Here is a 72,089-nt window from a genome sequence, read left to right as displayed (position 1 = left end):
ACACAACTAACATTGAGCATCTACCTATGCTTGGCCTGCCCTATGTGCGCATGTAAACAGAGGGTTTAGCCTGTCCTTTCAAAGTCAGATAAAATTGGCTCTAGCCCCTATGCCATGCCTTGCCAGGGAGGCCCAGTGTCTTCCCCAAGATTTCTGAGAATTCTAAGGGAGCTCAGAATCCTATGACCAAATTTGGTTCTGAATTTGGGCTCCTAATGAACTTCTGATTCACATCCAGTTCATCTTCCATGGCCACTCCCTGCTTTCTATTTTTTGTCACACCAGATTGGGAATGCTGCTTTTCTTCCTGGATTTCTGTAAAAACCACTCACATAAAGGATTTGTGCAAGTAACAGAATTTAGCGATGTTTGGGTGGATGGAGGGGCATATGCTATAGCAACACAAACAATTAAAAATTGATGACTAGACATTCCTGTATTTAAAAGTCCTTGGCTACATTGCTACTTGGAATTTCTCTGCAAACTCCATCCTCCTGCCATGCATCCACTATTGCTCCTTTCTCCCTTCTCTCATTTCCTCTTTTTTCTTCTCTCCCACCCCAAGGTCATGTTTATTTCTTATGAAAAGCAATTTAGCTACATATGTGTTATCTTCCAGTCCTTTCCATCAGAGCACCTCCTTCCCTGAAACTGGCGTTATCTGAGTATTTTCCTTAAAAAGGACTGTACCCTTCTTAGGAGAAACCGTTATGTCAACTAATTTATCACCCTACCCCTCTTGCACAAACGTAATCCCTGTTAATCCCATAGCATACGAGGTAGGGTTGTTATACCCATTTTACACATGAGCAAACTGAGGCATCTGAAGCCCACAGCTGGCACTGGAAGAGCTAGGATTCAAAACGCAGTTCTTCTAAGTCCAAGTCTGGTGTTCTTCCCATTACCCAAGGGTGTTGCTAAATTGTGTACTACAGACAATTAGACAATATGTCAGGGATGGGGGTTGGAGAAATTACTCTCAGGTGGAGGGTTCTCTGACTGAGGGGAAATGCCCACTGCAGCCTATAAGCCTTTCCCTCAGACCAGCTCCAGAGTCAGCAAAGCAGCGCTCTCTGTCTACAGCAAAATCACAGGCACGCAGATTCACTAGGCCGCTGGATCCCTGAGTTGTTTAGCCTAGGAATCGCTTCAGACATGACCTAGCTATCACATCTTTGCGGGGTTTTTTTGTTTTGGTGGTTTTCTGGCTGCAGCCATGCGGCCTGCAGGACCCCAGCTCCCCAACCAGGGATCGAACCCCGGGCCCCAGCAGTGAAAGCGTGGAGTCCCAAACACTGGACGGTCAGGGAATTCCCCACATTTTTGTTTTTTTTCAAACAAATTTTAGTACCAGGTCTTGCAGCAGCCCAAAGAAGTGGATACTGTTACAATGTCCAATTTACAGACAAGCAAACTGAGTATCAGAGAACTCACATAACTTGCCCAAGGTCACACAGCTAGTAAATGGTGGAAGGCAAAGGTGGAGCCCTCTGGCTTCATGTGTTGTCAATGCCCTCCAGCAAAAGGCCACCAGGAATACACCTGGCTTTGTTCAAGTTGGGTTTATTGCCCGTTGCAGCAAAGGGAGACACGCCAACACCCCACTGTCCCCCAAAGTGTACGTTTTCCCTAGAGGCAAAGAGCAATAAGTCCAACTTGTTCAACCCCAGGTGTGCTCCTGGTGGTCTTTGGCTGGATGACATTGACAGAAGCAGGGGTTCACCAACACTCAGCTGCAGCCCTCACTGCCTTGGACCCAGATGTTCCACTTAGTAATAGTGCCCGCATCTGAGACTCCTTCTGTCTACCTGTTTGAGGTGCCAGCCTGCCCATATCTGGGAGATAAGTTCGTGCTGAATTGCAGTCTGATAGTTCATTGAAGTCCTTCAGCTTTGGGTTTATTTTGCTTTTCTAAGAATGAGATCCCTTGGGGTATTTTTGGTTATCTGTTCAGATTTGTATTGTTCCCTGGTAAAATTGTTTTCTAGCCTTCTAACACATGCTCCTATAGTCTCTCTGCTTGTCTAAGTGTCTTTAATGCTGTTTGTTTATAAAAGGAACAATCTATAAGGAGAGGACAGCATAGATTCAATAAATTTGTCCTTGAGCTGGCCCCAGGGACTGAGGAGTTCAGGTCTCCTCAGACCACTGTCCTTCTGACAAACTTTATCTCAGTTTATCATTTCAAAGCCTTATAGAGATTTCTCAGTCTTGTCTTTGTGTCCCTGAGACCTGCTTCCTTTAGTTTCATCTACCCAGAATCAGGGGCTTTCATCTGGCCCCTCATTGGTGGCTATTGGCCTTTGGCCAAATTCTGGACTCACAAAGTTCACCACCGCCATCTTTACAGATGGTTGAGTTCTCATGGGGTTTTCTCAGTCTAAAAATGCACCGCTTCCAGGCTAAACACCTCTTCCTTCATGTTTTCCCCCCATAATGCTAATTTGTGCACTTAGCCCCTAACTGGCCCAATTTCACCAGGGACGATTTAAAATTGCAGTGGTCCCTTTGGGGGAGCTTTGGACATAAACAGGAGAGGTACTTTAGAGCAAAAAGTAAAAGAAACCCTCTGGAGGAGATTGTCTTCTTTGTCTAAAAGAGAGGTCAGTTTGTTTAACGTAGGAAATATCACCTCCTTGGTTTCCATATTTGGAAGATTAAAAAGTGCTGGCTTTTTAATTATACAGCTCGATAAACTTATCAAGGGCCCACGTTGTGTCAAAACCAGCTATATGTACTCTCTTTTTTGTGTGTATACCTCAAAATCTGTATTTCTACGTGTGAACTTTCTTTCTTTTCCTTGCAGAGGAAACATAACTAGCCCTTTACAGTTGATAATTATACATTTGACTGCAGCTGACCCTCTCATATTTTTTCTGTTCCACTGTCTTTTTCCTGTCTTGTGAAACTTTAAATATTAATTTTATCACAAAACAATTTAGTTGTCTTGCATATACTCTAGGAATATTTAGTCCAAATAAACTCAAATTTGTCTAAAAGAAAATTTTAATTTATTAAACTGTCTTACTTTCTGTGTGCACTGAAAAGCATAATAGCCTTGCTGCTATAGCTATAAGAAAATAAGAAGAGGCTTTAGGGACTTCCCTCGTGGCACAGTGGTTAAGAATGTGCCTACCAATGCAGGGGGCACAGGTTCGATCCCTGATCCGGGAAGATCCCATATGCCACGGAGCAACTAAGCCCATGCACCACAACTACTGAGCCCATGCACCGCAACTACTGAAGCCTGGGCGCCTAAAGCCTGTGCTCCACAACAAGAGAAGCCACCAAAATTAGAAGCCCGCGCACTGCAACAAAGCCCCCGCTTGCTGCAACTAAAGCCCGCATGCAGCAATGAAGACCCAATGCAGCCAAAAAATAAATTAATTAATTAAAAAAAAGAAAAAAAATTTAATTGCTTTAAAAAAAGAAGAGGGTTTAAAGTGAGAGAGTGGCATGGACATATATACACTACCAAATGTAAAACTGATAGCTAGTGGGAAGCAGCTGCATAGCTCAGGGAGTTCAGCTCGGTGCTTTGTGACCACCTAGAGGGGTGGGATAGGGAGGGTGGGAGGGAGGGAGATGCAAGAGGGAAGAGATACGGGGACATGTGTATATGTATACCTGATTCACTTTGTTATAAAGCAGAAACTAACACACCACTGTGTGATAAGCAATTATACTCTAATAAAGATGTTTAAAAAAAAAGAAGAGGGTTTAGTTTCAAGATAAAAGAAGAATTTTGGTATGATTTGATATCTTTAGCACACTATCTTGGCTTATGCAAAACCAGGTTTAAATGTCTCATAATTCAAACTTCTTAAATTTTCTACATTGGTTTTATAAGTTAAACAAGTTAGTATTGTTTCCATAACTTGTTTAAATTAAAATTATATGTATAAAATTGTATTCAACTAAACAGAATGAAAAAAATCTTTTCAAAACTTTGTTTATGAAATTCTAAAAAATGCTGTATATTGAAAGAATTCAGTGTGTTAGCTAAGTTGTAATTTCCAGATACTTAGCTAATTTTAAAACCTTAGACCCAAGTTCATTGTAAATAATCTTTGGCTGTCTGGACAGTTCCAAAAAGAAAAAAAGAGATACAAATATAGCTATATTCTTATTTTTTAATGGCAATCAACTAACAAAATATACAAAAGTTTTGGATGATATTTTGTACATTTTTTTGCCTTCTAAAACTGTTAAAATATGAAATAATTGTTCATGGAGACAAACATAGCTAAACAACTTTTTATTTTCTGTCCTCTAGTTTTCTCTCACGTTTCAGGAAAGAAAAGTTCAGTACTTTGATTAAAGATAAGAAAATATAAATGGTTAGTTATACTTGGTACAGTAATTACAGAGAAATAGAAACGTATAAAAGATAATGGATATTATTTTCATTTTGCTTTTTAAAGAAGCAGTAATACATACAGATGGCCAACAAACACATGAAAAGATGCTCAACATCACTAATTATTAGAGAAATGCAAATCAAAGCTACAATGAGGTATCACCTCACACTGGTCAGAATGGCCATCATCAAAAAATCTACAAACAATAAATGCTGAAGAGGGTGTGGAGAAAAGGGAACCCTCATGCATTGTTGGTGGGAATGTAAATTGATACAGCCACTATGGAGAACAGTATGGAAATTCCTTTAAAAACTAAAAACAGAACTACCATATGACACAGTAATCTCACTACTGGGCATATACCCAGAGAAAACCATAATTCAAAAAGACACATAGGGCCTTCCCTGGTGGCGCGGTGGTTAAGAATCCACCTGCCAATGCAGGGGACACAGGTTCGAGCCCTGGTCCAGGAAGACCCTACATGCCGCAGAGCAACTAAGCCTGTGCACCATAACTACTGAGCTGCGCTCTACATCCCACATGCCACAACACGCCTACAGAGCTCGCGTGCTGCAGCTACTACCACACGCCTAGAGCCTGTGCTCTGCAACAAGAGAAGCCACAGCAATAAGAAGCCCGCGAAGCGCAACAAAGAGTAGCTCCCGCTCGCTGCAACTAGAGAAAGCCTGTGGGCAGCAGTGAAGAACCAACGCACCAAAAATTATTTAATTAATTAAAATTTTTAAAAAAGACACATGCACCCCAATGTTCATTGCAGCATTATTTACAATAGCCACGACATGGAAGCAACCTAAATGTCCACCAACAGAGGAATAGATAAAGAAGATGTGGTACATATATACAATGGAATATTACTCAGCCATAAAAAGGAACAAAATTGGGTCATTTGTAGAGATGTGGATGGACCTAGAGACTGTCATACAGAGTGAAGTAAGTCAGAAAGAGAAAAACAAATATCGTATATTAAAGCATACATGTGGAACCTGAAAAATTAGTATAGACCATCTTATTTACAAAGCAGAGATAGAGACAGAGACATAGAGAACAAACGTATGGATACCAAGGATGAAGGGGGTGGGGTGGGATGAATTAGGAGATTGGAATTGACATATATACACTATTGATACTATGTATAAAATAGATAACTAATGAGAACCTACTGTATAGCACAGGGAACTCTACTCAGTGCTCTGTGATCACCTAAATGAGAAGGAAATCCAAAATAGAGAGGATATATGTGCACATATGGCTGATTCACTTTGCTGTACAGTATAAACTAACACAGTATTGTAAAGCAACTATACTTCAATAAAAATTTAAAAAATAAAGAAGCATTCATAGTTATTTTAAATGATATGTTTTATTTAACATACTAAGTTAATTATATTTAAAGCAATAGTTAAAAGCTTGAGATTATTACATATTTTCATATTTATATATCTGTATATGCATAAGTGCAAATATATAAAGGTGTATTAATAAATCTTTATTACAAGTTGTTGCATGAATAATGTACCAAAGGAGTAAAATTAGAATTTGGGTCTTTTTTTTTGTAGAATGACTAAGTTTTTCTGTGCCCAAATTAGTAGAGGTTCCTTTTTGTCTCCAAATTATTGTTAATTCTCTGAGCTTTGTGACACAGTCTGAAATCATTTGTTAAAGATTCCTTATTTTTTTTTAAAAGTTAATTGTCTAATAGATGTTGTTGTTTATCACTGGGTAATTTTACCATACTAACTATAAATATTTTTGGCTTTAGATATTTATGACTTATACCTAGTCCCTTCTAACAACTATTCTTAATTTTGCCTTTCCCAAATGCAGAATGATAAAACTATTAAAATGTCTTTTACGTCTAAACAACCATTGGGTTTCCTAAAATGAGCATTAAGTAACAAAAAGATTTGCCCATTCATCCTATAAAAGAAAGGATAATAAGAATAATTAGGTTTGTCTAATTATCTCCAACTTTTGTCAAACTATTATGAGAACTTTGTCTCCCAAACTTAGTATTATAAATAACCTGAAAAATTAAAAATAGAGTTTATCTTCCAGATATGTAAAATATGCAAATGTAGGTATCTTTCCATGTTGAATAACTTTCAAGTTAAAATAAACATACTAATATTTAAGCACAAAGACTGATACGATACCTGTCTGTCAAAAGATTTTTCCGGGATTCTAGATTGACAAACGCTTTTTCCTTTTTTGTTCATAAAGTTTCTGGATAGGCACTAGGGGCCTGTAATAGCTTAATTCCACGGGAATGGTCAGAGGTATATTGCTTATTTTGGTCTTTCATTAGATCCAGTAGCTGAGGCATAGCACCTTGCCTAAGAGCTATAACAGCAATAGCAAAACATGTCAAAACTTCAATTAGCTTAGTGTTAGCTCTCCACTAAACTCAATGGTTCCCCATGCTGTGCAAACTCTCTCATTGAGAAAAAAGGCATAACCTCCTAGGAAATGCTGCTTTCCCTGTCACACTCTCTGTGGCTGTGACACTTGAAACCCAGTCAGCCTCCTGCATTTACTCGAAGAAGGAAAAACCTACAATTGCTTCCTTCTGTCAGGAAATTCTCTATATCCTATACACACCTTCAGAGACGCTTCAGCCTGCTTTGCAAGAACTGCTCAATCCGACTCAAAAAAAAAAAACTATATTAACTTAGAAGGATACAAAATGGGCTCACTGTTATTGTCACAAATGTCACTTTTGCTCCCAATACAGTCTGTGCCCCATTAGGGTACTACTTCATATGTGGACATCAGAAATCACACTAACTCATCTTGCATATTCAGGATAATTTTTAGAGATTTAAAATTACCACTCCTCCAGAGGATCGTGTTTATCTAGAAATAATTTTTAAATTACCCCCAGATTACCCAATCACCTCCAAAATGAGGCATATGCAAACTACTTTGGAGAACTCCCAGAAGGGATAACTGATTGCCTCTTCATGTATACTATTAGAGCTGTGATTCCCATATTAGAAATAATAGAACTGGCAAAGATGATCCAAAACTTGTCTCTGACCTTAGAAAAAATCTTAAATAATATAAGCTCGACTCTGAAAGCCCAACAACCTAGTCAAAATTCAGTAGCCAGGGCTGTTATAAACAATCACATTACCCTTGATTTTTCTCTTGACTAGTCAAGGGGAATTTTACAGTATAGCAAATACTTCTTGCTATGCCAATACACTACGAGATAAGTAAAACAGCTGGGAGAATAAAAGCCACTTGTTTCCTAGACTAATCATCACTGTGTTTCTGATAATTGTTAGTATTACAGTTGGCTGATATAGCCTGGATAGAGTTAGAAATGCTACTGTACAACCATTGTCACATTGGAGGACTCAACAACTCATCCTGAAGCAGAGTAGACTAACACTAGTCCTACTACAGACTACATTCTCCAGCCAACCTCCTGATCAGCAAAATCTTGGCAAAAGTGGAAACCTGGCTATCACTGATTAATGTTCAGCAACCCAACTTCATCTGCCCTTGGCTATAAGGGAGGCGCTAAGAAAAAAACAAACAGCCCCTCACAGCTAGGACCCAGCCTGGTACTATCAGCTGGGCCCTGCTGTTCTCCTGCTAAACAATCTCACAGAACATCAAAATCAGACAAGGCCACTCTGTGACCATGATGAATCAAAACCAAGAAAGACCACTGTGGGGGCCGAAATAGCTCAGCAGGAGAGCATGAGATTGAAAAGGCCACTGTGTAATCAGATCTGAACAGAGACAAAATATGAACATTATGTAAATCATAGCAATGACCAAACTCTACCCCCCCCCAATTCTGGCTAATACGAGTGACTGCTGCTTCTTTAATTACATCTTTATCTTTGCTTTAATCTTCCCTCTTTTTAGATAAGATTTATTGAGATATTCAATTATAGAATTACTCCTGATTCCTGACAGCATCCAATCCAGAGCACATCCCCACTTCTTTAAACCCCCTCCAAAATCACTGAAGTCCAAATCCTGAAGCACCCCATGATTCCTCATGGTGTGCATTCTCTTTTCACTGCAATAACACATACATTATCGCAATTTTATCCCACAGGAAGAAATTACTATCATCACCATTTGGCAGATAATGAAACTAAGACTCTGAGAATTTAAATAACTTTCCCAGGACTACCCAGCTAGTAAGCAGGGAAACCCACACAAGAACCCACAACTTGTTCTTTGCAGTATGTCATGCTGCTTTTAAAAGATATATGTGTATGTATAGCTGATTCACTTTGTTATAAAGCAGAAACTAATACACCATTGTAAAGCAATTATACTCCAATAAAGATGTTAAAAAAAATAAAAGATTGCTTGAACGGGGATTCTATTAGTTTCCTGGCAATTTCTCTAAAGAAAATTCCATTTTCCAACAGGCTACATCTTACTTTTAGTTGACATATTGGTATATCAACCCCTCCCTGGCTATTCTCAGCCACTTTGAATGCTCTCATTAACTTGCACACAGTAGTTGCTCACTAAATTGTGTGTGTGTGTGTGTGTGTTGTGTGTGTGTGTGTGTGTGTGTGTTGTGGTTGGATAGGCTGTGATGTATTTTAATGTATCCTGTGATTTGTCCTGGGGCCTGCACCTGGTTACTTGAATCACCCATCCATTTCTACACAGAAAAAAACCAAACAAACTTCTTTCTTTGGGTCCCTTCTAGGCTTGGGGGCTGAGGAGCTTGCAGGCTGACCCAGCCAGCCTGGTGAGGCTTCTAACTCAGCGCGGGGTTGTGAGGGCATGTGAAGGGAGGAGCCAGAGCTGCCACTGTGGAGCTTCTGACAATTTAGAGCTTACAGTGGCAATGGCAAGGGCATTAGTCTCCCAGCAGGGATGAAGTGAATTCTTCCTGCTTTCAGCCTCCTTCCCACCTCGTGTTGGGTGCAGGGAGTGGAAGAGAGGTTTCAGAAGGGATGTAAGATATGGCTTCTGCTCTGGGGAGCTTACCTTAGCCTCCCCCAGCAAGAATACCTCCTGCTTCCTCTTCTCCCCCTCCCATCCAGTGCCATGTGTTGAGATGCTAAAGGAAGCACTCTTGCAGGGAGCTGCAGATGCGCTGGCTGTTGTGGGCATGAGGCACAGCCTTGAGAACCCATAGATGGAGAAGCGTGCATGTTCATTGACCTAAGCATGTCTGCTTTCCGATAATTACCAGTCAAGAAAATCCCAAGGGATGGTGAGGAGGGAGGAGAAGAAGGAGGCAAGGAACAAAGTTCTAGCCAATTTTATGCATCAGGGGTTTAGGGACAGTGATCTGAAATGTGTATTACGGGAGCAGGGGAGTTTGCCTGGAGGCTGTATCTGCTTAAAGGTACTTTATTTGGATTATACTTTCATTGGGGGTGGCATGGTGAGCAGATGGCAGCTTACAGCAGCATCAGTAGAGCTGAAGCTGCTCCAAGTCATCCCTGCTTTCAGGTGTGATGAAAGGAGCTCCTTCCCTGGGCCAGCAGGCAAGGGAAGAAGCCAGAGAGATGGGATCAACGAGAAGGGTCTGGAGTCTTGAGAAAAGGTGAGCAGGAGGCAAAGTGTTTCAGAGGCAGTGGCTCCTTCCTGAGAATCAGGACAGTGGCTGTTTATGAACTGCCCAAGACCATTGTTCATGGTTGGTCTTTATTAGATAATCAGAGAATTTTTTCCCATATCCACTCACAGATTTAAGAGGGGAATAGAATCATTGGAGTGATCCATGGCATTCTTGAGATTGGATCCTCTGAACTTTGACCTGGAAGGTTAGAGTGGGGGGCTGACTTGGTCCATCTGGACATCCATCGGCTTGTTTATCCTACAGCCACCAGAGCCACCAGCCCAGTTTCTGCTCCTCCTCTTAGAAAGCCTCAGCTCCCACAAAAACACAATGGCTCTTTCCCAGTCCCCAGCAGCCCAGCTGACACAGGCTGGCATTTTAAAAAGAGAACCTCCCTTCACCCCTGCTCCAAATAGGAGATAATGAATAGGAAAGAAAGTATCAATAACACCAAATGGAAATATCCTCAAAGCACTGACACTGTTCATTGGAGTAGCTTACTGGAAGGAGAGTGGAGTTTCCCAAAGCACGTTTCAGAGAACGCCAGTTCCACTCAATGCTGAAGGGTGGCTCTGAGGAGGAATCTGCTTGTGAAAGGCTGGGTTACCCAAACTTAAAAATAAAAAATGTTTCTACTTAGAGACTTCTCAGAACCTCCAATATACTAATGTGCATTATGGCCTCTAAAAGATGGAGGGAATAGAGTTTGCCACTGGATGCCATTTATCAAATGCTTACTGTGTGCTAGGCTCTGAGCTAAGTGCTTCACATGTATTAATCCTCATGTAACCCTCATCACATAAGATAGATGCTACTGTTCTCATCATTCTAGAGGTAAAGTAACTGAGCCACACAGAGTTTAAGCAACTTCACCGAAGGTCACAAGCTATAATTAGCAGATTTGATACTTTGGGGAATTGCACTATAGCATATCAGATCTGTGTGGCAGAGACTGTACAGATGCTCGCCAAACCCATTTCCTCTTCTTAAGGGCCCACCACCAAATTACATCACCCAGGCTCCCTTGCAATGGGGTGGTCAGTACTTACCTTTGGAATGTGAGCAGAAATGATGTGTGTCCCCTCCAGGCTGAGACAGGTAAGAATGGGTGTGCCTCCTCCACCTTCTCGCTTTTCCCTCACCTCTCGGCAGAATGCAGAGGATCCAGTAAAGGACTCCAGGGACATAAAGGTGGCCAAGCCACACTACGAAATGAGCTTGGGTCGCTGGATGTCTGTGTAGATAAGAGCCTCCCAGCCCAGCCCACACCCACTCCTTCCAAGCAGCATTGAATGTGACATGGATAAAAAATAATTGTTGATTGCATTAAACCACTGAGATTTGGGGGTTGTTTGTTACAATATTTATCCTATCCTATCTGGACTAATACAATCAAGAAATTCTTTTTTCCTAGAGTGTTTCCTGGGACAAAGATTCTGAGGAGTTGACACTGAGGAGCATCTGTGTAGTATAATGAGCACCAGCTTCAAAGTCAGACAGAACTATATTCAAATCTCAGTTCTGTACAAGCTATGCCACTCTGGGCAAGTCACTTAACTCTTCTGAGCTTCTATTGCCTAATTTAAAAGTGGACATAATAATGCCAAACTGAAAGAGTCATTGTGCAGATTAAGTGAGATCATGAACAGAAAAGTGTCTGACACACAGTAGGTGCTTGTTAAAAGGTAGCTATTATCATTTCAGGAAAGCCCTGGCACTCTCTCTGGCACATAATAATAAGGACCTAAGAGGGAGAGGACTGGGGTTGGCTGCATGAACACAGCCTGAAGGGGGCTAGTGTGCCACAGCTAGCCGGTAAGGAGTCCGGGAAAAGGTCTGGAACTGCCTAAGAGGCAAGAGACCATTGTTTCAGGGTGTGCGAGGAGGGGGGATTCAGAGTACCACCTAAACAAGCTCCAGAGACGGGCATGAGCAGCGACTATCAGCACGGACACCAGAGACGGGCATGAGACGCTAAGGCTGCTGCTGCCGCCACCAAGAAGCCTGTGTGCAAGTACAGGTCACTCTTCACACCTCCCCTCCCGGGAGCCTGTGCAGCCCGCCACTGCCAGGGTCCCGTGATCCAGGGACAACTTCCCCGGGAGAACACATGTCGTGCCTCAGGCTGTTGCAACATCATGCCGGCCTCTGCCGCCGCAGGCTCGCCCCGCATCCGTACCCCTCCCTCCCCCCGGCCTGAGTGAGCCAGAGCCCCCGAATCAGCTGCTTCTTTAACCGCGCATCCTGTCTGGACAGGGAACAGACGCCCTCAGGCGACCTAATGCAGAGGCAGGGCCAACTCCAAAGCTGAACCCCGGGAGCTGTGCGAACAAAGAAGAGAAAGGGAAATCTCTCCATGCAGCCACAGAAGCAGCTGGCTAAATGTCCACAATCAAATTGATGTACCGTGCATCTGTGGAATACCTGGATAGACAACGAATCATCCCAAAACTGAGGTGGTGGACTTTGGGAGCAATTGTAGACATGGGGTTTGCTTTATCTAATTTGTTTCTGGTTTTATGTTTATCTTAGTTTAGTACTTAGAGTTTATTATCACTGGTAGATTTGTTTATTGATTTCATTGCTCTCTTCATATATATATATATATATATATATATATATATATATACATATATATATATACTTTTCCCTTTTCTCCTTTTGTGAGTGTGTATATGTATGATTCTTTGCCTGATTTTGTCTGTATACCTTTGTTTTTACCATTTGTCCTAGGGTTCTGTCTGTCCACTTATTTTTGTTTTTTTGTTTTTAGTATAGTTTTTAGTGCTTGTTATCATTGGTGGATTTATTTTTTGGTTTGGTTGCTCTCTTCTTTCCTTCTTTCTTTTTTTATTACTCTTTTATTTTTAATAATATTTGTTTTATTTTTTATTTTAATAACTATTTTTCTTTCTTTCTTTCTTACTTTTTCTCCCTTTTCTTCTTAGCTGCGTGGTTGACAGCATCTTGGTGCTCTGTCAGGGTGTCAGGCCTGAGCCTCTGATGTGCAAGAGCTGAGTTCAGGACACTGGTCCACCAGAGACCACCCAGCCCCACATAATATCAAACGGCAAAAGCTTTCTCAGAGATCTCCATCTCACTGCTAAGACCCAGCTCCACTCAACGAACAGCAAGCTACAGTGCTGGACAAACTATTCCAAACAACTAGCAAGACAGAAACATAATTCCACCCATTAGCAGAGAGGCTGCCTAAAATCATAATAAGTTCACAGACACCCCTACACACACCATCGGACACGGTCCTTCCCAGCAGAAAGACAAGGTACAGCTTCATCCACCAGAACACAGACACCAGTCCCCTCCACCAGGAAGCCTACAAAACCCACTGAATCAAACTTACCCACTGGGGGCAGACACCAAAAACAATGGGATCTACAATCCTGAAGGCTGCAAAAAGGAGACCCCAAACACAGTAACTTAAGCAAAATGAAAAGACAGAGAAATACACAGAAGATGAAGGAGCAAGGTAAAAACCCACCAAACCAAACAAATGAAGAGGAAATAGGCAGTCTACCTGAAAAAGAATTCAGAGTAATGATAGTAAATATGATCCAAAATCTTGGAAATAGAATGAAGAAAATGCAAGAAATGTTTCACAAGGACCTAGAAGAACTAAAGAGCAAACAAACAATGATGAAAAACACAATAAATGAAATTAAAAATTCTCTAGAAGGAATCAATAGCAGAATAACTGAGGCAGAAGAATGGATGTGACCTGGAAGATAAAATAGTGGAAATAACTACCACAGAATAGAATAAAGAAAAAAGAATGAAAACAATTGAGGACAGTCTCAGAGACCTCTCGGGCAATGTTAAACTCACCAACATTCAAATTATAGGGGTCCCAGAAGAAGAAGAGAAAAAAAAAAGGGACTGAGAAAATATTTGAAGAGTTAGAGTTGAAAACTTCCCTAATATGGGAAAGGAAATAGTCAATCAAGTCCAGGAAGCACAGAGAGTCCCATACAGGAAAAATCCAAGGAGAAACACGCCAACACACATAATAGTCAAACTATCAAAAATAAAATACAAAGAAAAAATATTAAAAAGCAGCAAGGGAAAAGCAACAAATAACATACAAGGGAATCCCCATAAGCTTAACAGCTGTCTTTCAGCAGAAACTCTGCAAACCAGAAGGGAGTGGCAAGACATATTTAAAGTGATGAAAGAGAAAAACCTACAACCAAGATTACTCCACACAGCAAGGATCTCATTCGGATTCAACCGAGAAATTAAAATCTTTACAGACAAGCAAAAGCTAAGAGAATTCACCACCACCGAACCAGCTTTACAACAAATCCTAAAGGAACTTCTCTAGGCAGGAAACACAAGAGAAGGAAAAGACCTACAATAACAAACCCCAAACAATTAAGAAAATGGTAATAGGAACACACATATCGATAACTACCTTAAATGTAAATGGATTAAATGTTCCAACCAAAAGACATAGACTGGATAAATGGATAAAAAAACAAGACCCGTATATATACTGTCTAGAAGAGACCCACTTCAGACCTAGGGACACATACAGACTGAAAGTGAGGGGATGGAAAAAGATATTCCATGCAAATGGAAATCAAAAGAAAGGTGGAGGAGGAATACTAATATCAGACAAAATAGACTTTAAAGCAAAGACTATTAGAAGAGACAAAGAAGGACACTACATAATGATCAAGGGATCAATCCAAGAAGAAGGTATAACAATTGTAAACATTTATGCACCCAAAATAGGAGTACCTCAATATATAAGGCAAATACTAACAGCCATAAAATGGGAAATTGATAGTAACACAGTCATAGTAGGGGACTTTAACACCCCACTTTCACCAATGGACAGATCATCCAAAATGAAAATAAAGAAAGAAACACATGCTTTAAATGACACATTAAACAAGATGGACTTAACTGATATTTATAGGACATTCCATCCAAAAAAACTGAATACACTTTCTGCTCAAGTGCTCATGGAACATTCTCCAAGATAGATTATATCTTGGGTCACAAATCAAGCCTTGGTAAATTTAAGAAAATTGAAATCATATCAAGTATCATTTCCGACCACAACGCTATAAGACTAGATATCAATTACAGGATAAAAACTGTACAAAATACAAACACATGGAGGCAAAACCGTACGCTACTAAATAACCAAAAGATCACTGAAGAAATCAAAGAGGAAATTTAAAAAATACCTAGAAACAAATGACAATGAAAACAAGACAACCCAAAACCTATGGGATGCAGTAAAAGCAGTTCTAAGAGGGAAGTTTATAGCAATACAATCAATCCTACATCAAGAAACAAAAACAATCTCAAATAAACAACTTAACCTTACACTTAAAGCAATGAGAGAAAGAAGAACAAAAAAAACCAAAGTTAGCAGAAGGAAAGAAATCATGAAGATCCAATCAGAAATAAATGAAAGAGAAATGAAGGAAACAATAGCAAAGATCAATAAAACGAGAAGCTGGTTCTCTGAGAAGATAAGAAAAAAACAATAAACCATTAGCTTGACTCGTCAAGAAAAAAAGGGAGAAGACTCAAATCAATACAATTAGAAATGAAAAAGGAGAAGTAACAACTGACACTGCAGAAATACAAAGAATCATGAGAGATTACTACAAGCAACTATATGCCAATAAAATGGACAACCTGGAAAAAATGGACAAATTCTTAGGAAAGCACAATCTTCCAAGACTGAACAAGGTAGAAATAGAAAATATAAACAGACCAAACATAGGCACTGAAATTGAAATTATGAGTAAAATTCTTCCAACAAACAAAAGCCCAGGACCAGATGGCTTCACAGGCGAATTCTATCAAACATTTAGGGAAGAGCTAACACCTATGCTTCTCAAAGTCTTCCAAAATATAGCAGAGGGAGGAACACTCCCAAACTCACTCTACGAGGCCACCATCACCCTGATACCAAAACCAGACAAAGATGTCACAAAAAAAGAAAACTACAGGCCAATATCACTGATGAACATACATGCAAAAATCCTCAACAAAATACTAACAAACCAAATCTAACAGCACATTAAAAGGATCATACACCATAATCAATTGGGGTTTATGCCAGGAATGCAAGGATTCTTCAATATACACAAATCAATCAATGTGATACACCATATTAATGAATCGAAGGAGAAAAACCATATGACCATCTCAATAGATTCAGAAAAACCTTTAGACAAAATTCAACACCCATTTATGATAAAAACCCTCCAGAAAGTAGGCATAGAGGGAACTTACCTCAAAATAATAAAGGCCATATATGACAAACCCACAGCCAACATCGTTCTCAATGGTGAAAAACTGAAACCATTTCCACCAAGATCAGGAATAAGACAAGGCTGTCCACTCTCACCACTATTATTCAACATAGATTTGGAAGTTATAGCCACAGCAATCAGAGAAGAAAAAGAAATAAATGGAATCCTAATCGGAAAAGAAGAAGTAAAGCTGTCACTGTTTACAGATGACATGATACTATACATAGAGAATCCTAAAGATGCTACCAGAAAACTACTAGAGCTAATCAATGAATTTGGTAAAGTAGCAGCATACAAAATTAATGCACAGAAATCTTTGGCATTCCTATACACTAATGATGAAAAATCTGAAAGAGAAATTAAGGAAACACTCCCATTTACCACTGCAACAAAAAGAATAAAATACCTAGGAACACTCCTACCAAAGGAGACAAAAGACCTGTATGCAGAAAACTATAAGAGACTGATGAAGGAAATTAAAGATGATACAAACAGATGGAGAGATATACCATGTTCTTGGATTGGAAGAATCAACTTTGTGAAAATGACTCTACTACCCAAAGCAATCTACAGATTCAATGCAATCCCTATCAAACTACCCATGGCATTTTTCACAGAACTAGAACAAATAATTTCACAATTTGTATGGAAACACCAATAAAACCCAAATAGCCAAAGCAATCTTGAGAACGAAAAACGGAGCTGGAGGAATCAAGCTCCCAGACTTCAGACTACACTACAAAGCTACAGTAATCACGACAGTATGGCACTGGCACAAAAACAGGAATATAGATCAATGGAACAGGATAGAAAGCCCAGAGGTAAACCCATGCACATATGGTCACCTTATTTTTGATAAAGGAGGCAAGAATATACATTGGAGAAAAGGCAGCTTCTTCAGTAAGTGGTGCTGGGAAAACTGGAGACCTACATGGAAAATTATGAAATTTGAACACTTCCTAACACCATACATAAAAATAAACTCAAAATGGATTAAAGACCTAAATGTAAGGCCAGACACTCTAAAACTCTTAGAGGAAAACATAGGCAGAATACTCTATGACATAAATCACAGCAAGATCCTTTTTGACCTACCTCCTAGAGAAATGGGAATAAAAACAAAAATAAACAAATGGGACCTAACGAAACTTAAAAGCTTTTGCACAGCAAATGAAAACATAAACAAGACGAAAAGACAACCCTCAGAATGGGAGAAAATATTTGCAAATGAAGCAACTGACAAAGGATTAATCTCCAAAATTTACAAGCAGCTCATGCAGCTCATTATCAAAAAAAAAACAACCCAATCCAAAAATGGGCAGAAGACCTAAATCGACATTTCTCCAAAGAAGATATAGATTGCCTACAAGCACAGGAAAGGATGCTCAACCTCACTAATCATTAGAGAAATGCAAATCAAAACTACAATGAGGTATCACCTCACACCGGTCAGCATGGCCATCATCAAAACATCTACAAACAGTAAACACTGGAGAGGGTGTGAAGAAAAGGGAACCCTCTTGCACTGTTGGTGAGAATGTAAATTGATACACCCACTATGGAGAACAGTATGGAGGTTCCTTAAGAAAGTAAAAATAGAAGTACCATATGACCCAGCATCCCACTACTGGGCATATACCCTGAGAAAACCATAATTCAAAAAGAGTCATGTACGACAATGTTCATTGCAGCTCTATTTACAATAGCCAGGACATGGAAGCAACCTAAGTGTCCATTGACAGATGAATGGATAAAGAAGATGTGGCACGTGTATACAGTGGGATATTACTTAGGCATGAAAAGAAACGAAATTGAGTTATTTGTAGTGAGGTGGATGGGCCTAGAGGGTGTCATACACAGTGAAGTAAGTCAAAAAGAGGAAGACAAATACCGTATGCTAGCACATATATATGGAATCCAAAAAAAAAAAAATAATGGTCCTGAAGAACCTAGGGGCAGCACAGGAATAAAGACGCAGACGTAGAGAATGGACTTGAGGACACGGGGAGGGGGAAGGGTAAGCTGGGATGAAGAGAGAGAGTAGCATTGACATATATACACTACCAAATGTAAAATAGATAGCTAGTGGGAAGCAGCCGCATAGCACAGGGAGATCAGCTTGGTGCTTTGTGTCCACCTAGAGGGGTGGGATAGAGAGGGAGGGAGACGCAAGAAGGAGGCAATATGGGGATATATGTATATGTATAGCTGATTCACTTTGTTATAAAGCAGAAACTAACACACCATTGTAAAGCAATTATACTCCAATAAGGATGTTAAAGAAAAAAAGAAATACTCTATAATAAATATTCAGTTACTAAGAGAAAAAAACTAATAATAAGGACCTAATAAAGAGTAGCTCCCTTCTCTTTAATTCCTTCCCACATCCCCATAGCCTAAGGGCTGGCTTGACTTGGCAAACACCTTGTTGGGATTTCTACCCTCCCAGTTCCCTCCTAACCCTTGTCTTCTTGGCAGCTCCTCCCTTTACCACACCTTCCGGAGCTGGTCCATGCCCCATTCTCATCCTATCCCGGACAACCCACCAAACGCCAAGCGAAATGACTCTCTACTGAAGACCTGCGTCTTTAAAAGGTTTTGTGGAGTGAATAGTGTCCCTCTTCCCAAATCAAGCCCTCAGCTCCAAGCTCCTCTGGCATCCTCTGAGCTGACTCTGATGGCTGGGATGTGCCAGGGCTATGCTGCCACCCTCCACTTCCAATGTCCAATCTAATGCTACCTTCAGTGTACTGGGACCAAACGTGAATTCTTCAAGTGTCAGCCAACGTGGTGCCACTTAATCCTGCAAATGGGCAAGCCCAGGGAAGACCTGAATTTGCAACAGCTGCAGAGAGAAGGCTAGGGGTGGTGAGGAGGGAGTGCCCACTTCACAGAGAATTCTCGCAGTGAGGGGATCCTTGACCCGTGGTGATATGCGACCACTCCAGGCAGTGATCCAGAAAATTGAATTCACATCTGCTCACCTCTTTCTGGAGCAGACAGAACAAATGGTTCTTGCTTCCTGTCCATATCCAGCACCCTCCTAATTCCCCCCAAAAAAGAGGAAAAAAATCCAGCTATTTTTAATTCTCTGCTTCTTCAAAGTTGGCCTAGATCTCTCAACTGTTTTTCCTCTTCCCTCTGTGCTGGCCTTTTCTTTGATTTGAGACTCTCTTATTCCGTCAGGCTGATCAACCTCCTGAGATTACCTCTTTGGAGGGTTGCGTTAGTGGGTGTCCGTGGGGACCGTGCTCTTGCTGGGGACATGGAGAGCCTTCCCTCAGTCCTTGCAAGCCATGACCTCCTCCTGGGCTCCCTCTAGTGTTTCCTGTTGTTCTTGACTACGAGCCTCACGGGCACCTATGCCTCCCCTCAATCTAGACCATCTGTCCTCTGTGTGAAGTAGACCAGTGGGCCTTAAGTCCGCAAAGAACGACAGTGTTGGAACTAACAAAGGCAGCACTTGCAGAAGTCTTCAAGGCTTCAAGCTGATTACACTGGGCTGAGGCTGAGCCAGGGATCCCTGGAGAGAAACCTTTAGAAGATTCCGTGGCACCTCATCAGGGGAGGCATCTAATAGGAATCCCTGACAGCTTGGGAGTTGGGACCAAATCCTCCTGCTCATTGCCTAGACTAAAACAACAACAATAGCAATTGGATGGGGGTGGGGGGAACAACACATTCCCAAAGGGCAGACATGCTCCAGCCTTAGGAGGGCACGGCTGGCCGAGGGATGGTCCGTGATTCACCTCATCCTGCCTTGACTGCAGGTGGAGAATAGGAAAGGGAAAATAATAATTACAACTAATAGAGTGAGTGAAGCCAGTTCTAAAACACCCCATTTGTATGATTCCATTTATATGATATGTCTAGAATAAGCAAATCTACAGAGACAAAATGTAGATTAGTGGATGCTGGGAGCTGGAGGGAAAGGAAATGGGGAGTTACTGCCAGTGGGTACAGGATTTCTTTTGGGGATGATGAAAATGTTCTGGAGTTAGTGGTGATGATTTCACAACTTGGTGAATATACTAAAAACCACTGAACTGTATATTTTAAAAGAGTAAATGTTATGATATGTGAATTATATCTCAATAAAACCGTTAAATTTTAAAAACTAATTACAGCTAATAGTTACTGAGTGCTTTAGTGTATATCCAGCCCTGTTCTAACCGCTTTATAGACAATAATGTGTTGAATCTGTAAAGAAAAAGACCCTATAAGGACGGTCTTATTATTGTCCTCATTTTAGGCGGAAGGCAACTGAGGCATAGAGAAGTTACACAGCTGGTAGGATAAGAACCGAGGTTTGAACCTAGACAATGTGCCTTCCAATCCCATGCTCCTAACCAGTATGCATACTGCCTGGCTAGTGTGCTGCTGTGTGGATGAGCTCTCTCCCCTGCCTTTAGCCTCCTAAGTTACTCCCTCTCCTCTCAGACCGATTGCCTATGCTTGGGGCTTCATCTACTTCAGAGAAAATCCTAATGATTTTCCCTAGTAAGGCCCTGGGCCAGTATGACCTTAGGGCACAGAGCAGGGAGCCCCTCGCAGTAATCTGAGAAGGGCCAGGAAAGGAAAGGGGAGAGAGTAGCTAAATTCCATGTCTGGAGAAGGAGGCAGCTAGCGAAGTAACTGGAAAGCTGGAGAGCCAGAGAGAATCCCCTCCCCTCCTCCTGTCCCCAAGCAATACAACTGCTCCCCCAGCCCCTCACACACACACACACACACACACACACACACACACACACACTCACATGCACAGACATCTGTGCTCAATTATTCCAGCAGAAGGGCAGAGCAGGGCTGCCAGAGAAGAGATTGCTTGTTAGTGAGGGAGCTTGGCAAACGTGCCCTCCAGCTTTGTTTTTGAAAGCAGCCTGAGTGTTGGGGGCTGGGTGACCTGCAGAACTCCTGAGGCTCAGAGAGCACCCCTAGTGAGGGCACATGCTGAGGAGACACTCAGCTGTTGTGCAGGATTGGTTTATTCAAGACTCTGTGGCTAGCCTCCTGGACTCCAAATCAAGTCCTAAGGCTCTATTCTGGAACCTTCCTAAGGCAGACTCAATAGGGTTATGCAGAGGAAGCCTCGTTCCCTGTTGACTCTGCTTATCCTGCAGGACCCCCTCCGTCTTCTCAACCAGTGGGCTAGCTGAGGACACGCTCAGGCCCCGTCAGCTCCCGAGACTTCGAGTCCTCCGTGTAAAAGTACAGTCCTGGCGCCTGGCCCTTCAGTTCCCTGACAATAAGCCTGAAGACATATAGCAAAGCTTCCCACGATGCTTCTCTCCCAACAGCAAACCACCCTGTGTCGTTAGAAGCCGTCCACTTCACATCATCACACATCTCTGGAGTTGCCACCTACTCTTCTTACTTTTCTACCTTCACAGGCACATGGTCTCACATGTACTTACACGACTCAGTTTACTCATCTGTTAAATGAAGGCGATACTGCCCAGCATCTCCTAGAAGTTTTGAGAATCTGATGAGATACAGTTCCAAATGATCTCGTAAAGTACACAAAAGGCTGCACGTGCTAGGAGACAACGTTCGTCTCACCCACCAGCCTGTGAGCGTCTCATCTACCTGATTGTTCCTTTCCTAGTGCCCAGCAGAGTATTCTGCACATAGTAAATTACCCAATAAAATGGTGCTTCACGAATTCAAGCTATGACTAGGAGCGTAGCATTTTAGGGCTGCAAATGACAAACCTCTGTTCCATGAGCTGTTTCCCAGACTAAGCCTGGGACCAAGACTTTCCCATATCCCCAACAGCAGCAATAGGTGACACCAAGTGAAGCCAATGTCACTCATTTTTCTTCAGAGGGGTCCAGTGGGAGTAGGGTTGTGCTGGGCTGTAAGGAGATTGGAGCAAGGCACAATCTTTCTGCCATTTCATGGCAAGGAGCAGGGGGAAGGCAATACCTGGGACCAGTGCTGTGGTGATAGACGGTGAAAAGGGGACAGCAGCAGACATGGAGACTGGACTCTGGCTCTGTGTTCGTTTCAAACCATTTCAGACCCAGTCAATGTGAGCACAGTGAAGGAAGAAGACTGCATGGGACCATTTCATGCTAGCAGCAGGCAGATGGCCTAAGACTTGAGAGAGTAGAAATAATCACAGACCCACAGACCTGGAGGGGTGGGACCTTTGAAGCCACCTCCTTCATTTTACACTTGAAGCCCAGAAACCTGAAGTCATTCATCCAAGGTCACAGAACCAGAGAAGTTCACAGCCATGACTGCAAACAGGCAGCTCGACTCACAGACCAGTGTTTGTTCTAATCCCCGTCTTCCTACAAAGGGGAATAGTTCTTTATTCTTTCATATCCCTCAACCCATTTGATCTTCATGGCAATCCCAGGAGTCAGGAAGGACAAGGGCTGTCATTCCCATTTGGTACCAGAGGAAACTGAGGCCCAGAGAGGTTTTTGCATTAATAGCCACAAATATTGGTGACACGGCCTAGTACTCCAGACAAAGGCAGCTGAGTGATTAAGGGCACTGCAGCTAGAGTCAGACAAACCTGGCTTTCAGTCTTAGCTCCACATATTACTGTCCCTGAAACTTTGGGGTAGTTATCTATTCTTTTGGGGCTTCAGTTTTCTCAACTATAAACTGGGGAATGTTAATAGTACTAACCTCAGAGGCACAGGTAATTAATACTCTATAACTCTTAATAATTCTTCTTTTCTCTCTGTGCCATGCCCCCAGCCTCAGTGCCTCTCTCTTCAGGAGGAGTCCAGTGGGAAGAAGAGGAGGGGCAGTTGATAACAAAAGCCGAGAAAGTGAGCTTTGGAACACATGACGACAGTGCTTCCCTAACACCTGGCCCCAGCCCCTCCTTCCTCCCTCCTCCCACCAAGGACGCTAGATAAAAGAATACTCTTTTATGAATGGATAAAGAAGATGTGGTACATATATAAAATGGAATATTACTCAGCCATGAAAAGAAACGAAATTGAGTTATTTGTAGTGAGGTGGATGGGCCTAGAGTCTGTCATACAGAGTGAAGTAAGTCAGAAAGAGAAAGACAAATACCGTATGCTAACACATATATATGGAATCTAAGAAAAAAAATGTCATGAAGAACCTAGGGGTAAGACGGGAATAAAGACACAGACTTACTAGAGAATGGACTTGAGGGTATGGGGAGGGGGAAGGGTGAGCTGTGACAAAGTGAGAGAGTGGCATGGACATATATACACTACCAGACGTAAAATAGATAGCTAGTGGGAAGCAGCCGCATAGCACATGGAGATCAGCTCGGTGCTTTGTGACCGCCTGGAGGGGTGGGATAGGGAGGGTGGGAGGGAGGGAGACGCAAGAGGGAAGAGATATGGAAACATATGTATATGTATAACTGATTCACTTTGTTATAAAGCAGAAACTAACACACCATTGTAAAGCAATTATACTCCAATAAAGATGTTAAAAAAAAAATACTCTGAGTGGACTGGCACTCCCCATGCCATTTGTGTTCCTGGGCAGGCAGCCTGCAAAATCTTTAAATGCAAATAAAAAAAATAAATCAGCAAATCCCAATTGCCTGACCTTGGAAGTAAAGAGACAGACAGGTAAACAACAGATGTAGAGGAATGAGCCAGGAGGACTGCGGGTCCCACAGCTTGGGGGTGGGGGAGGAGGTGAAGGTGAAGATAAAATGAAGGCAAGGAGATAAGTAGGCATAAATACAGATGCTCACCACATGTCTGAACCTCTTTTCTCCCAGACAGACAGCCAAGCAGCTTTGTGGCCTGGTAGGACCAGGCCTCCATCTCCCTTAGCACCACCAAAACCAAGGTCATTGCCAAGTTCTGACACTGGCTCAGTGAGAATCCCAGGAAGCAGGATCTTGGTTCAGAAGAGAAGAATGATAAACAATTGCTCTTTCCAGAAGCCCTTCCCCTTTATGCCCTCATGTATACTTGTGTGTTCCTTTCCCATCTATACCATTCGCCAGGTTCTTAGAACACTGGCCTGGTTCTGTCCTGGGCCCTCTACCAAGGAAAGTCATCCCTCAGCTACAAAATAGGTCAGAGCCAGACTGGAGACTTCAGGCTTTCCTGTCTGGTTGCTTCCACTGTCACGACTCGAGTCTCACAAGTTGCTCTTCCTAAACCATACCCTTGGGAACGAGGGTTTTCCCATTCCTTCTCTTACTTCTCTTCTTTGGCAGCAGGTCCCTGAAGGTTACTATAGTCAGAACTGGCCCTGTTCAGGCTGAGCCAGGCTGGGCTAAACTGATAGGCCTCCAGCAGAAATTTAGCCTGAGGCAAGTGAAAAGCAGGTTTTCCAAGTACCTCTCTGCTAGGGACCCTTCAGCTCAGCATGTGGGCTAAGTCTCTTCAACAGTATCACTGCCTTTGGTTTTGTTTCCTGTGTCCCTATACAGGGAATGCAGTATCCTCAAACCACCTGTCAGGTTGTCTCAGCCCTCAGGTTCCTGAGCTATGGAGCCCATTTCTCAGAGCAGCCAGGGGGTCTCTGGACAGGTGTAGTGTTGGATCAGTCAGGAGAAGAGCTAAAGCTTCTCCCCACCCTTGAGCAAACAGGGAGGCTAGTCTCAGTGGATCCAAGACTGCCAAGCTGGCAATGCAGTTGATTGGGCTCCTTGGGTCAAGTTCTCAATACAAAGATGGTGAGATTGTGGACATGAAGAGAAAAGGGAGCTCACATCCCAATGAATAACATTCAGGATGTGGAGGCCTCTTGCTGGTTTCTAACCACGTGTCCTCATTTCACTTTTGCTGTCCTCCAGCAGGGGCACCTCCTCCAGGTGGACCAACTGGCATCCATGGACAGATCCAAATGCCCGGGTGTTTGGCTTCTGGGTTCTTAGTATTCCCTACTCACAGCCACTTCTCTCTCAAAGAAGAAAAAAGAATCAGGAGAAAGGAAACTCCCATTTACTGAGCAAGTATTGGTTGCCAGACACTGTCTTGGGTACTTTCCTATACCTTCTCCAATTTCTTTCTTTCTATTTTCTATTTTTTCTTTGGTGGGGAGGGGGAGTTGTACGTCAAATGCAAAGAATGGCATTGCTTGGAATTTTGTTAGAGTCACACTATCAGTTCATGCATGGACCACTTTGTTTTATTTTATTTCTACTTTTTATTAATCTTACTTTTTATTGAAGTATAGTTGACTTACAATGTTGTGTTAGTTTCAGGTATACAGCAAAGTGATTCAGTATATACATATATACACACATATATATATCAGTATATATATATATATATATATATATATATATATACATATTCTTTTTCAGATTCTTTTCCATTATAGGTTATTACAAGATACTGAATATAGTTCCCTGTGCTACACAATATATTGGTCCTTGTTTATTTATTCATCTTACTTTATTTCTTTCCCTCTTTATCGTCTTTCCCAGTGCCATTTCTTTTCCTGATGGACACCCACTCTTTTTTTTCTTATGTGTTTGATTTACATAAGTAATATTATCTGTACATCTTTTTTCTGCTTCTTTATTTCACACAGTATCACAATTATAGAGAAATAATTATGTTGATATCTATGGATCTAGTGTGATCATTTTGATTACTGAATAGTATTACAAGATTTGCATATTTGTTCCCCTGTTGATGAACATTTAGGTTGTTTCTAATTCTGCAATATTGCAATGGACATTTTCATACAAGCCACTTTGTGTACCTGTGAGAGAAGTTCTTGTGGGATATACATCCAGAAGTAGAATTGCTCTGTCATAGGGTATGTACAAATTTTCTAAATATTTGCAAATTCCTCTACAAAATGGCTGTATCCATTTACATAATTCCCTGTTTCCCTACATTGTTATTAACACTTGTTATTAGCTTACTCTTTTTAAATGTTTTGCAGTCTGATGGATATAAAAGAATATCTTGTTGCTGTTTTAATTTGCCTTTTCCTAATGATAATGAGGTTGAACATTTCTTCAAATGATTATGATCCACTTATTGGAGCTTCCCCTTCTGTAAATTGCCTATTTGTACATTTGCTGTTTTCTCTATCAAATTTCCTATCTCTTTCTTGCCCTACATATTCTGGATATTAATCTGTTTTGCTCATATATATTACAAATATTTTCTCCAAATCTGTTACCTGTCTGTTCAATTTGCTCATTGTGTCCTCTGTAGAAAAGAAATCTTTATTCTTAATGGACTTTAATCAAATCCATCCACTTTTGCCTTTATGGTTTGTGCTCTCTACCCCTTAGGAAGACATTCCCACCCCCATGCTGCAAAGATATTCTACTACATTTTCTACCAAGAGTTGTATAGTTGCTTTTTATGTTTAAGTCTTCAATATCTTTAAGAGTTTATTTTGTATATGGCATGAGAAAAGCATTTAATCTTATTTTTCTTTATAATAAGCCAATTTTCCCACTATTGCTACAGTATGTCAGTTCTACATAGAATAGACCCTTCCTGTGGTCTTCAGTTTTGATCAGTAAGTCAAGATCCATTATCAAGCTCCTATTGTGTTCCAAAGCCCTGAAGAGGAAGTCTAGTGGAGCTTATGACACAGAACTTGCCTTTAGGAAACGTGCTATCTAGCTAGAAGAATAAAACATGGACACAGGGACCTGAGAATATGCACAAAGCAACACCTAGGTAAGGGTAAGTAAAGACCTTGGAAGCTGAGAATACAAGTTTAGAGGGTTAGAAAGGGAGCAGGTTCCCTATTCCCAGGCTAGGATGGATAAAAGTTTTGGACTAGTGGTACAGGGACAGCATTTGATGTCATCACTCTGAGATACTCATCCAATCAGGCTAGCTTTATGCAGCTGCCACAGGATGAAAGAGATAGGAACCACTAAGACTTCACCATTTGCCATGATCTGGACTTGCTGGTACACTCGGGGTTTCTTTCCCATGCCCTTTTCCCTTTGTATAGCTCCCAAGCCCCAGGGTACCAATTAAGAAGGAAGCAAAGTCATTTTTGACTAGAGTCCAAGCGCCCAGTCCACAAAATCCCCCTGAATCAGCTTTTCAGAGAAATGGACTGAATTGAAGGGAAACTATTTATAAAATAATAATAATAATAATACCCTCACAACCCTTCTGGAGCCCACATATTTTCCACAAATATGTTCTACCTTGGTCACCACTGGGAAAGGAGGCAGCTGACAGAGGGAGATTTTTGTGGACTGAATGCCTGGACTCTTGTCAAAGGACTTTGGGCTCAGGGAGACACCAGACAGGAGTTCCCAGACTGACAGGACTGAGCTGCCTCCATTTTTCCAGAGGCCTCCCTCTTTCCAGAGGCCTCCCTCCACCCAAACTCCTGGCATCTAAATAGTTTGTCTATGCGTTTCTTATTCTGTGGCCAGAAAACTATGGAGGCCTCAGAGAGAGTCAGCGAACCCTCCTCCCCCAGCAGTCCCCCTCTGCCTCAGGATGCCACATCATGCCACAAAGGTGTAACCTCTTGCCTTCCAAACGTGGCCCTCCCAGGAGTCTGCACTGCAAAGCACACGCCAATTATGCTCAGCAGGGCAGCCTGTATTTAGTGTAGCCCGCATCAGGAGCTGATTTTGCTTCTAGTAATCTCCTTCTGCTTTAGTGCTTTGAGACTTTGGTGGGGTGGGTGGGAGGGGAATGGAGGGAAAGAGGGGTAGGGGAAGAAAAGCCAACAGAACTCATCAAAAGCAACAAACAATAAAGTGCAAGCTCCTAACTCCTTAATCCCCTCAGGGACCAGTCCTCACCATAGCAACCAGTAAGTCTCCAGGCCTCCTCAGTCTCCAGTCCAGTTGTTAGTGAAGAGTGGAGGCTGGCTGCTTCGGCTGGGATGATTGCAATACTAGGCAAATTAAACTGGTCCTGAGGAGATGTGGAAGTTGAAGGAGGGGGCGGCGGCAGAGAGAGGAGAAGGAACACTGAGGTGAGGAATGGCAGGTTTCCATCAGGCAGCATCTCTCAGGAACTCTCTCGGGAAGGTGGAGAGGACCTCCAGTGCCAACTTGGATTAACCCTCAGAGGTCCTGGGTGAAGCCTGGCTCACTCCACTCTCTTCCCCCTTCCCCTCAGGCAAGTCTCTGCAATCTGAGGGATCCTTCAGGGTGGGTGGATACCAGTCAGCTCTTTGTAGCCCAAAGTGATACACTCCTTCTTTGGCCAAAAGCAGAAAGAGGAGCTAGGAAGTAAAAGTCGGCAGGGTTCCCACTTTTACCTCGCCCAGGAGGTAGCTGGTCATTTGTGAGAGTCTCTCTCCCGAGAGGAATAGGAGGCATACTCCTCAGGAAAGATTCCCGGCAATTCAGCTCCTCTGACCAATAACTCTGCCACCCCAGGCCTCCCAAAGGCACCATTGCTATAGCCTTCTTTTGGTTCACTCTGTCCACTAAAGGGCACTGACCCCCATGGATAGACAGCCATCTGCCAAGAAGGGAGTCTTCAAGTCTTATCAGAGTCTCTATACCTCCCGCTGGCAACTGCCTTGGCAACTACTTTCCTAAGAAACTGAGGCTGGAGCTGGGTATGGGGCTGGAATAGAGTCACTGACACACATAATGAGCTGGGCCTGGACTCGGAAATCAGACCCAAGGCTAATCCCCAGGCAGCTCACACTGGCCCTACCCCACAGCCATATGGATGAATTCTTAGTTCTTTTCCTAAATGCATGCTTTGACAAGGAAAGGGGAGGCAGTAAGTTGGGGAGGAAAGACTCAGGGAAGGCCCTTAGGTGTTTTGCTCATGTCCACAACTAGTGAAGGGTTGCTTCCTCAATTTGTTCCTAGTGGGTTTGATTTCCCCTATCGCAAATGGAACTGAATACTCTTTCCTCTTTAAAAACACTACCTTGGGGCTTCCCTGGTAGCACAGTGGTTAAGAATCCACCTGCCAGTGCAGGGGACATGGGTTCGAGCCCTGGTCCGGGAAGATCCCACATGCCGCGGAGCAACTAAGCCCGCGTGCCACAACTACTGAGCCTGCGTGCCACAACTACTGAAGTCCACCTGCCTAGAGCCTGTGCTCTGCAACAAGGAGCCACCGCAGTGAGAAGCCTGCACACCACAACGAAGAGTAGCCCCCACTCGCTGCAACTAGAGGAAAAAAAAAAGCCCTCGCACAGCAACGAAGACCCAACGCAGCCAAAAATTAATTAATTTTTTTTAAAAAAACCTTCCTTCCTCTCTATGTGCCCCTGTGCCTGATACCATCTGCACACTCTTTCCATTCCCTTAGTGAGGGGCAGAGTCCCAGAGTGTGAAAATATAATCATCTTCCCTTTAGCCTCAACCTCCAAGACCTTAACACCTTAGACTTACTAATTTCTGAGTCAGGATGGAGTCTTGATTCCACTCACACGCTCACTCACCATTTACTGAAAGTCACTAGACTAATGTCCATAAGGGCAGAGGTCATGTCTGATTTTGCTCATCAGTGTGTCTCCAGTGGCTGCTTGGCATGCAGTAGGTATTCACTGAAGATTTTTTTGAATGAAACCTACTATGTGTATAATCTCAGAGTCTCTTGATCACTTAAGACAACAGCAGCATCTAAAGCTTCCCTTTATTGAACAACTACTATGAGCCAGATCCTGTGTTAAGTACTTCAGATGCACACTCTAATTTAAACCTTGTGACAACACTGAGGGGTAGAAACTATTATTTAATTCCATTCCATATATGAGAATAATGAGGCTCAAGGACATTAATTAATTTTTTCCAACTCACATGGTTAGTAAGTGGCAGAGCCTGGTACCAAACCCAGGCCCCTTGGACTCCAAAGCCTGCCTCCCTATGCTGGGGTTAGGGAAGTGCCACTGAGATTAAAGTTACTATTTGGCTCCCCAAAATGCCAGTTAACTTTTCATAGAGATAGTTACTCGGCCACATACTTTATTCCCAACACTGGCAAATCAGTTTGTCTGAAGGGCCCCAGGTGAGACAGTGTGGGTTGCTAAGTGTGCCTTTCTACTTGTCAATACCCCTTACCCAAGTACAAAGTTTTATAGTTTACAAACTTATCCCTTTTATAGTCCTCACAGCAATCAGAAAAGTGAGTTCAGTTACTATTCTTCACTTTACAAATAAGGAACCTGAGGCTCAAAGGAGGTGATACAAATTGCCTAAGATCACAGAGCCAAGAAGTAGTCTAGCTGGGGCTAAAATCCACTGTTTTCTGACTCTAAAATCCCTGAGCATAAGCCACTGGGTCTCCTTGGCACGCAAAGCATTGGAAATCTTGCTTTCTGGCATGTGCCAATTCCCACTAAAAGACTGCTGCCTTCTCTTCAGACAAAGATGATCTAGGGCACCAGTGATGCGTCCCAAACTGCCAACTGGGAAGAAGCTTGGTATCTCTCACACACCTTCAGAAGTAGAAATGCATCACCTGGCAGGAAAACCTTTTGATGCCTTCTCCTCAAAGGTGCTGTCTAAGAATTAGCCTCCCCCCACCCCACTACCCCCCAAACTAGGCAGGGATATGTGCTCAGATGCAGTGCAAGCTGTCAAGGGCTTCTGCAAGGTTTGTTTGTTTTCCCCTGGCACCGAAATGAGGACGAGGAATGCATGTCACTTCTTCCCTCCATCAGTCCTCTTTCCCCTCTGAGAACTCTTAATCATTTCTAAAGTCCAATGAATAAAGAAAACAGGCCACCACCCCTATAGATTACAGCACTGCTCTCTGGAAGTAGGCATTGGTCATAAAGAGATCACTGCTGGATGGGGCAAAAGCCAACAGATTAGTGGGGATTTGCACCAGCCTAAGTAGGCTTAAATCCTAAGTGGCAAAGTGGCTTGGACAAGGATCCCTCAGAATTCAGTTAGTGACTTCTGTACAGCCTTCGTTCTCCTCCCCCTCCTCTCCCATACGGCTGTCACCCCTCCCCCATCCCTCCCAGAATAAGATGCAGTCCTTTTCTGTCTCTCCCACTGTCAGTGGACTGAAAGAATAACATTCCCTGAGCTCCCTTTGCTGAATTATTCATCTTTGCTGCCTGAGCATGACAAAACTTCTCATTAAAAGCCCTGAGTGGGGGTGACCCACCGGGCCCCAGGCCACACAGCTAGCCGGAGAGAAAGCCAAGGGGAGGAAGAGACGCAGTGGCCAGCATGGAAGGTTCCCCCAAAGGGCCTGTGAGACAGAGTCCTTGAGACCCGGGGACTCGGGAGGGTGATGGGGCACAGGCATGCTCTTCGCTGTAGGGTGACCAGCGTGGTGGTCTGGGGTGTCAGCCTTCTCAAAAGCTTTGCACAAACACAGAAGGCCTGACCCACCATGCTTCTCAGCCCTAGAACGTCCGAGTGCTGAGCAGTCAAAGAAATACTGTCACGGAATTGAAGAGAACTCGGTCTCTGCCGTTAGCACTCTGCTTGGCTGGGTAAAGTAGGACAAGTTGTCCATCCCTATTGTACCTAGAGGGACAGAGCCATGTGTGGTAGAGAGCCGGAGTGAGGAGAGGAGACCTAATTTCTGGTTCCAGCTCTGCCATTAACCAGCTGTGTGACCCTGGGCACACCGCTTGGCTTCTCTGTGCCTGAGTTTTCACTTGTACAAGGGAGGCAATACAGATGGTGTGGCGATTCAGGGCGTGGACTCTGGAACCAGGCTGCCCAGGTTCACATCTCAGCTCTGTCTCTTCCGAGGTACGTGACAGTAACAAACCTGCTTAGCCCGACAAAGCCTCAGTCTTCTCATCTGTAAAACAGGGACAATAGTGCCCGCCTCAAAAGATTGCTGCAAACTGTACAGGAGTCAGCACACAGCCTTGAGGGACACTCAGTAGACGGTAGCTATGTGCATCTCATCAGATCCTCGTTCTGCAGAGTTTGATCTGTTCAAGTCACTGGGACCTGGCTTTTCATTCCAGAAGGAGCACGACATTCTGGTGATGAGAACATGTGGTTTGCAAGTTGCCTGGGCCAGCCCTTCAGAATATGCAGAATATGTCCCTATGGGTGCACACCCCATGTGATGTCCTGCAAACGCTCGTGTGGGCCTCCTCATTTTCGAGGCATCCTGGGGAACACTGCCATGGAGACCAGTGCTCGTGGGCTTACAGGACATTTGCCCACAACTCTGAATAGGACAGAGCAAGGGCTGTGGGGGAGGAAACATAATTTCCCTCTATCCTTCTGGGTTCTTGGCTGAGACCACCCCCACCCTGTAATAAAAGACAGATTAACAGGAGAAAAATGGGCTGCTTCCCTTGGCCTCTTACCCCAGACCTGGCTGCCTTGGCTTCTGTTTGCTTTCCATTTGGGGAGTGACCGAGGATTCTGCCAAGAGCCAGGAACCTTCAGAGAAGGGCCCTGGGCCCTGTCACCTTCAAGCCCATTAATGGTGTTGTAGGCAACCTCGCCAACAGAGCAGCCAGGACTGACTCCGCAGAAGATTGCCACTCAGCACTGTCGTCCCAGCTGGGGCTGCCAGCAGTGCCTCCCCACCCACCCACCCACCCATCCATCCACTGATGCATGCATTCATCCCCAAATATTTACCTGCCACATATCCTGTGCCTGGCCCTGCACTAGGTGCTGTGGGAGCTCAGCAATGAGAACAACACAGGCCTGGACCTCAGGGAGCTTACAGTCTAGTTGTGGGGGGGGCTTACGAGGAGCCACACACATGGACGTGAGATTACAAATCATGAGAAACACAAAGAAATAAATAGAGAGGTGTTGTGAACACGTGTAAGATGGAGTAGGAAGCCAGGAAAGAAGTCCAAGGAGTTGATGCTTAGGCCTGACCCCGAGGGAGAGAAGGCACCAGCCAGGCAATGAGTGAGGGGAGAGGGTGCAGGAGGGCCGGGTGTGTCCCTGCCCCAGGTCAGGGTGTTTCCTCACATTCTGCCTTTGTGGGTCAGACTCTGGGGTCTGGATGCCTGCTGGCTTTCACTTGACAAACTGTGACTGCTGCCGCCGAGGCTTTTCAACACCTAGCCCTCAGACCGTGGGCATGAGAGTCTGAGAGACAACTTGATAACAGGTAGATCCCTGGGCTGCACAGCCCCCCAGAGACTTGGATTTAGCAGGTCAGGGTGGGCTCAAGAATTTGTATTTTTAACAAGGTCTCCAGCTGCTTCTAACACTGGAACTTGGAGAATCTCTTTACATACAATAGCATGGGGAAAATGGTTTGGTGGCAAAAACCGAGCAATTAGGTTGTCTATGTTTATGAGCCTGGGTTAAATAGTGACTTTCTCTCAAGAGCCTTCTGTGGTCCCTGCGTGTGATTGTTTAATGTCAGGCTCTGAAGAACGTGGGCTCCCTTCATCTTGGACTTCCTGAGTGGGCTTTTTCTTAGAGTTACCGCCTGTCCCGGTTTGTCTCTGACTCTCCTTGTTGTATAATTGAAAGTTCCATGTCTCAGGAAACCCCTCAGTGTTGGCAAACCAAGGCGATTGGTCACCTTATTTTCTTAGAGAAGAGCCCACCTAGATTTACCTTGGAAAGGAAGGAGTCACTAGGATAAGAGTTCCCTCCATATCTCTCTGACCAAAGTGCTCCCTAACGTGCTAAACTTGCCTTCTCATCTATCTGCAAAGAGCCACACAGAATGCTTCTCCCTCTATCCTCCAGCATACACCCTCTCTTCTTTTTCTTTCTGGACAAGTATCATTTCAAAAAGAAGCCATGACAACAAGCCAGTAGGTCCCACAGCTTATCCAGGGTGCTGGAGATGGAAACCAAAGATGCACTGAGGGCTAAGCCCTGTACTTAGAAACTAGAGCAGAAAGAAGCTATCAGCTGCGAGATTCACAGGGTAATAGAAAAAAAGACATATAGCATCACCATGGCAGCCAGCCTCCAAAGGCCCCCAGCACCTGCTCCTTTCTATACAAGATTTCCCCAAACAGGAATATTTCTTACTTCCTTGTTTTTCTTTTCAATAAAGATGTTAATTTTATTTCCCCTCATTTGTGCTTAATGTTCTAGTAAAAAGTTAGCTTCTCCTCGGCTCTCCAGCCCCTCCCTGTCTCTCCCAAACTTTTTCTTCCCCCATCTCCCCAGCCTCCCTTTCCCTTCTGTCTATCTTCTCTGGTTTATTCTGTCTGTACACACAGCTTCCTGTCCTCCCACCCCTCAAGGAATATTTCTAACCATCTCTTCTCCCAGAGCTAAGCCCTCATCCAGGATATTTTCCAGCTGCAATTCTAACTGGCCTAGCAAGCACTGGTCTTTGCTCTGGGTGAGGGATATATGGTACTCCCTCCAAAGCCCACATCCTCTGTTCTGGCACCCCTGGCTGAGGGGGCACAAGGCAGCAAGACCACTTCAGCCCACAGAGCAGATGAAGGGAAAGAACTACTCCAGGGCCGAGAAGAATAATAATAGCTTATCAAGTGCTGACTGTGTGCCTGGCCCTAGGCTAGGGCCCACAGGTCTAATTTATTATCTCATTTAGCAGATGCGGAAACAGAGGCTTAGACTGGTTAAGTCACTTGTAGAGGGTCACACAGCTAGCAAGTGACAGAGCAAGGATTTAAACCTAGGCAGTCTAACGCCAAAACCTGTCCCTTCCACGACGACCTTCGGAAGAGGTTTGGGGGAGGAAGATTCTGTCCTGACTCACTCAGTGGGAATGGTCCCAGGTATACCCTTTAATCAGCATTGTTTGGAGGGGTCTGGTCAATGGAAAAGTCCTGGATAACAAACATATGTCTTTCTGCTTAGATCCAAGGGACTAGTGTGGCAGAAAGGAAAGCAAGGGAGTTGAGGAGTCCTTTTTCCATTCATCCAACACACATTTAGCAAATATTTCCCGTGAGCCAGGCTCTATTCAGCCTATCCATATGCATCTGTGTTGTTGTGGAAAGACTGTTGGGTGTTAGGAGCTCTGTTTATGAGACCTGGCTCTCCACTTTTCATCTCTGAGCCTGTTTCTGGGAATAATGATACTTGTGAGTTAATGAAAATCATGGCTCTGGAGGTGCCTGACACGAGAGCGGTCAACTTTGTAGAGGCAGAACCACTTCTACATGGGAAAGTTCCACTGAAACAGAGGTGGGTGGTGCTGAATTCTCCCACAGACAGGATGGGTCTGGGGGCGCTGGGACCCTCACCAACTCTCTTAGGAATGAGCGCTCTCAAAGCAAGGGTACCCAAGGTTGCCCACGGCATCACGTGCTTGCCCCTTGGAGCACACAGCTTCCTCTTTCCAGATCATTTACTTCTTGTGGTCACAGAAGAGACCCAGGCCTCTGTGGAACACAGCATTTGGATCTGACACCAAACTTCTATGCTGATGAGGACTCTGGATAAAGACGCTGCTGAGCAACGTTATTTTTATCATTATCGTTATTAGAGTGGGACCTTGTGTGCCCAGGCTTGCAAGGGAATTTGGCCCTGCAGAATGAGGGTTAAAGAAATGCTTTAGGTAAGGGGGGGAGCGGGATGCCAAGAAATTCTAAGGAAATCCACTCATTTCATTTCTCTCTCTTGCACTCTTTCCTTCTCTCATTTCTCATCTCAGCTTTGTTTTTGTTTTGTTTTGTTTTGTTTTTTTGGAGGAGAATGAGTTACTGAGTAAACGGTGGAGGAAACAGCTTATGTGTGCATAATTTAGCGGACTTGTGGCTTAATTAAAAGGACTCCCTTGGCCCTGCTGCTGACCCTTTACAGCAAAGTAGCAACTCGGGAAGACATTTGCCTGGGCCTGTGCTCAGCCGGGAAGAGCTCACGGCTACCAGGTGCAGGGCAAAGTATAGGTGTGCACACGTGCGCCTTGTGGAGAGGGCCAGGGGAAATGTCACAGAGCACAAAGCAGAGGACTGGTTTTGGCTTCCAGTGGAAGGCAGGAATGTGATGGGGGGCAGGTTGTTCGGGAGCCAAAGTTTCTGAGAACTACTCCAAGCTCCACACCAAATAGCTGAATCACCTCCAGCCCGTCATTTCACCCTTTCAGTACTTTCTTGAGCCTTCAAAAAAGGAGATTGGATTTGATCTATAATATCCTATCCATTTCTAACATTCTACGACTTGGTGGTTTTGCATGAGATTTTGAGGGGAATTCTAGCGCTTCCTCATTTGCCCCATGCAAGACTCTGCTGTTGAATTTTAGTCTTTCCCCTCATTCCTCACAAAATAATATGTTTCAGGGGCCAAATGGAAGCCACCAGGCACTTTGAAACCACCTCTGAGGGCAAGTCAAGGCTGCCACCATCTCTGCTCATGACAGACTGAGCCAAGCTTCCGCACAAAGACATCAGAGGGAACCTGAGAGTCAACTGCACTTTCCTTCTTCTCAGCTCAAGTACAGAGAAGGGTTGAAGAGGATTGATGACAGGGGGCAGGAAGCGGCGGAGCAGAGCAGAGAAGAATCAAGCCCTTTAGGAAAAAAATATCTGCTGCGTTAATTTCTGCCATGATTCATCTGGTAGTTGAAAAGATCCCCTTACTAGGGTGGAGACAACTTCACCACTAACTACAGCAAAGTTTGATTTGGAAGGAAGTATTGATTATGGACTATCTACTGTCCCTTAATGTTCTAAGGATCTAGTTTGTTCTGACTTGACTAGAGCAGCCAGTTGGGGAATAAGCCTGCCTGGTTTTGACTCCTGGCTTCATGGCCAACTTTTTTGACCTCTGGGGGGAGAAAAAGCCTATTCCATGGCCAGGTTCTGTGGAATGTAGGCTGGAGAAAATGCAGTTTCTTCCTACAAAAACCTCTAGAGTGGCCTTTGATCCGTAGGAAAGCAGGATGCTGTCCTTTCTCCAATCTGCACTCACCTCCTGAGACCAGGGAGATCTGCATGGCAGAACCAAGACCCATGATGAATCAATCATTCTTTACTTCTTATTCTCCTTTTCTTCAAATGAAGAGGCCTACCCTGATCCTCACTGGGCATCGGTAGACTTCAGTTCATCTCTGAAAAATGACACTCTTAACTCACAGGTAAGTAGAGGTCTGAGTAGATGCAGAGCAGTGGAGAGGCCAGAGTCTGAATATAGAATTGGACATGAGACAGACATCTAAACATTTCCTGGACACTAACTGCAAAAAGAAGCCTAGTTTCATCTCTGCTTTAGTCTATCTTATTGGTTGGCTTGAGTTTCACCAACTTGTAAACATAATATCTTTATGCTTGGGAAATTGGAGGTTGAATGAGAGTAGAGGTACAGAGAGGACAGAGATGTGAGGCAGAGAAGACAGAAGTAAACTGTGTTGTGGGTTTCATTTTCCCATCTGTAACATGGATCTAGGAAGAACCAATCATAGCAGATCAGATTGAAACAAGGAGTTAAAATACAGTGAAATGTATCTTATAATAATTATAAATCCCACCAACTTGGAACAAAGAATCTTCTCTGCCTCTGACAAGTTGGAAGCGCTTGAATGCCAGAAATTCCTCTACCACAGTAACTAGAACTCCTTTCTAGTCTCCATGGAGATCAGAGAATCCTCTCAGAGTAAGGGGATGAGGCTGGCCCTTTGGTATCATTAGAGTCTATGGTGGACTCAGTTCTACCCCAGGATTCAATCAATGCAATTAACATGAGCTAAGACTCCCCAGGCACTGGCCTTCTTAGCACTGATTAACAGCTTCTCCAGGACTTGGTCTGTGGTATGAGGAGTATCTCTTTCGTTTCAGTTTGTGTTAATCTTCTGACTTTTGCTGGTGGCTGCTTGATCTGGAATGGAATCTGAGTCATCAAAAAAGAGCCACTTCAAATTCTCTCCCTCCAGTAGCTCAGGATGAGCTGAGCTCCTCTGCCCATGCTTCCAGTCTTCTCCTGGATGCTTCTCTGAAGAGTGAAAATATTCGTCCTTACTCAGTGAACCTTCTAAATGGTCCTCTTCTACTCCATTCTACCATTTCATAGACCCGGTTCTGTACATGGAAAATAAGTTAGTCTCCTAAGTGTTTTTGCTTAAGGTGATGCAACTGAGTAGACTTCCCTGGCTCCATGCCACTGCTTGCCTGAAAATGTCAAGACCTCAGCATCCTATTTGTCTATGCTGAAACTGCACCGTAATTGAGGCTGGTTGTACTGGGCTTGCAGTTGCGAAACAGCACCTGCCTTTGACTCAGCAGTGGGCACACTGCTGTGGAAAGTGAGGGGATTACAGAACACGTGGGATGTAATACACGGTAGAAAGGCAATGTGAAGGTTACAGAAAGAAACTGACAATGGGCAGGAAAGAGAAGTCAGAGTTCTCAAAGCAGCACTCTCTCGGTGTTGGACGATGATGTTGCTGACCGTGCAGGAGCGGGTGGCAGCAAAAGCTACTGTGTGTGACCTGCTGAGGTTTGTTGTCTGATTAGCAGCTCAGGAGTGCCTGTTATTGATTAGAATATGTCGCTTTGGGACATATGCCCCATAACTTTCACAAAATGTGTTAACCCACCCTATACACAGAGAAGTGGTTCAACTTGGCACCTTACCAAGGGATTCCAATTTTTCCCGTGTAAGTGACTGTGTCGAAAAGGGCTTCATTAGTGCAGTATATGTAGAAACCACAGCCACAAATCAAAGAACAAGATCCACCTGCACTCAGGAAGAAAAGGACTACTCATCACACCCCAACTTCATCACACCCCAAAGTCACACTCTGAGATGATAATTGCTAGTGGCAGGGGCATCATCTTCACACTATCAAGAGGTGCTCTGTGTGTGTGTCTGCATGCACACACATGTATATATTCAGATGATGAACACTACAGGAGTGCAAGATTAAACTATCACATCTTTTCTAATGTTAAATTCTAGTTCCTGCCATATAAAAATTGCTGATCTAACTATAACTATATAATTGGTATCATTAACGCAAATTCAGCTTTCTGCATATTCCTATGTATAGTCACCAACTAAATTCTTCCTTACTTCGGTGTCCAATATCCTATTGCAACAGACATTGAATTTATTCATGGGAAAAAAAAAAGACTTGAGGACAGACAGAAAGACAGACTGAAAGAAAGACAGAAAGGAAAAACAAAGACAAAAGAGAGAGAGGAAGAGAGGCAGAGAGAGAGAATGAATCCTAAATAATTGGAGACCACTTAGAGAAGCACCACAGCAAGAGTGCTAAGAGTGCCGTTAATCCCCCTAACTATCCTACAGAGGAAGGTGCTTATTATCAGTCACAGACAAACCTGTATGCACCACCAGAGATACTCAAGGGACTCGGACATGTATATTTGGTTTAGGGTTGGATTATTGGAGGATAAGCTTCTTGGGGTGGTGTCTAGCAGGTGATGACCTCTTGTGATGTGACTAGCAGACAGATTCTGGGATACATGGAAATGAAGTTCATTCCTGTCTGCTGAAAAGTTATCTCTCTTTTTTTTTTAATTGAAGTATAGCTGATTTACAATATCGTGCTAGTTTCAGGTATACAGTACAGTGATTCAGATATATGTATAGATATAGATAGATAGATAGATATTATTTTTCAGATTCTTTTCCCTTATAGGTTATTACAAAATATTGAGTATAGTTCCCTGTGCTATACAGTAGGTCTTTGTTGATTATCTATTTTATATATTGTAGTGTGTATATGTTAATTCCAACCTCCTAATTTATCTGTCCCCCAACCCCATTTCCCCTGCGGTAACCATAAATTTGTTTTCTATGTCTGTTTCTATTTTGTAAATAAGTTCATTTGTGTCTTTTTCATCTCTATTTTTTCTAGGCCATGTAATAAATGTCCAGATCAAATGCTTCAAGAGGTACTCAGGCCCTGGGGCACTGCTGATGACCCATGCAGAACCTTCTTTCGGAGGCAATTACATCATTACCCCACTAGAATGTAAGCTACATAAGGGCGTGGACTTCATCTGCTTTGTTCACTGTTGTATCTACAGCACCTAAAACATCTGGCCTATGATGTGCACTCAATAAATATTTGTTAAGTGCATGCATGAATCAGTGGGAACACAGTCCGTTCCACACAGTAAATAATTATTCATCTTTCCAAGTCCTATTACTTTTATGTTATGTAAGGACTTCACAGCTTACACATCATGGATGATCACAGTCCCCAAGTGAGCGAAATAAGATATTCATGAGCATGATCACCAGCAAAAACCAATTTACTTTTGAGGAGAAGCGTGACATGGTCCTATCATCCCCGAAAAAGAATGTTTCAGAGTTATGAGAGCCAAGAGACAAGGAAAGTCAGTGCAAACTCTGTGGAAACCTTAATGAAACTCTCCGGCATGCCTAGTGAATCACTCTCAAGTGGCTGGTGGGATGAGTAATGATGCTGAGGGTCCAGCAGGAGAGAAATGGTGCCTATCTGGGTGCTAGTCAATACACCATCCCTGCCTGGAGCCCCACTTCTCTGTTGACTCCTAGACACTGAACAGAGAGCCAGCAACAGAGGCAGGACCATTGTTCACTATGCTATCCTGGTGCTGATAACTGGTTCATATTTGAGGTCTGAGAGAAACTCAGTCAACCTCTCCACGGGCTCCCCCAAATTCAGATACCCAAGGCTTGGTCTGCAAAACCCATGCCGGAAATATTCCATAAAAGAAGGAAAGGTAATCTTGGAAACATGGGACTTAAATCAATTACTCTCCAAAAGTCTTAGGAGAGCACTGAACATATCTAACACATCTGCCATTTTGTTCTTTCTTCTTCCTTCCTCCAGCTGAATAGAGGACTGTGAAACTCCCACCACCACTATTACCTCACACACACTGTGCATATCTCCTTGAGTCTGTAGGGCATGAGGGCTTCCCGCCTCTGCCGGCAGCGCTCCGTCAGCACCAGAAGTTGAGCCCCTACTTTCAAGTAAACTGTCACATCCTTGGAGGTTGAAAATGACCCTGAAAAGAAAAACTCACACACAGCAACAAGATGCAGCCTTGCTCCTTGGAGATCCAACCGAAACGCCCCTGTCTTGTCAGCAGACGTCCTTTTTTTTTTTTTTTTTGCGGTACGTGGGCCTCACACTGTTGTGGCCTCTCCCGTTGCGGAGCACAGCTCCGGACGCGCAGGCTCAGCGGCCATGGCTCACAGGCCCAGCCGCTCCACGGCATGTGGGATCTTCCCAGACCGGGGCACGAACCCGTGTCCCCTGCATTGGCAGGTGGACTCTCAACCACTGCGCCACCAGGGGAGCCCCAAAAGACGTCTGTCTTTTATTTCACACATGCCCCCAACTTCTTACCCCAATGCTTCTGAAAAGTAGCTAATGCTTTGAGAGTTTCCTCAGCTTGGGAACACAGTCGACTTTTGAGGTACCCCCACAGACCACTTTATACTTAAATAAGTGGGATAAATAGTATGGGGGAGTTGGATCCAGGACGGGATGCCAAATGACTCTCCAACTCTGCCCCCAAAATTAAGCCCTAAAAGTCACTGAATTCACCAGATAATACCCGATCCCGCACAGACATGCTTCTGAGACTGAGGTTGCAGAAGCCTGCTTGTCAGGAGGGCACAATTGTAATTTTCCTTGTATTGGGCTGAAATGTGACAGACTCTTTCCTGGAATGAAACATTTATGAAAATGATGTGCTTAATCCATTTTTAGCAGCTCAGTAGTTTTTTCATGATGAAATCATCTTTCATCCAGTAAAACATTTTACTTATTGTAGCTTCTACGCAACCTCCTGCTGCAATCCAGCCACTTCTCGTGGCCAATGGGAAAACCAATTTCAAAAGAGGAAAAGGGTGCAATACATTTTGGAGCATGGAGATTCCCATACACCATAGTTTGATAATAAGAAGAGAAAAAATTTGTGGGGCGAGGCTGGACACAAACTTGTGCCCCTCCCACACCAGAAAATGCTGAGGTCATCTTCAGAAAGTGTGGCTTCCTATTAGTAGAGGGAACTCTTGAATGGTCATCTCCCCTGCTTCTTGTCACCTCCTAGGAGCAGCTTATCCAGTTCTTTGCCTCCCTGGCCTCCCTCCTTCTCCCAAAGCCTTTCAACACCCTTGGGAAGCCATATCCCTTCAACATACCAGCCAGACCCTTGGTCATGGCGGCAGCCTTTCATAAGAAGGGATCTTTCCTCCCAGGAAACTGATCCCGCTGTGTTCTCAGCACTCAGGGACCCCACGGGACACATCAGCGGAGGAGCAGAGTGACCAGGTCATGCAGCGCCTTGAACTTCAGCTTGAAAGCAATAGGGAAGAGTTGAGGAAGGGGAAGTGACAAAATCAAGCTTGTCAGAGGGAGTGAGTTAAATAGGACCAAGTGCTTCTGCTGCCCGCCCCCCTTAGTGCCCTAGCCTGCAGCTCTGCCCTGAGAGGTGCTGTAAGTCTTGGTTCCTGCCCACGGAGTGGGGATTGTGATGCTTACAGAAAACATGGAGGGAGGGTAAGCAGGTGAAAGAGCTGCTAAAGATATTTTCAGGAAAATTAGTACTTCGTATTTTGTACTTACTGGCCATATAAGCATGATATCAGGCTTGTAATGTTTCCAGTCCCAATTCCAAAAGCCCAGCTCCGCCATCAACATTTTAGTGTGTAATCTTTAAAATTATCTTCTTTCCCCTTCATTGGTGGTTTAAAAATTCCTCTTCTTTAATAATAACACAACCACAAGGGAGATGCAGCACAAGTTCTACCCTTCATTGCCTCTAAGTGGGTCCCTTTGAAGAGCTCGCAATCCCCCGCACACCCTTCTCTGGTGGGGCTGAGGGGCCGCAGTCAGCGCTGGAATTGACCCCTATAAAGTGACACCGACCCCTCCCCTGAGTACACACTCAAGAACTCAGATGAGCTGTTGTGAGAGTTTCCACTGCAGAATAAATGAAAACATTTTGCTTCTCACAGTCGTAATTTAAAAAGAGAGCATGAGAAAATGGAGATAACGGGAAGTTGAGAGAGAAAACGGGAATGGAGAGAAAGTGAGGGTGAAAGAAGAGGGGGAGACAGACCCCCACAGAAGGTGAGACCCAGAAAAGAAACAGGAAGGGAGATTAGAGATGGAGAGACTAAAGATGAAGGAAAGCTTCAGGGAGAGAGGGAGGAAGAAAGTAAGGAAAAAGAGGGAGGGAGGGAGGGTGGATGAGGCACTCGCGGAAGTCCCAGAGCGGTTCAGGTGGTGCTTGAGCAAGTTTGGGGAAGGGTCGTCAAGAAAAGAGCTGCTCAAGCACCTGGATGCTGTAAGAAAATGGGCAGAAGCAAGGGGATGGGGAGCGGCCCACACTCCCTGCCTCTCTACTCCATCCTGGGCTTCGGGGCTGCCGGGTCATTGCTCTTGACCCCCTTGACTTCTTTGAAGCTTGCAAAGCCTGCTGTGCGCCAGGCCTGCCCTGCCCCTGTCAGGGACACCTATTCCTCCTTACAGCCTCGCCAGGCTGGGGAAAGGGGGTTTCAGAGAGCTAAAGAGAGCCCCCCAAGCTCAGCAGAGATGAGCTAAGGGAGGTAAGCAGGCAGGAAAGAGGATGCACAACTACAAGGATGAAGATGGGTCATGCAGACAGACAGATGGACAGACTGATAGGCAGGCAGACATAGGAGAACTCCGAAGTTCCTCTGCCTTATACATCCCTTGTGTCTCCACCCAGAGGGTTGAGGAAAAGCCACCCCTGCCCTCGGCCTCCTCCTCACCTCCTCTCATCCCTGAAGCTGTCAGCTGGAGGAAACCCACTGGCCCCCCTAAACCCTCTCAGGTCTTTGTCCCCCTTACAAAAATCATTAAGCCTTTAGAGTTCGGCCACAGCTTGGCTCCAGGCTAAAAGGGGAACTGCTGGGGAGGTTGGGGAATCAGGGCAGCCTGCATGCACTCCTCCAGCTGGACAGTTAGAAGCTAGACAGAATACCTCCGGCCCTCTCCAGGCTGCAGCGGCAGCCCAAGCTCCTCCCCAGCACACAGCACACAGGCTCGCTCGGAACCCCACTCCAGCTGCTGGCGACTGTGCCTTTAAATTGCTGCTTTCAGAGGGTGCGTCTCAGGGGGAGGCGGGAGGGATGGAAACATCTTCCTACAGTCTCCCTCTTCCCTCCCCTCCAAGACTCTCCAGGGTTTAGAGAGTGATTGCTGCCCAAAAAGAATCTCCTTCAGCACCCCAGCAGGCAGGCTGAGGCCCTCCGGAGCCCCAGGCGAGCCAGAGCAGGAGCAGGTTATCTGTGTCAGAATCACTTCCAGGGGAATAGTTCTGGCCCCTGACTGGTAAGGACAGGGCAGAGAAGAGAGAAGAGGAGAGAGCGTGCAACTCCTAGCCCGGCCCTCCTTGGGTTCCATGCAAGTGGCCCAAGTAGGAAGAAGGCTCTGTACTTTCAGCGTTCCCGCCTGGATACTCCCTCTCACCTTGGCAGCCAGGCTGAGAAAGGACTCCAGGGTCCCCGCAGAATGACAACTCTTGTTCCAGCAACCCTCTCCTTCCTTCTCCTCTGGACCCTGCCGGGGCAGGTCCTCCTCAGGTGAGCTGAGTGGGGGTAAGAAGGAGATGCATGCAAATACTGGCCGGGGGTAGCAGGGCCTCTGGCACAGTTTCCTTGAAGTTTACAAAAAGCCCACAGTCTGGAAGGCTCCAGGGGAGGACACACCCTCCCCCAGTCAGATCCCAGGAGACTTTCATAAAGGATGTCAAAGCTCCAGAGCAGGTGGGAAGGCTTCTGCATGGGTGAGACTTTCCTGGGCCAAGGTAGGGGCTAGGGAGTGAGCCCCAGAACAGAAGCCATCTGTCCTGTCATGCAACCCTATCTCCCTACCAGCTTGGCCACACGTTCCTCAGATCCTTAAAAATGACACCAACATCTGCCAGCTGTTCACCCAAGAGACTTCAAGGAGTAAGGATTTTCCCAAAAACACATCACAATGATGTTGGCTGAACAAACCTTGGCCCTCTGCAGTCACCTTACCCTGCCCAGGGGGGAACCTGTCTGCTCGCTGTCCGTGGAGGGGCACTAAGTGGCCATCATTTCCTGGGTTTGGGGGCAAGACATGCTTTGGGCTCCTTGTAAATGGCCTTCTACCCATTCTCACTTTCTCATTAGACCAGGAGCCATTCTAGGTGGATAGGGTGAGCTGAGGAGGAAAGATGGCTGTGCCTTAGGCTGAACTGGTCAGAAGAATGCCTCCCAAGGTGGAGGCAGGTGAGTGCCACCGCAATATCGTCCTCCTCCTCTTCGTTCAAAGAGCACGCCAAGGTCTGCTTGCCTCTGAGGAGCCTCCTGCCTCACTGCTGGCAGACACATTAGGGGGCAATCAGGCAGGGATGCAGTGGGGGGGGGCAGTGATAAACTTCTTCAGAGTGAAAAGCAGCCCGAAATGCAATGGCAGCTCAGCTGGAGTTGATACGAGGATGCAGGCAGAAGGGGGCGCCCAGCTGACGCTTGCTGGCCCTGCTGGAGGGGAAGTCGCCTCAAGGCCCAAACTTTGGTGGTAGCATTCCCACTTGAGTGATTGGAGCAAGGCAGGCCCTTAGGAAATCTTGAGACCAAATCCTTCATTGTATTTATGGAAACTGAGGCCTAGAGAGGGCAAGTGACCTGGCCAAGGTCACTTAAGTACCCAGCAGCAGAATCAGCGTTCTCCCCTTACCCCATCCCAAGGCCTTCCATGAGAAAGATTTTCAGCTCTGGAACCTCCCTAGTCCTGCCAGTGTTTGGAACTTTCCAGGAATGAAAGGGAGCAAGGAGAGGCCGCATACGATGACTCTGCTTTCAGGTCTGCAGACAAGGTAACCCTGGAAAAGCGGGGCTGCCACGGCGGTTGGGGCCCAAGACAGCTGAGCCCACAGCCAGTCCCAGGGTCCTGGGGCTGGAGCTAGCGGGAGAGGTGACATGAGAGTGAGGTTGAGGACAGTGGCAAGGGTCTGGCTGCTCCACCTGCAGGGCCACGTGGCCTCCCGGCAGGCAGGTGACAAGCAGCCAGCAGCAGCACCTGGCCAGTGTGGACGCCCCATGGTGAAGCCACGCACTTCTGCTTGCACCAGCACCACCACCCGCCTCCTTGGGTTTTCAGAGCCTGCTTAGGCCACCTGCTCTGGCCGCCCCCACTCAGGACCAAGGTGGCCTCTGGGTTTCTGTACTTCTCATTTTGCAAGTGGGCACCTAGAAACCCATCTCCTAATCCTCCTGCCTGATGGAGAGATCAGCCAAAGTGGGGAGGGAACGAGGAAGGAGAGGGTCTGTGATAAAGGCAGAATACAACAGATCTCAGTTATTAATTCTTTCTCTCTCCTGTCCAGGGTGGCCTTGGCAAAAGAAGAAGTCAAATCTGGGACCAAGGTGTCCCAGCCCATGTCCCCCTCTGATTTCCTGGACAAGCTTATGGGGCGAACATCTGGATATGATGCCAGGATTAGGCCCAATTTTAAAGGTAAGAATCATTCATCCTACAGAATACCCTTCCCTCCCCACTTCTTTTGGGGACATACTGCCGAGCTAGCCTCCATTGCCTACCTCAGGGCCAGGAGGCTGGAGGTACAGGGCTGGCTCTCACAGCTCAGAAGGAGTGTCCCCTCCCCATCACCCATGGGCCTGTGTGCCAGGCACTGCCTTCTCCCAGCAGTACCCTAACCTCAAGCTCAGGGAGAGAGTCTTGGAAATTTCTCCCAGATTCCTGGAATGCCCTGCCAATATGGCTGTGCTTTGCTACTCTTAGGCCCACCTGTGAACGTGACCTGCAACATCTTCATCAACAGTTTCAGCTCCATCACCGAGACTACCATGGTAAAGTATTGCCCTGCTCCTGCTTCCACTCTGGTGTGAATGGGTGAAGCCCAGCAGATAGCAAGACTTTCCTCCCTCTGCCATCCTCTCCCTGTTTCAGGGTCATGGCTAAAGCCATGGGATGTCCAAAGTCGGTCACTAGGAGTTTATCTTTCCCCAGCCCAGGGTTTTAGTGGCTAAAGGCAGACTAGCCTAAGCAGCAGATGGTCCAGTTTGGCAGGTAGCTTGATGCATAGCATCAAGGCTTGGAAATCAGATAAACCTGCGTTCAAACCCTGACTCTACCATCTCTTAGGCAGGTTACTCAAATCTCTCTTTGTCTCAGTTTCCTCATCTGTAAAATGGGGATCTTAACAGCACCCTCATCTCAGGGTTGACATGAGATTTAAATGAGATGATGCATATGAAGAAAGCACTTAGCAGAGAGCCTGGCACACAGTAAGTGTTTAATAAATGTCTTTTCCCTTCCCTTCTTTGCCATGTCAGCCCAAGGCAGGCTCCTTCTACAGTGGAAGATGCCCACTGCCCCTGAAATGTGCTCTCAGCATTTCCTCCTCATGGCCCTCCTGCCCAGGTAGGCTTGCTAGGCCCCTGCAATAGCACTGCCTCTGATGGGCCCATCTCTGTTCAGGACTACCGGGTGAATGTCTTCTTGCGGCAGCAGTGGAACGACCCACGCCTGGCCTACCGAGAATATCCTGATGACTCGCTGGACCTCGATCCCTCCATGCTGGACTCTATTTGGAAGCCAGATCTGTTCTTTGCCAATGAGAAAGGGGCCAATTTTCATGAGGTGACCACAGACAACAAATTGCTGCGCATCTTCAAGAATGGAAATGTGCTCTACAGCATCAGGTGCAGCTGGCGTACAGCCAGGAGAGCTCGGGGCAAGGGGTAGAGGCTGAGGGGTGGGCGGAGGGTTCCCTGTGCTGTGCTGAGGCCCAGTAAGCCAGCCTAACTTCTTTCTTACTGTCCCTGCCAGGCTGACTCTCATTTTATCCTGCCCAATGGACCTGAAGAACTTCCCCATGGATATCCAGACCTGCACGATGCAGCTGGAAAGCTGTAAGTGTCCCTAGAAAGTCATAGAGTGAGGCCTGAGATACCAGCTAGTTAACCCCATGCCATGATATTCCAGACAGGATAAGGGCAGCCCAGAGTGGGGATGAACTTCCCCAAGCACACACAGTGAGCTCTTGGCACAGGTGAGACTAGAAGCCAGGGCTTGCTAACACTCAGCCCAGTGTGCTTTTCCATCCCTTCGCTATTGGCAGGTCTGGCTGCCCCACAGGGCTGGGGAATGGGAAGGCTCCAGCCTTACATACAAATGTGCTTATGCTGGATATGGAGGGTCATTTGAGGGGTACCTCCTCTGTCCAGATATAATTTCCATCTCACAGTGCCTGAAGTAATTCTACCTTTACTTCCCCTGAGTTAAGACATTCAAGATGCCTATAAAAATCCAGAGTTGGCAGGGAAGGGGGGAGTCTTTGAACCCTGATTCCTTGTGAACACATAATTTTTTTAACTGAAGTATAGTTACAATGTTGTGTTAATTTCAGGTGTACAGCAAAATAATTCGGATATATATATATATATATATATATATATTCTTTTTCGGATTCTTTTCCATTATAGGTTATTACAAGATATTGAATATAGTTCCCTGTGCTACACAGTAGGTCCTTGTTGTTTATCTATTTTACATATAGTAGTATGTACAGATGGCTTTTGTAGAGAGGTGGGAGAGGACAGTTCTAGGCATAGGACAGTGCCCAGGATAGCAAGGTCAGCCAAGGGCTACCAAGGGCAGGGGGTGCCAACCTGCAGAGGCTGCCCTAAGTGCAGAGAAGCTAAAGGATAGCAAGGCTGGACCATCGCCCATGTCCATTCCTTTGCCATCTCCTGGACAAGTGAGACTGTGAGATCAGGAGATATCCATTTGATCCTCAAAGAAGTCTTGTCAGGCTGTTTCCAACATATAATAATAGTAATGGATAGAATATGTCCTATGTGGTCAGCTTTTTAGAGTTCATAAACCGCCTTCACATCCAGGTCCTCATTACCCCCTCTGAAAAGTAGGTGGAGCATTTTACAGAAGGGGAAGTGACTTGCCCAAAGTCACAAAGCTACTCTGGGCCAAGGCCCTACACTGGACATCCGTGAGCCTTGGTGTTTCTGCTCCCATTTCTACCCGACGTGTGAGTATAGTCACCTACGTGGCAAGAGCCTTCACGAACTACTAGCTATCTGTGAGCAACTTGGCATTTTCAATGTTAGCTCCCAATTTGCCCCAGGTCAGGACTCTGGCTGGGAGTCTGTGGTATGCACATTGTCCCATGCATGACTGGCAAGATATAAATAGCTCTTTCCTCCCTGGAGTGAGGTGGCAGAAGCTCCAGCTCTGAGGCTGGCTCAGCTCAAGACGTGGTCAGTACACATGCTTACTCCCCTGGGTTTGAGATGGGGCAGGAGGTTCCCAGCTGGTTTCCTTGACATCTTTCCAAGCCTTTTGATGTGCTTTCTAGGTCTGCCAGAATAATTTCTCTTTGGGCCTTTCTAAAGCTTGAGAACTAGGTAGGAGAGGAATCTTTCTGATTTACCCACTTAGGCTGGGCCCATGAGGCAATTGACCCTCTTCCGAATGGTTTTCCTTTCCAAGATGAGCATGAAACTCCTAAAACCCAGGGCTTATTCCTCATTTGTTCTTTCCTGCCAGTTCTAACCCTCTCCCTGCCCCCGTCCAACCACCACACTCTGCAGTCCTCTGCCATCTCTGTCACTTTCAGTTGGCTACACCATGAATGACCTCGTGTTTGAGTGGCTGGAAGATTCTCCTGCTGTCCAAGTGGCTGAGGGGTTGACTCTGCCCCAGTTTACCTTGCGGGATGAGAAGGATCTAGGCTATTGTACCAAGCGCTACAACACAGGTAAAAATCCAAGATCTTTACTGGCTGTGGGCCACAAGAGGGCCTCCAGATGGGAGGGAAAGGGGCAAGGCAGCTAGCCTCTACTGAAGGTCCAATCTGTACCAGATGTGGCGCTAAGTGCTTCATATGACTTATCTCATTATGGTAGGGGTGATCAGCCCCATTTCTCAGAAAGAGAAAACTGAGGTTCTAAGAAGCTGAATCAGTTGGCCAAGTCACACAGCTAGTAAATGGCTGATTTAGAATTCAAATCCAGATCTGTCTAATGCCAAAGCCCTTGTTCTTGTCCCTATCACACGCTGCAGAACAAATGGTCCTGTGCCAGCGAGTGGCAGGAGTGTTCCACCTGTCCTGGGGCCAACTTCACGTGGAAAGTGGGGAATCTACATCTGGGAGTAGTCAATGAGTTCACTGAACCAGGAGAGAAGAGAATTCAGGTCACCAGCTGGCTTACCGTCCACACCTCCTACCACTGTCCCCACTGCTCAACTCTCATGAATTGGCTTGGTTTCCCAGGTGTGAAAAGCATGCCAGGAAATGGAGAGGAGCTGGTTTTCCAGCCTGAACGTCTGTCCCCTGCAGCTTCCCTAATGGCTGCTAGCTCCTCATTTCCCCTGACAATTCGGCTGTGAAGAGCTATGACCCTGAGATAGAGGCCACAAGCTGAAGAGGGGAGATCACACTCCAATGGTGTGCTATATGCTTTCGGTGCAGCCCTATGAATTTGTGTGTGAATGTGGAGGTGCAGATAGCTGGGGAGACGAATGAGCCACTGAATTTAGAAAATGCAGGTATGAGTGGAAATTGGTATAACCTTTTTTAGGGGAAAAAACTTGCATTTTGTATATAGACTGGTGGGTTTTAAATTTTGGTATGCATTATATTTCCCTGGGGAGCCTGTTAAAATATTGATTCCTGGGTTCTGCCTCTCAGAGATTCTGATTACATGCACTTGGAGTGATGCCCAGAAATCTGTGTTTGAACAAGCATCCTGAGGATTCTGATGCAGATGGTCCAGGGGGCACGCTAAGAAACTTTAGTCTGGAAGCTAAATTTGTTTCCCTACCTGTTGATCCAGGAATTCCACTGCCTGGAATTTATTATGAGGAAATATTCCAAAATATCATATTGACTTTAGACCCCAAGAGGGTTCCTGGGTCACTGTTTATACTAGCAAAAACTTGGAACTGCTCTAAATATCCACCAATAGGGTGGAAGTTAAGTAAATTACATAGCGCATCTGCTTGGTGGGATATTATCCAGACGTTTAAAAAGAATGCTTGCAAGGTGCTTATATCAACATGGGAAACTTCAAGTGGAAAAGGGTAAGATTCAAAGTTGTATACACAGAATGATTCTACTGTGATGAAAGAAACAAACCAAAAGCATGTGTTTAAAAACCCTGGAAGGAAATAGCACTAAGTGTTTCTAAAGCAGTATGATACAACAGGTAAGAGCAAGTACCCTGGAGTCAGATAGAGCTGAGTTTGAATTCTGGCTGCACCATTTACTAGTTGGGTGCCCTTGAGCAACATAACTTAATCTCTTTGAGCCTCAGTATCCCTGTCTATAAAATGGGAAATAATAATTTGACCTGCCCCAAAGAGTTGCTATGGGATTCAAATGAGATAAACTATATAAAGTCAGGGCACTTAGTAGGGGCTTGACAAATGTAAGCTTATGAATATTATTATTCTTTCTCTACTTCTCACTTTCGTTCTGTGCTAAACAAGTGTTAATTTTGTCATTGAAAACAAAACTGCTATCACCAAAAAAAAAAAAAAAAAAGGAAGGAAGGAAAGAAAGGAAAAAAAATATGGATACCTAGCCAAAACATGTCATGGCAAGAAGCTCAGGGTGGGTGGACTCAGGGAAGAGTAAGAGATCACAGCATCACACAGCATGTCAAAGCCATAATCAGTCATTGATGAAATCACTAACCTTGAGGAATCAGACAGTCCTGTTAAGAGTAAGCCTAGGCCAGAATAAAATAATAATATACACATCCTCTGTTCTTTGCTTTGGTTAGCCTAAGCGTCTGCTGCCAGAAGCTCTGAGCTAGTGTTTTCTTAGCCTTGGGGATGGAAAGCAGGGTAAAATGAAGATGGCTGGCAGAGGAGGCGAGCATTGGCACATGTGCCTGGGGCCAATGCACTTTTTCTGGGTGGAATAGAATGCTGCTGCCAGATGCTTTCTGGGAACCCGCTGCCTGCTGTCCAGAGCTGGTCTCTGTTAGACATTGTTTCCAGATGTTTGCTATCCTGCTCTTACTTGCTTAAGACACAGGCAGTGTTTATCTCAGTGAATCATTGCCAGAGAGCTTCAAGGGTCCCAGCACGAACAAGCTAGGCTGCTGAGATTTGAGTGGAGTCTAAGCTCATTTTGTTAATCATGATAATAGTACCAGCTACCTACTGTGCTCAACACCTCAAATACATGATATCATTTAATTCCTACAACTGCCCAATGATGGAGTTGATATTGTTGTTACTCTATTTTACAGGCAAGGAAACTGAAGCTTTAAAAGCTTAGGTGTTTTGCCTGAGGTCACACAGCTAGTGAGTGGAAGGTTCAGGATTCAAACCCATAGAGTCTGGCTCTGGAGCCCTCCCACCCTTAATCCTCTTGCAGTGCTGTCACGGGGAAGGCCTTCTGCTGGCAACTAAAGTGCTGGGAGCAAGAGGTCAAGTCCCCAGTGGCTTCTCTGAGAGTTTCCTCAAAACATGCATCTGGTGCTCCCTGGGGCCATTTCGAAAGGCTCATTTATTGGCGCAGGTTAGGTGCCCAGAGGCTGACCCACAGAAATAGAGCTGCCCTTGTCCTGCCTCTCAGGCTCAGCTGCAGGCTGGCGACCTGGGGCCTGATACCTCACCTCTTTCCTTGCAGGGAAATTCACCTGCATCGAGGTAAAGTTTCACCTGGAACGACAGATGGGCTACTATCTGATTCAGACGTATATCCCCAGCCTACTCATCGTCATCCTGTCCTGGGTCTCCTTCTGGATCAACATGGATGCTGCCCCTGCCCGGGTGGGCCTAGGCATCACCACTGTGCTCACAATGACAACTCAGAGCTCTGGCTCCCGGACCTCTTTGCCTAAGGTGAAGAGACATGCAAGGGAACTTGCTTGCCATAGAGCTCCCCATTTCCCATTCATCCCCTGTTCCCTCCTGCTGACTATTTTCCTTGGATTTAAGGTAGAGAAGAGCCATCGAGCAAGAGCAGGTGGCCTGCATTCTCTTCCCCCAGAACATACCGCTAATAACGTTGCCAACAGTGTGGAGGCTGGGGTTGCAGATGCTGTCTGGCTGGGGAACGAGTAGAGACAGTGCTGACTTACTTTGACTTTCATCAGGAAATACTAGCATGTCCAAGATTAAAAGACGCTTAGCAAGTAGAAAGTCCCACTCCCTCATGGTACAGATGAGGGCATTGCAGCCCAGAGAGATAGAATGACTTTCTCAAGGTCATGCTTCACAAGAAACAATCAAACAATCCGACATCTGTTTCTTGCTATGTCGGAAATCGGATACTATTACAAAAAACTCTAGAGACAATGTCCCTTCTTTTGGGGTGAGAAAACTTTGAGGTAGCAAATAGCAATGAAAGTCAGTAGACTCTGATCACCTAGGGCCTGGTGATATTTTGATTATGCAGAGAGATTTGTGCTGATGGAACTGGGCCTAGGTTCTCCCTGCCTCATGTCTTCATGTGCGGAATTTAGAGGTCGTCACCTCAATGTCCTTACAGTCAGCAAGGCTCTGAGAAAATCAGGGAGCAAACTCATTCATTCATTCAATAAATATTTACTGAGCATGTACTATGCACCAGGCACTGTACTAGGCCATGGAGAAATAATGGGAAACCAAAACAACACAGCTTTTGCAGATCTTCCAGTGAATATATTCCCTCTTGCTCTGTATTGATGGAAACCAGGCCCTGTGATCGCCCATCTCCCAGTGTTTATTTTTAAGAAGATTTTTACTGGGGACTTAAACAGGGGGTAATCCAGACACCCAGAGTTAATTTACAAATTTGCTATATAGTGGGGAGGTGGGGTGGGGGTAATAGTGGTTAAGAGTAACAGAATAGAGTCAGGTAGATTTTGATTTAAGTCCCTGCCTTGTCATTTACTAATGGTGATCTTAGGTAAAGACCTTAATGTCTCAGTCTCCTCACCTGTAACATGGAAATATTACCTCTTCCATAGGGTTATTGCAAGTAATAAATAAGATAATGTATTAACACAGAGAACAGTGTTTGCCACATAATAACCACTCAATAAATGTTAACTATTGTTATAATTATTAGGAGTCTAGGTGGAAAGAACTGGGTGGTAGACCTAGGCCTAAAGCAGCTGGTGGTGTTTCCAATCATTTTTGAGTCACCAGGAAACCTTTGAGGTGGTCCTAAGCCCTCTGGGGATAAATAGTGACAAAACTCAGATTAAGATCTAATGTCCTGGGCTTCCCTGGTGGGGCAGTGGTTGGGGGTCCGCCTGCCGGTGCGGGGGGTGCGGGTTCATGCCCCGGTCCGGGAGGATCCCGCATGCCGTGGAGCGGCTGGACCCGTGGGCCATGGCCGCTGAGCCTGCGCGTCCGGAGCCTGTGCTCCGCGGCAGGAGAGGCCGCAGCAGAGAGAGGCCCACGTACCGCAAAAAAAAAAAAAAAAAAAAAAAAAAAGATCTAATGTTCTAGGGGAAGTTGTCAGAGATCACTTCCTATACAAGCATACTTCTTTTTATTGCACTTCGCTTTATTGCACATAGCAGATACTGCGTTTTTTAACGACTTGAAGGTTTGTGGCAACTCTGCATTGTCAGATGGTGCTTAGCATTTTTTTAGCAAAAAGTATTTTTTAATTAAGGTATACACATTGTTTTTTTAGACATAACGCTATTACACACTTACTAGAGACTACAGTGTAGTGTAAACATAACTTTTATATGCACTGGGAAACCAAAAGATTTGTGTGATTCGCTTTATTGCAATATCTGCTTTATTGCAGTGATCTGGAACTGAACCCACAATATCTCTGAGGTAGGCCTGTAAATGTATTTCCTAAATGGACAAGGATATTGAAGAGGCTCTGAGAGGCATACTGGGATTAGGCGAGGGCTACAGGGCCAGGTGGAGCTGCAGTAGTGGCCTTGTATGAAGGCCAGAGGCAGAAAAGTAGTTCAGACCTAAGAACCCTGCCCTTGTTTATTGCCACTGCCACACGAGAAGGAGATTCTCCTCTAACTCAGGGAAATGCTGCAATTTATGCCCTATTCTTGCTGAGAGAACTTCTTCCTCCAGTCCCCTCCTGTGAGCAAGCACAATCCATCTGCTCCCAGGAATCACTTCGTTTTCTCTTATGGAAAAAATGGACTTTGTTGGAGGATTGTTTGATTTGGTTTGATTTGGGGTGCGGGTTGCAGTATTTGATGCCTTATCAGATTTTGATGACCTTTTCTTTTTACGTATGTATATTTTTATTGAAGTATAGTTGATTTACAATGTTGTGTCAATCTCTGCTGTACAGCAAAGTGACTCAGTTATACACATAGAGACATTCTTTTTTCATATTCTTTTCCATTATGGTTTATCACAGGATATTGAATGTAGTTCCCTGTGCTATACAGTACGACCTTGTTTTTTATCCATTCTATATATACCAGTTTACATCTGCTAATCCCAAACTCCCAGTCCTTCCCTTCCCCACCCCACCTCCCCTTTGGCAACCACAAGTCTGTTCTCTATGTTGGGGACCATTTCTTGGCCTCATTGCCCAAGAAGCAAAATATGTAGGCATGCACCCCGAACTAAATAGTTTCATTGGCCAGCCCCACAGAGCAAGGGACTAAGTCAGGGAACTTCCACTCACTCTTGAGTTTCTGCAACATTAGATTTTATGGGAACCCCAAGGAAAAAGGTAGTGCCAGGTCAGGGGCTTCTGAAAGCCACAGCAATTCCACCCCCAGTACAACTCTAGTGTCCAGGATGAGAGCAGCAGAGGCTCGCTTTGTAAAGGGAACTCAGCTGGGATGGCCATTCCCCATGCTCCCGGAAGCCACTCCTTTTTTGCCTTTATGAGGGCTAGGGCTCTCAAAGGCACCCATGGCTGTCTCTTTGCCAGGTTCTTGATCTACACAACTGCAGGTGGCTCAGTGCATAATGGAAGGGTTAAATGGAAGTTTCTACCAGACACTGACAGATTAGACCTAAAGTTTCAGTGGGCAGGAGGGACCCAATTCTTTCAAAATCTTGTAATCTAAATGGCTCACAGCGCTTGGGGCAAGTAGTAACAAGGAGGGCCAAGAGAGCAAACAGAAGCCAGCAGAGACAAATACGAACTATCCATCCATTCATTAATTCAAAAGATACTTACTATGTGCCAGGCACTCAGCTAGGCACAGTGAACACGATGGAAACAGTCCCTGCCACTGAAGAGCTCACAGTCTAGTGAAGGAAATAGCCAGATATATTTGATGGATGCTAAGAAGGTGTAGGTAACCTGAGCACATACAGTAGGGGAAACCAACCTAAACTAGGATGATTAGGGAAGACTTCTCAGAGGATACGGTATCTGAAGTGAACGTTTAAGTAAAAGTTATCGAGGTAAAGGAGAGATACAGAGAGAGATTATCTCCTTGGGAGACAACTGAAATTGATCATCATGGCAGGGTCATAGATTGCAAGGGGCGAGACAAGGCTGAAGTAGTACGCAGGGGCTAGATGTCATGCTAAGGGGAGCATTGACTGTATCAGAAGGATAATGGAGAACGACTGAAGGGTTGTAAGCAGAGGAGTGATATGATCAGACTTACATTTTCAAAACAAAATTCTAGCTGCTGTTTGGAGAACAGATTGCAGGTGGCAAGCATAGATGCAGGGAGACCATTTAGGAAACTGTTGCACTCCTTCAGATGAGCCAGGGTAGCAAGTGGATGGATTCCACAGATATTTAAGGTGTATTGTTGACACATGTATTGTTAACAAGACTTTCTTTCTGCTGCTTGAGGTGTCCTTTTCTTCTGATGGTCCAAAGTCCTTAGTGGACCTCCCTTGTCATTACCTCATTAAGGATTTTTGTAGCACTTAACATCCCTGGGGGCACAGTGGGACTGGGAGATGGTGAATGAAATAGGATGACCTCTTAGTAGGTGGCAAAGTGGAAACACCAAGGGATGCTTAATCAGGGTTGCCTAGCAACCCACCACTACCATCTCAGTGGAACTGCCTTAAAAGAAAAAGAGCAGGGTTTCTCAATCTTTTTTTTTTTACACACACTCACTGTACTTTATTTTTACAAGAGTAAATAAACTGAAACCAAGCATTGTAAATGGATGACCACAACAAAAGCAACAATGATTGCAATTACCAAACATGAAACACACTCATACTAGGTCATAATATTGACATTCAGTCCAGTAATCCTCCACTGTTAACAGCTCCTTTACTTTGCAGTGAAACTTGATTTGTATATTTTTGCCTCTGAGTCCTTGTGGGATTTTTTTTTATTCAAAAAGAAAGTCACAAAAATTATAATCATCCTCATCAGTTCACTCAGTCCCATGCAATTAATTTTTTTTTCATCTTCATATTTTGTTAGCACTTTTATGAATCCATCAGTTTTCCATTAGAGTTCTGAAAATGCTTATTCATTCAGTTCGGCAGTATAGTCAGTTACCAGAAACCTGTACTTGTCAGAGTCTTTTCCATGAATTCCTTGAAGATGAAAAACTTTTATAGGAACATTTTTGCAAAAGCATCAGAGTGCACCCAGAACTGTCTGTAATGACAAAAGACTTAAAAATGACCACGGTTAAAGATTTGATGAAAGTTCATATTAATGCAATTGACAAGGATATTTAGTTATTTCTGAGATATACATTTTAAAGTAATAACTAGAATTATGACTTATAACATTATACCAGAACATATAAAATTTTTAGAAATTTCATATAATGTCTGAAACATTTATATTAACATATTTCCATACAAATAACCCAAAGAAAGTTTAGTATTAGTTGTTTTTTGTTTGTTTGTTTGTTTATACAGCAGGTTCTTATTAGTCATCAATTTTATACACATCACTGTATACATGTCAATCCAATCGCCCGATTCAGCACACCACCATCCCCACCCCACCGCAGTTTTCCCCCCTTGGTGTCCATACGTTTGTTCTCTACATCTGTGTCTCAACTTCTGCCCTGCAAACCAGTTCATCTGTACCATTTTTCTAGGTTCCACATACAGGCATTAATATACGATATTTGTTTTTCTCTTTCTGACTTACTTCACTCTGTATGACAGTCTCTAGGTCCATCCAAGTCTCAACAAATGACTCAATTTCATTCCTTTTTATGGCTGAGTAATATTCCATTGTATATATGTACCACAACTTCTTTATCCATTCATCTGTTGATGGGCATATAGGTTGCTTCCATGACCTGGCTATTGTAAATAGTGCTGCAATGAACATTGAGGTGCATGTGTCTTTTTGAATTATGGTGCTCTCTGGGTATGTGCCCAATAGTGGGATTGCTGGATCATATGGAAATTCTATTTTTAGTTTTTTAAGGAACATCCATACTGTTCTCCATAGTGGCTGTATCAATTTACCTTCCCACCAACAGGGCAAGAGGGTTCCCTTTTCTCCACACCTTCTCCAGCATTTGTTGTTTGTAGATTTTCTGATGATGCCCATTCTAACTGGTGTGAGGTGATACCTCATTGTAGTTTTGATTTGCATTTCTCTAATAATTAGTGATGTTGAACAGCTTTTCATGTGCTTCTTGGCCATCTGTATGTCTTCTTTGGAGAAATGTCTATTTAGGTCTTCTGCCCATTTTTGGATTGGGTTGTTTGTTTTCTTAATATTGAGCTGCATGAGCTGTTTATATATTTTGGAGATTAATTCTTTGTCCGTTGATTCCTTTGCAAATATTTTCTCCCATTCTGAGGGTTGTCTTTTCGTCTTGTTGGTTTCCTTTGCTGTGCAAAAGCTTTTAAGTTTCATTATGTCCCATTTGTTTATTTTTGTTTTTATTTCCATTACTCTAGGAGGTGGGTCAGAAATGATCTTGCAGTGATTTATGTCAAAGAGTGTTCTTCCTATGTTTTCCTCTAAGAGTTTTATAGTGTCTGGTCTTACATTTAGGTCTCGAATCCATTTTGAGCTTATTTTTGTGTATGATGTTAGGGAGTGTTCTAATTTCATTCTTTTACATGTAGCTGTCCAATTTTCCCAGCACCACTTATTGAAGAGACTGTCTTTTCTCCATTGTATATCTTTCCCTCCTTTGTCATAGATTAGTTGACCATAGGTCCATGGGTTTATCTCTGGGCTTTCTATCTTGTTCCATTGATCTATGTTTTTGTGCCAGTACCATATTTCCTTGATTACTGTAGCTTTGTAGTATAGTCTGAAGTCAGGGAGTCTGATTCCTCCAGCTCCATTTTTTTCCCTCAAGACTGCTTTGGCTATTCGGGGTCTTTTGTGTCTCCATACAAATTTTAGGATGATTTGTTCTAGTTCCGTAAAAAATGCCATTGGTAATTTGAAAAGGATTGCATTGAATCTGTAGATTGCGCTGGATAGTATATTCATTTTCACAATATTGATTCTTCCAGTCCAAGAACATGGTATATCTCTCCATCTGTTGGCATCATTTTTAATTTCTTTCATCAGTGTCTTATAGTTTTCTGCATACAGGTCTTTTGTCTCCCTAGGTACGTTTATTCCTAGGTATTTTGTTCTTTTTGTTGCAATGGTAAATGGGAGTGTTTCCATAATTTCTCTTTCAGATTTTTCATCATTAGTGTATAGGAATGCAAGATTTCTGGGCATTAATTTTGTATCCTGCAACTTTACCAAATTCATTGATTAGCCCTAGTAGTTTTCTGGTGGCATTTTTAGGATTCTCTATGTATAGTATCATGTCATCTGCAAACAGTGACAGTTTTACTTCTTCTTTTCCAATTTGTATTCCTTTTATTTCATTTTCTTCTCTGATTGCTGTGGCTACGACTTCCAAAGCTATGTTGAATAATAGTGGAGAGAATGGACATCCTTGTCTCGTTCCTGATCTTAGAGGAAATGCTTTCAGGTTTTCACCATTGAGAATGATGTTTGCTGTGGATTTGTCGTTATGGCCTTTATTATGTTGAGGTAGGTTCCCTCTGTGCCCACTTTCTGGAGAGTTTTTATCATAAATAGGTGTTGAATTTTGTCAAATATTTTTCTGCATCTATTGAGATGATCATATGGTTTTTCTCCTTCCATTTGTTAATATGGTGTATCATATTGATTGATTTGTGTATATTGAAGAATCCTTGCATTCCTGGGATAAATCCCACTTGATCATGGTGTATGATCCTTTTAATGTGTTGTTGGATTCTGTTTGCTAGTATTTTGTTGAGGATTTTTGCATCTATATTCATCAGTGATATTGGTCAGTAATTTTCTTTTTTTGTAGTATCTTTGTGCGGTTTTGGTATCAGGGTGATGGTGGCCTCATAGAATGAGTTTGGGAGTGTTCCTTCCTCTGCAGTTTTTTTTGGAAGAGTTTGAGAAGGATGGGTGTTAGCTCTTCTCTAAATGTTTGATAGAATTCACCTGTGAGAAGCCATCTGGTCCTGGACTTTTTTTTGTTGGAAGATTGTTAATCACAGTTTCAATTTCGTTACTTGTGATTGGTCTGTTCATATTTTCTGTTTCTTCCTGGTTCAGTCTTGGAAGGTTATACCTTTCTAAGAATTTGTCCATTTCTTCCAGGTTGTCCATTTTATTGGCATAGAGTTGCTTGTAGTAGTCTCTTAGGATGCTTTGTATTTCTGCGGTGTCTGTTGTAACTTCTCCTTTTTCATTTCTAAGTTTATTGATTTGAGTCCTCTCCCTCTTTTTCTGGATTAGTCTGGCTAATGGTTTATCAGTTTTGTTTATCTTCTCAAAGAACCAGCTTTTAGTTTTATTGACCTTTGCTATTGTTTTCTTTGTTTCTATTTCATTTATTTCTGCTCTGATCTTTATGATTTCTTTCCTTCTGCTAAGTTTGGGTTTTGTTGGTTCTTCTTTCTCTAGTTACTTTAGGTGTAAGGTTAGATTGTTTACTTGAGATTTTTCTTGTTTCTTGAAGTAGGCTTGTATAGCTATAAACTTCCCTCTTAGAACTGCTTTTGCTGCATCCCCATAGGTTTTGGATCGTTGTGTCTTCATTGTCATTTGTCTCTAGGTATTTTTTGATTTCCTCTTTGATTTCTTCAGTGATCTCTTGGTTGTTTAGTAACGTATTGTTTAGCCTCCATGTGTTTGTGTTTTTTACGTTTTTTTCCCTGTAATTCATTTCTAATCTCATAGCGTTGTGGTCAGAAAAGATGCTTGATATGATTTCAATTTTCTTAAATTTACTGAGGCTTGATTTGTGACCCAAGATGTGATTTATCCTGGAGAATGTTCCATGTGCACTTGAGAAGAAAGTGTAATCTGCTGTTTTTGGATGGAATGTCCTATAAATATCAAGTAAATCTATCTGGTCTAATGTGTCACTTAAAGCTTCTGTTTCCTTATTTATTTTCATTTTGGATGATCTGTCCATTGGTGTAAGTGAGGTGTTAAAGTCCCCAACTATTATTGTGTTACTGTCGATTTCCTCTTTTATAGCTGTTAGCAGTTGCCTTATGTATTGAGGTGCTCCTATGTTGTGTGCATACATATTTATAATTGTTGTATCTTCTTGGATTGATTCCTTGATCATTATGTAGTGTCCTTGTCTGTTGTAACATTCTTTATTTTAAAGTCTATTTTATCTGAGTATAGCTACTCCAGCTTTCTTTTGATTTCCATTTGCATGGAATATCTTTTTCCATCCCCTCACTTTCAGTCTGTATGTGTCCCTAGGTCTGAAGTGGGTCTCTTGTAGACAGCATATATATGGGTCTTGTTTTTGTATCCATTCAGCAAACCTGTGTCTTTTGGTTGGAGCATTTAATCCATTCATTTTTAAGGTAATTATCAATATGTATTTTCCTATGACCATTTTCTTAATTGTTTTGGGTTTGTTTTTGTAGATCCTTTTCTTCTGTTGTGTTTCCCACTTAGAGAAGTTCCTTTAGTATTTGCTGTAGAGCTGGTTTGGTGGTGCTGAATTCTCTTAGCTTTTGCTTGTCTGTAAAGCTTTTGATTTCTCCATCGAATCTGAATGAGATCCTTGCTGGGTAGTTCTTCCCTTTCATCACTTTAAGTATATCATGCCACTCCTTTCTGGCTTGTAGAGTTTCTGCTGAGAAGTCATCTGTTAACCTTATGGGAGTTCCCTTGTATGTTGTTTTTCATTTTTCCCTTGCTGCTTTCAATAATTTTTCTTTGTCTTTAATTTTTGCCAGTTTGATTACTACGTGTCTCGGCATGTTTTTCCTTGGGTTTATCATGTATGGGACTCGCTGCACTTCCTGGCTCTTTCCTTTCCCATGTTAGGGAAGTTTTCAACTATAATCTCTTCAAATATTTTCTCTGGCCCTTTCTCTCTCTCTTCTCCTTCTGGGACCCCTATAATGCGAATGTTGTTGTGTTTAATGTTGTTCCAGAAGTCTCTTATGCTGTTTTCATTTCTTTTCATTCTTTTTTCTTTACTCTGTTCTGCAGCAGTGAGCTCCACCATTCTGTCTTCCAGGTCACTTATCCATTCTTTTGCCTCAGTTATTCTGCTATTGATTCCTTCCAGTGTAGTTTTCATTTCACTTATTGTATTGTTCATCTCTGTTTGTTTGTTCTTTAATTCTTCTAAGTCTTTGTTAAACATTTCTTGCATCTTCTCGATCTTTGCCTCCATTCTTTTTTTTTTTGCATTACGCAGGCCTCTCACTGTTGTGGCCTCTCCTGTTGCGGAGCACAGGTTCTGGACGTGCAGGCTCAGCGGCCATGGCTCATGGGCCTAGCTGCTCCGCGGCATGTGGGATCTTCCCGGACCGGGGCACGAACCCATGTCCCCTGCATCGGCAGGAGGACTCTCAACCACTGTGCCACCAGGAAAGCCCCTTTGCCTCCATTCTTTTTCCGAGGTCCTAGATCATCTTCACTATCATTATTCTGAATTCTTTTTCTGGAAGGTTGCCTGTCTCCACTTCATTTAGTTGTTTTTCTGGGGTTTTATCTTGTTCCTTCATCTGGTACATAGCCCTTTGCCTTTTCATCTTGTCTATCTTTCTGTGAATGTGGTTTTTATTCCACAGGCTGCAGGACTGTAGTTCTTGCTTCTGCTGTCTGCCCTCTGGTGGATGAGGCTACCTAAGAGGCTTGTGTAAGTTTCCTGATGGGAGGGACGGGTGGTGGGTAGAGCTGACTGTTGCTCTGGTGGGCAGAGCTCAATAAAACTTTAATTCGCGGGGCTTCCCTGGTGGTGCAGTGGTTGAGAGTCCACCTGCCATTGCAGGGGACATGGGTTCATGCCCTGGTCTGGGAAGATCCCACATGCTGCGGAGTGGCTAGGCCCGTGAGCCATGGCTGTTGAGCCTGTGCGTCTGGAGCCTGTGCTCTGCAACAGGAGAGGCCATAAGAGGCCCACGTACTGCAAAAAAAAATAAAACAAAACTTTAATACTCTTGACTGTTGATGCGTGGAGCTGGGTTCCCTCCCTGTTGGTTGTTTTACCTGAGGCAACCCAACACTGGAGCCTACCTGGGCTCTTTGGTGGGGCTAATGACAGACTCTGGGAGGGCTCATGCCAAGCAGTACTTCCCAGAACCTCTGCTGCCAGTGTCCTGTCCCCACGGTGAGCCACAGCCACCCCCTGCCTCTGCAGGAGACCCTCCAACACTAGCAGGTAGGTTTGGTTCAGTCTCCTCTGGGGTCACTGCTCCTTCCCCTGGGTCCCAATACACACACTACTTTGTGTGTGCCCTCCAAGAGTGGAGTCTCTGTTTCCCCCAGTCCTGTCAAAGTCCTGCAATCAATTCCCACTAGGCTTCAAAGTCTGATTCTCTAGGATTTCCTCCTCCCGTTGCCGGACCCTCAGGTTGGGAAGCCGGACGTGGGGCTCAGAACCTTCACTCCAATGGGTGGCCTTCTATGGTATAAGTGTTCTCCAGTCTGTGAGTCACCCACCCACCAGTTATGGGATTTGATTTTACTGTGATTGCGCCCCTCCTACCGTCTCATTATGGCTTCTCCTTTGTCTTCAGATGTGGGGTATCTTTTTTGGTGAGTTCCAGTGTCTTCCTAGGGTTTCTCAATCTTAGCACTATCATCATGTTGGGTGAGATAATTTTTCTTTAATGTGTGGGTTGGGAGGGGCTGTCCTGTGCACTGTAGGATATTTAGCAGCTTCCCTGGCCTCTACCCACTAGATGCCAGTTGCCAGCACCACCCCAAAATTGTGCAACCAAAAATGTCTCCAAACATTTTGAAAGGCCCCTGGTGGGGTGGGGTTGGGGGGAGTCAGCCCTGGTTAAGAACCACTGAGGTGGAAGATTTCTCTAGTGAGACCTGCTCCTTACCTGGAGTCTGCAGCAACCTCACTGTCCAACATAGCAGAGGCTGATGAAAAAAGTTGCCTGTCATTAGTCCTACTCCTGCTGGGGAGCCCCATAAGGTGAGCTCAGCTGCTCAAAACAATGTACGGAGGTGATCTGATTGAGGAAGTGAAAGGACTTCATAAACCTGAGCTCTGGCCTCCCTTCTGGTCCCACCCAGCCACAACCCTGCTTCAGGAGAAGTGAGCATTCACTCTTCACAAGGGAAATGGGAGAGAAAAGTACAGTCATCCCTCAGTACCAGTGGGGGATTTCTTCCAGGACCCCCTGCAGATACCAAAATCAGCAGATGCTCAAGTCCCTTACATTTGGCCCTTCGTATCCTCAAACGCAGAACCCATGAATACAGAGGGCTGACTGTACTTAAAGGCTACCAAGGCAGGTAGTAGAGGAGAGCACTAAGGAATGGATAGGCGGAAGCCAGCAGTGCCTTGAAATGAGAGAAGCATCCATAGCCGGGGGTGATTTGTACACTCCATTGGGATCCCTGCCCTGTTCTGCTCTTCATTGTAAGACATGAGGCACTCACTCACCACTCAGTTCAAATCCCCACCAGGGTCTCTCACAAAGAACATCAGGAAAAAAATCACAAGGTCAAGGAAGAATAGGGTTGGAGGAAGGAAAGGAAGGACCTCCTAGTCTGATATTGATACTACAGCCTAGGTAAAGGGCAGCACCACTGAATTGAAAGCCCAGGATTCCCAAGCCCTACTGCTATCTTCTCACTGGGTAATCTTGGCTAAGATTTTTCCCCTCAAGGCCTCCAATGTCCTCATGTGTCTCACATGGGAATAACGCACCCCACCCAATTACCACCACAGCTGTGATGACCCTAGGAGAGAACAGAAGGCAAACAAATACAGCATTCATGTTCATTGCTTTTTATTGAAGGAAAAGAATCAGAAGGCAAGACTGAAAAGAATAATAAGAAGCAGAAGCAGAAGTAAGGAAAGAAGAAAGAAAGAAAGGAAAAGAAGTGTAGGGAGGAAAGGCAGATGGAAGGGGAGGGTGGAGAGGGCAGAGAGGTGGAGGATGATGGGTAGCCCGATCTCTTTGACATGGGCCTTCAGACAATGGGATATATCATGGGAAGCTTCTTTAAAAAACAGAAGAAATTCAGGATAAAACTGAAGAACAGCAGGCAGTTGATATGGGTTGGCAACTCACTGGACAGGCCATGGAAGGACTCCTGGAAAGTTGACTGCTCCATTGGTGGATGTTGCAGGTGTCCTACGTGAAGGCAATCGATATCTGGATGGCTGTGTGCCTCCTCTTCGTGTTCGCTGCCCTGCTGGAGTATGCTGCTGTCAATTTTGTCTCCCGTCAGCATAAGGAATTCATGCGACTTCGAAGAAGGCAGAGGCGCCAACGCATGGTGAGTATAACTAGGGAGGGGCCCACTTCCTTTCTCCTTTGGACTCCTTCCTCCCTACTACTCCTCCCACAAACCAAGACTTGACCTAGGCTGCAAGGACTAGACAGGCAATCAGGACCCTGGATTCTAGTCCCAAGCTGGTCACAAATAAGCTAAGTACTTTAACCTCTTTGACTCTATTTCTTTTTCTGTCCAATGGGACCTTAATTCCTGTAGGGCAGTCTAGCAGACTGATTAAGAGCATGGGCATAGTAAGCACTGAAAAAATGTTAGCCAATATTAGAACCTTGTCAAGTTAGTTAACATGAGATTGCTTTGAGAATAATTAGTGGTTGCTCCTGACTCTCCTCCCACCCAGGAGGAAGGTACCCCAAGTTGTCATATACTGTTTGGTGGTTAAGAATTCAGATCAGGCATTGTTGCCTTTCTAGGGGAGCATTATAAAAGGGTCCCCATAACTAAACTGGAATTGAAAAACCACCACTTGCCTCTTCTGGCTGTTGGATTTCTTCACCTTGATCTTCATTGGGCACATCAGAGTTGTTGGGCATGAGCTGTTGTTCTCCCTCGCTCCTGTTTGTTAACCCCATTTCTTCTACAGTAGAGTGATTGCCTGGGGAAATAGAGTAGGGATTTTGTCATCATGACAACAGAGGCAGTTCTTCCTCCCCACCGTTACCCAGACCATAGGTGCTAGGTATGTTGCCATGACAACAGAGGTGCCAGGGCCACTCTCACAGAAGCCAGTGACCAATTATGAGCAAAGCTAAAAGCCTTTGCTGAGCTACGTACTGGTCACTTAATCATCAGACACACAGAGCTCTGGCCTGTCTTGAGCTCTGACTCCTTGTTTTCTGCCTTATCTGGAGGCTCCAAAGCCAAGCGGCAGGCACATATGACCTCTTGGGGGAGAGGAAACAATGTTCTATCTAAGCCCACTGGCTCTAGCCTGTCGGGGCCACTCTAGCACTAAGGTTCTTCTCTCTTTTTAACATCCCACCTCCCACTTCAGCTGCTCCTGGTGTACCCTTACCATATGTCTGCACTAAAATTATCCTCTGGGATTTCATGTTCCTTGCTAAGGTCCCTTTCTGCTGAGGGCAGGGCTCCTGCCTCATCTAGTGGTTTGTCAGAATTTATCAATTCTTGCCTGGCTTCAGTCCTTGAGTTGTGTCCTGGGAAACCCGCCCTCTAGTGGATTGATCCATAACTACATCTCCTTGAGTAGGACCGATTCTTCAAGAGACCTAAAAGCCTTCGTATCCAATGCTGAGACTTAGAAAAAATATATGGACTTGGCAGAAGGGCAAGAAAAGTAGATGCACCCTTTTCTAAGCTAACTGTCCCCACCTCCTTTTTAGCTGTGTCAAGCCTGCCCGCAGGTACCAAAATCTTATCTTTATAGGGGTTTTTATCTTGATGCCTTCTCAATGCCTACCTTGGGAAAGAAGAGCAGGCTGCCAACCAGTTCCAGAGTCCTTTTGCCAGCTAGATTGCCTGTGTGGGTGTCCCGGCAACAGAAGACTGCTGCAGTTACTGTAGAGCTACTCCAGGTTGACACTAGTCCTGCCCCCTTCCCTGCACCTCTCCAACCTCCAACTGCCTACAGCCTATCCCCTCCTGGTCATGTATAGGGTGATCCTGATTTCATAATGAAGTCTGTCATAACCCGTGCTCAATACTTGCAAAGTTATAACATCAGCCTGGGCCCTGCTTAGGCACCTGGATCCTGCCTCAAAGTGGACTGGGCTTATGATTAATATAAATAAAACCTGAAAACCAAAACCTGTGCCATTAGTCCTGTCCCTTTTTGAGTTTCCTAAAGCCACTGCCATCCCAGAAGAAATGTAGCAGAATCCTAGAGGTCACTGAGCAGGTTGAAAAAGTTGATGCAGGGTTAATCCATTTCTAGAACCTCTCTCTGGGCCCTGCTGTTCCAGCTAGAGCAGCAGTTTTTAGTCTTGAGAGGAGCCCTCTTAAGGGAGAGAGAGAATCCATATGATTTTCAGGGATCCCTTAGTCAAGAACAAGTTAGGAGTATTCTAGAAGCCAGCCAGCTGTTCACCCAGCTCCAGAGTTCATTCTGTTCTCAAATCTCTCCTCAACCACCCATCTCCACAGCATGGTGATCTCCTTCCATGTCACGGTCTAAAATATTGGCTTGGCCAAAAGTTCTTTCGGGTTTTTGGGCAATCCAATAGCTCAATTTTTTCCCCCAGACATTTCCACTTTGTCTTCCCAGCTAGTCTAGAAACCCCACAGGGAAGAGTCTGTCTCTCCTTTTTTATAATCTCAACAGGCCCTGGCACCAGGTTCTGGACACAGCAGCCACAGAATCTACTCCACCAACCTTTGCAGGCTGATTGGCAAGGGCTCTCTTTCAAGATGGAAAGAGAAAAAGCCTTACCATTATCAATAGAATAACTTGAGAAATGGAAGAAATTTCAAAATATTGCCAAATCCTCTCAGGCGCTTGATCCCAGAACCCTGCTTGCCTCTTTCCATCCCCCAAGACCCTCCCCCATTCTCCAATTTCCTCTCTCGCTTCAATATATATCACTCAATATCTATCCCCCTTTCCCATCTCCACACCGCGCATTCCCGCCCCAGCTTGGTTTTGGAATATCTTTCCTCTCTAGCTCCCCAGCCCTCCTCCCCTATAGATATCTGCCACAGAAATGTTCTATTTCAACAGCCATGGAAGCCACAAAGTGGAGTTTAAGCCTCCACTGTCCCTCACACACACACACACACACACACACACATGCACACACACACACACACACCTCAGAATTTGTCCTAAATAGGTAATACCCAAATCCAGGATCCCCACCCTTGAATTTTAGGCCACTCATGTTTGCTCCCCCAACTACAAGTGGTGCAACATGTTAAAATTAAAAAGAGCCAAGGGTGACATTCTATTGGCCATATTTTCTCTCCTGTGTGAAATAGCTTTTTCCAGCCTTGGAATATTTCCCAATAATTCCCTTTAGATTTACTGTGATTGGAGAAAAGGGGAAATAATTAGATCTATAGAAACAGAAAGAGTAGTTGGATTCAACTTTCTCTTTCAGAGATTTTTGCAAACAAATATATTCCATGCTTGTATCCTCTGGCTGGAGAGCTGAGAGGATCAGGATGAGCAGCAGGGAACAGGGAGTCTGAGGGACTCTGAACTGGAAAGCAAAAGGAAAAATCATTTTATTTACCCCCTCATTGTTCACTTATGTGGGAGATATTTTGTTTGCCTCTAGTTCTTCATCTATAAAATGGGTCCAGCACAACCTCTCTGGTAGAAACAGTGTGAAAATGAATTACAGAATACAGATGAGGTGAGCCAAGGCCTGTGGTGACAGGTTATGTAAAGAACTTTCAGGAGAGAACTGAGGCTGCCTCACCACAACAACTCAGGGTCAAAGCACCACCACAGGAGTGAATTGCCTCTGGCCTACACGTGTACAACTCTCTTCACAAAGACTGGAAAAATCGAGGATTGAATAGCAAGGCTCTCTGATGGGCAAACTTAGAGAGACCCTTCTCTATGCCAAAGGTGCCACTCTTTCTAAAGGCCGAAGGGCATCACGCCCTTGTGCAGTGGTGGGGCAAGGAGTAATTGCTTTTCCTGCCAAGTACTCTGTAGCTAAGTTTCTCTTCTGAGTAGACTCTTCAGTCTGAGATCCTGAGAGGAGGCTGGCTTCATGAGAACAAAGCCGTTCCCTGTCCTTTACTCTGAGGCATGTGGTTCATCAGTCCATTCATTCATTCAACTAATGTCTACTGGGTGCCTATTGGATGCCAGCTCTGTGCTAGGCACTGGGGACACAGCAGTGAGCAAGACCGATGCCCTTTCCCACGTCTGTACTATGAGCCCACAGGAAGCAGAGAAAGAGGTGGGATCTGTTGATAAATCTCTGACCTAAGCTTGTCTGCCTCTGATGCCCAGTGACAGGCTAGGCCTTCTAGTGCTGTCATAATCAAGGCTCACTGGGGCCCACCACACCAACATCTCATCGATTAAACCACTTTTCAGTGGGTTACTATAGCTACAGAGATCTCATTATAAACACCCTATGATGTCCTTCTAACTGCATAGCATGTGTAAAATCTACTTTTATCTACATTTTATGTATATCTGTCACATCCATTCAACATACATGTGCCTTATTCTGTTTTAGTACTGAAAGCCCTAGTCTCAGGGAGCCCTCAGCCCTGGACAAACTGAGAAGATAGTTGGCGCCATCCCACAAGGGGGCATTTCACTTCAGGTTATTTCTTACATAGCTGAAGCTTTTACTCCTGTAAACATCAATACTTTACAAAATTATAACCATCTTTGAATGAAGTATTTCTAGGTTTTGGTATATACTTACCTGTCCTCTGTCTAATTTCCAGGCTGTGAACCACTACTTCTGATGGCAGTATGTCCTTTAGAAGTAGCCAAAATTGGGCAGGTTTGGGTTATATAGAAACCAAGAGTAAATAGGCTCTGAGTGGGGCCCTGAAAGGCTCTTATATGAGTAAAGTTCTCTCTGTTAATCACTCAGGGGCTTTGGTTCTCTCTCTCTCTCTTTCTCTCACTCTCTCTCTCTCTCTCTCTCCTTTTCCCTCTCCTTCTCCCTCTCCGTCTCTCTCTAGATCTCTATCTATCTTTGTGGCCTTACCTTCTGGCTCTCAGCTGTGTTATAGCTACTTAAGATTGTCAGCTGTCATTTATTAGACAAACTTTGTGTAGTCTGCTACATTGCTTAATGCTTATATAAAAATTTACCTCTTCAGTGCTAATGTGTTCATCAGAATGCATATATTGTACATGAATGGAATGTGTATTGGGTAATAAATGTTACCCTAGAAGCACACGTATCTGCAAGAGCATGATCACCTTTACGATAATTCAGATAGCCCACTAGGTTATTTGAAACTTTTGGAATTTTCAGCTTTAAGTCAAGATAAACATTTTTGTTAAGATACTATGTACAAGCAGAATTAATTTTGCAGCTTTTGGAAGTCATTAAAGTCAAGTTCCCAAGTCTAAATATCTCAGCTGTGCTTTCTAAAGGTTTCATTGTTCTGTTTATTCTATTTATTACCGGTCAGAGATAACTTGACATTGAGATGTCCCTCTTGCGGTGAGGTGGCACTTCACTGAGTTTTAGATGGCTCTAAATGATGTTATGCATTTTAAAAAGGCCGCTCGGGGCTTATCTGCAAATGGAACCATAACATATACCATCCATACCACATATAGCTGCTTAACATACATCTATCTCATGAGTAGTTTTGTGGTCATAAAAAAACAGGCAGTGGGCCTGTGTACCCAGCCACCCTGTCTGCATAGCACCACCTGAGATATTTGTGTGGCCTGGTCTCTATTCCTCTGCCTTAGAGCTGTGACCTCAAATTCTGCCTTTTCTTCCATGTAATTCCAGGAGGAAGATATCACCCAAGAAAGTCGTCTTTATTTCCGTGGCTATGGCCTGGGCCACTGCCTGCAGGCAAGGGATGGAGGTCCAATGGAAGGTTCTGGCATTTATAGCCCCCAACCTCCAGCCCCTCTTCTAAGGGAAGGAGAAAACATGCGGAAACTCTACGTGGACCAGGCCAAGAGGATTGACACCATCTCCCGGGCTGTCTTCCCTTTCACTTTCCTCATCTTCAACATCTTCTACTGGGTTGTCTATAAAGTGCTACGGTCAGAAGATATCCACCAGGCACTGTGAATAGGAGCTAAAGAGTCCAGCTGTTGGCTTCCTGCTTCCTCCTGGGTGGGCTTTCCCCCTGCATTAGATTCCATCAAGAGCTTGAACAGTTCCTTCCTGATCTCCCACTCAGAACTTCAACAGCCAATCCCAAAGCCATGTGGGTCTACAATGCAGGGTGCCAATGGTGGCTTTACTTAGAAAGATGGCTTACCTACCCTAATTCAGATTTTCTCCATACTATCCCATTTCTCATGAGAGTAAGTTTTGGACATGTTCTTGGGGCCAGGATGACCTTCTTCCCTGACAGGAGCTTCTCTGTTTTTCAGCTCTCTGGTGGAGACTATTCAGACCACTGCTACTAGATTCTGGCATTTGTCATCTTAATCTGCACCAATCTTTGCCCTGCCACGTCCCACCCAGAGCCTGACCTTTGCCCTCTGTACCTTCTACCACAGGCTCAAATAGGGAGTCTTTCCCATCCACAAGTGCTGCCCTGTGTGACCCAGTCAGGTTTCCTTGACTGTGGAAGGAAGGCAAGGGGATAGATTCCCCACCTCTCAGCAAGGTTGGAACAGTCATCGGTTGCACTGGGGTAGGGCATTGCTATATGACCCAACAGAGAGGTCTTCAAGCTTCCTTGGAAGCTCAATACTGTCAGAATGAGGTCAGAAATCTTGGACTCTCAGAGAGACCACCCTTCCAGATCTACCTGAATTTCCTGGTCTCAGAAATATTTGTTTTATTCCCTAACTAATTAACATGGCAGCAGGGTGTGTTTGACTGGTATGGAGTGTAA

At 44.4% G+C, this 72,089-nt stretch overlaps 1 protein-coding gene across 1 annotated transcript; it reads left to right on the top strand.

Annotated features, from left to right (window-relative positions):
• Positions 1–44,011: 44,011 nt before the first annotated feature.
• On the top strand, positions 44,012–71,311 carry GLRA4 (glycine receptor alpha 4). Its single transcript, XM_029240092.1, has 9 exons — positions 44,012–44,517; positions 46,290–46,420; positions 46,706–46,773; positions 47,405–47,628; positions 47,756–47,838; positions 49,563–49,703; positions 52,590–52,804; positions 65,445–65,594; positions 71,021–71,311. The coding sequence occupies exons 1-9, from the start codon at positions 44,447–44,449 to the stop codon at positions 71,309–71,311; spliced, it is 1,374 nt and encodes a 457-aa protein (XP_029095925.1). The 5' UTR covers positions 44,012–44,446.
• Positions 71,312–72,089: the final 778 nt, after the last annotated feature.

The sequence above is a fragment of the Monodon monoceros genome, unplaced genomic scaffold (assembly GCF_005190385.1).
Source record: "Monodon monoceros isolate NGI ecotype Baffin Bay Population unplaced genomic scaffold, NGI_Narwhal_1 Super_Scaffold_22, whole genome shotgun sequence".
In the NCBI taxonomy this organism is placed as follows: domain Eukaryota; kingdom Metazoa; phylum Chordata; class Mammalia; order Artiodactyla; family Monodontidae; genus Monodon; species Monodon monoceros.
This window is presented reverse-complemented; position numbering and strand designations above follow the sequence as displayed.

Bases quoted from the DNA above. Each gene is read 5' to 3' on its own strand.
- GLRA4 (XM_029240092.1), top strand. From the start codon at position 44,447: ATGACAACTCTTGTTCCAGCAACCCTCTCCTTCCTTCTCCTCTGGACC. The intron at 46,774-47,404 runs GTAAAGTATTGC...ATCTCTGTTCAG, and splicing joins CCATCACCGAGACTACCATG to GACTACCGGGTGAATGTCTT. The intron at 49,704-52,589 runs GTAAAAATCCAA...CTTTCCTTGCAG, and splicing joins TACCAAGCGCTACAACACAG to GGAAATTCACCTGCATCGAG.